Below are 71,196 nucleotides of genomic sequence, written 5' to 3'. Positions count from 1 at the left end.
GGCATAATGATTTTTCACCCCCTTTGTTGTAACAAATCTTGACCCCATAGATTAACAGGAATTAAAGTAATCATTGGCTGAACAGTACTTTCTTGATTATCTAGCCCTAAGCAATGTAAAATAATAGTACTTTCATACACTTCTGAAGCTGTGCCTATGCCGACAAGTCCTGTAACAGCCTTTTGTTTAGGCCAATTTTTTGGCCACTGATTTAAAGCAATGACAGAGACATCTGCTCCAGTGTCTACCAACCCTTCAAACTGTTTTCCTTGAATAATGGCCTTACACACAGGTCTGCTCTTAGAGACCTGACTTGCCCAATATGCAACCTTTCCTGCCAGATCAGTGGTTCCAAACCCTCCTGTTCTTTTTATCTCACTGTTTCCAACTTTAAAGGCTGGAGTAATAGTTGAGCAATCCTGTCTCCTGGACTGGCACTCCAAAGAATTGAGGAAGTAATAACCAATTGAATTTCGCCTTTATAGTCTGAATCAGCCACACCAGTATGAATTTGAACTCCTTTTAGATTTAAACTTGATCTTCCTGAGATTAGTCCTACAGTCCCCTCAGGCAATGGGCCGTATACCCCTGTGGGGATTTTTTGTGGGAGCTCCCCTGGAAGCAGAGAGACTGCTTGTATGGTGCATAAATCTACTGCTGCACTGCCACTTGTGAGAGGGGACAATTGCTGTATTGTGGTAAATGGCTTATTCCCTGAGGCACTTGTGACAGTAGGGGTTGTTGTCCCTGAAAACCCAGAGGAAAAAAGGGCTGAACTGGGAATGCCCCAGTTTGTTGCGGGGCCTGAGGCTGGCCCCTCCTCTGGTTTCCCGACAGTGGTTGCCCATTTTTATCAAATTTAGAACGACATTGATTAGCCCAATGTTTTCCTTTTTTACATCTTGGACATAGGCCAGGTGGCTGTTTATCTGTTGTTGTTGTAGCTTGAGTAGTTCTATTTTGTTTATTTGAGACTGGGCAATTCTTTTTTAGATGACCAATTTGACCACATTCATAACATTTTCCCCAGAATATTCTAACTTGTCCTCCTAAAGCAACTCCTGTGATTGCTTGAGCCATAAGCATAGCTTTATGCATAGCTCCTCCAATTCCATCACAGGCTTTTATGTACTCTGAGATTATATCTGATCCTGCCAGGACTCTTCCTTTTAATGGCTTAATGGCTGATTGACACTCAGGATTGGCGTTTTCATATGCCATCAACTCCACTATGACCTTACGGGCATTCTCATCCGCAATTGACTTTTGAGCAGCATCTTGAAGCCTTGCCACAAAATCATGGTAGGGCTCTTTAGAGCCTTGTCTTATTGTATTGAATGAGGGGCAGGCGGTTCCTGGGTCTTGGATTTTCTCCCAGGCCCTAAGGCAGACAGCCCTAATTTGCTCAATGGTCTCATTTTGCAATATTACTTGTTGACTAGCAGTGCTCCAATTTTGACCTGTTCCTAATAGTTGATCTACGTCTATGTTAACTGGAGGACTGGCAGTCCTATTTCTTCGGACCTGTTCTTGTGCCCCATCAATCCACCAAGTCTTAAATTGCAAAAATTGAGAGGGTGAGAGTGAGGATTTTGCCAGAATCTCCCAATCATAAGGAATGAGTCTATGTCCATGAGCAATGGAATCTAATAATGTTCTCACGTAAGGAGAGTTGGGTCCGTACTGTTTTACTCCCTCTTTGATATCTTTTAGCATTTTTATAGAAAAGGACTCATATCTGGCCTCAGCTGTGGGAGGCTCTCCCTCTTGGGCCCCTTCTCCAGGTGGTCTTGATTCTAATATTACTGGGACTGGCCAAGCCTGAATATCTCCTTGTTTTCTTGCCTTATCAATAATTTTATATAATGCACCACCCTGTCTAATAGGTGGTGCTGTAGGATTAAGTCTCATAGTGGGCGGCTGAGGATACAGCGCCCTGCCCTGTGGCGCTGGAAACATTTCTGGCTGTCCATACTGACTTTCTGGGGGCAGCGGATACTGAAGTCCGGCTGGCGGCCAGTATTGATAGGCTACTGGTGGCTGGGTCTTATTTTCTACCAGCTGATATCGTGTCTTGGACGCTGATGGCTCTGCTAATTCTGGACCTTTTTCTTCTAATTTTAATGTTTCTGGATATATCACCTCCTGTAATTGATTATTGTTAACATTTTGTGTCGACCGAGCCATTACTGGCTCTGCTACATATTTACAATGTGAACTTTCCATTCCTTTCCGGGATTCTATCCCTGCCTCTTTTTCACAATCTATTACACAGCTTTCAGGGACATCAGAAACTGAAACGCTATCTTCTTCTGTTTGAAACGGTTCTAAAGCTACTTTAATAATAACCCAATCGTTCCATACTGTAAGTGGGATGATTTTACCTTCCCTACTTGCTTGTTTTAATTCTTTGCCAATTTTTTCCCAGTCTTTTAGATCTAAGGTTCCCTGTTCTGGAAACCATGGGCAAAATTGTTCTATTGTTTGAAACAGCGTAGTTAGATTTTTTGTAGAGACTCTAACTCCCCCTCTTTTTAAAATAATTTTAATAAAGCTGCGATAAGAGGCATATTTACTTTTAGTTTGCCCCATTGTTACCCTGGGTTCTTCCGAGCGCACAAGCTTACCGCAAGGCTGACTGTAGACGTACTCGGGAGTCTCTCGTCGACTTGTCCTCAATGACCACGCTGGAGTGTTACCTTCACCCTAGAGAAAAGCACCCACGTTTGGCACCAGATGAAGGGGTGGACTGCCCCTCCACACCTGCAGGCGTTTCTTGTCAGGTGGAACAATAGACTTGAGAAAAGAAATGAGACACAGAGACAACGTATAGAGGAAGAAAAAGTGGGCCCAGCGGACACGCGCTCAGCATACAGAGGGCTGGCACCGGCACCGGTCTCTGAATTCCTTCAGTGTCTATTGATCATTATCTTTTCTATCTGGAAAAGGGGAAGTGGCAGGACAATAAAGTCATAGTAGGGAGAAGGTCAGCAGAAAGACATATGAATAAAGATCTCTGTGACATGAATACGTTTAAGGAAAAGTGCTGTGCTTTGACATGCATATATGCAAACATCTCCATAAACATTTTCAGTGCATAAAGAGCAGGATTGCCGCTAGCACGTCCCACCTTCAGCCCTAAGGCTGTTCTCTCCTAGCTCAGTAAATAGAACATACAATTGGGTTTTACACTGAGACATTCCATTGCCCAGGGACGAGCAGGAGACAGAGGCCTTCCTCTTTTACTAATCCTCCTCAGCACAGACCCTTTACCGGTGTCCGGCTGGGGAACCATCAGGTCTTTTCCCTTCCCACAAGGCCATATTTCAGACTATCACATGGGGAGAAACTTTGGACAATACCTAGCATTCCTAGGCAGAGGTCCCTGCTGGCTTTCCGCAGTGTTTGTGTCCCTGGGTACTTGAGATTAAGAGAATGGTGATGACTTTTAACAAGCATACTGCCTTCAGGCACTTGTGTAACAAAGCACTTCCTGCATAGCCCCAAATCCATTAAACCTTGAGTAAACACAGCACAGTCCTTGTCTCTGCAAGGACAGGGTTGGGGGTAGGGTTACAGATTAGCAGCATCTTAAGGCAGAAGAATTTTTCTTAGTACAGAACAAAATGGAGTCTCTTATGTCTACTTCTTTCTGCACAGACACAGTAACAGTCTGATCTCTTTCTTTTTCCCACACTTGAAGTAGTATTTTAAAATTTTTTAGCAAAGGAAATGAATTCTGACAGGTTTTGCACTGAAGACATTCACGTGTGAGGAAAACAGGAAAAACACTATGCTGTGAAAAGCAAATGCTGTTGAGATTGTCTCACAAACACAAACTGCGTTTCAGCATGTAGGTTTGGGCCTCAGGTTGGGCACATTTTACTTTAAGCGCAGTTGGTGAAACTTAAGGTGAATCTAGGACTTATATATACATACATACATATAATACACACACACACACACACACACACACACACACACACGGTCTTCCTATCTTGTCCAGGGTGGTCTCTAACTCTGGGTCTCTAGCGATCCTCTGCCTCCCCTTCCCAAAGTGCTGGGATTACAAGCGTGAACCACCTCGCCCAGGCCATTTTAGTTTAATATTTTTAATTTAAATACACAATCCAAAAATTACATAACAAGTACAGGAAGCCCACTTTATGCCAGTTTTACAAAAACAGTAAAGATATATCAATGACAAAGCGTCAAAGTGGCAAAATCCTAAAGTACTGAGAGAAAAAAAGTTATTCTAGAATTCTATGCCAAATTGAAATATCTTTCAAAATTGTGACTGAAATCAGAACATTTAAAGACATACAAAAAATGACAGAATTCACCGAACCACACTACAAGAAATGTTTTTTTTTTTTTTTTTTTTTTTTGAGACGGAGTCTCACTCTGCCGCCCAGGCTGGAGTGCAATGGCCGGATCTCAGCTCACTGCAAGCTCCGCCTCCCAGGTTCACGCCATTCTCCTGCCTCAGCCTCCCGAGTAGCTGGGACTACAGGCACCCGCCACCACGCCCGGCTAGTTTTTTGTATTTTTTAGTAGAGACGGGGTTTCACCGTGTTAGCCAGGATGGTCTCGATCTCCTGACCTCGTGATCCGCCCGTCTCAGCCTCCCAAAGTGCTGGGATTACAGGCTTGAGCCACCGCGCCCGGCTAAGAAATGTTAAAGGAGTCCCTCCAGGCGTAAGGATAAGGATACTAGACAGAAATCTGAACCTACACAAAGAAATGGAGACGACTGAAAATTGCTATGTACGTACTTGGATGTTGGGATTTATAACATGTCCAAAATCAAATTACATGACAACACTAGCATGAAGGCCAGAAGGGGAAGTATAATGTCACTTGATGGCAGACGGATAAAGATGTATTCTAGAAACCCTAAACCCATCACTGACATAACAAAAGAAAGAGTTACACCTAAGAAGCCAAATAAGGAAAGAAAATAGAATGATATAAAAAAAACCATGCAATCGCTGGGTGCGGTGGCTGACGCCTGTAATCCCAGCACTTTGAGAGGCCAAGGCAGGCAGATCACTTGAGGTCAGGAGTTTGAGACCAGCTTGGCCAAAACGGTGAAACCACCATCTCTACTAAAAATACAAAAATTAGCCCAGTTTGGTGGCTCGCACAGGCCTGTAATCCCAGTTACTTGGTAGGCTGAAGCAGGAGATTCGCTTGAACCCGGGAGGCGGAGGTTGCAGTGAGGTGAGATCGTGCCACAGCACTACAGCCTGGGTGACAGAGCGAGACTGTCTCAAAAATAAATAAATAAATAAATAAATAAACAAAAACTGTAATCACTATGCTGGAACAAGTGCTCTCCAGGCCTCTATCCTATAGAAATACACAAATGGCCAATGAGAAGTGTACAAGAATGATCACTGCACCATTATTTGTAACCATAAAATAATAGAGCCAAAGTAATTTCAAAGACACATGAAAATAGTCTTATTTATTCAACAAACACCAACAATTGAACAAACAATGGAAGCAAGTCCTTTGCCAAAAGGAACATAGAGGGTCATGATCTTCCAAGGATTTTAGGGTTCCCAGGAGCCTAGTTTTTGGTCTAGTTCTGCGACATCTTATGCTTGGGGAGCTACAGGTTCTCGTGTTTGGAGAATCTTTCAGGTTCTATCTCCATTTCCCCTCAATTCCTACCCATTCTGCTACAATAAAAAAACAATTCTCACCTCCGGAAAATCCCGCCTGTGCCTCCGCACGAGCCTTTCAGGGAGTCTGGATGTCTGGTCCACTGAAGGGGTGGCCTACCCCTCCACACCTGTGGGCGTTTCTCGTTAGGTGGAACGAGACACTTGAGAAAAGAAATGAGACAAAGTATAGAGAAAGAAAAAGTGGGCCCAGGGGACCGGCGCTCAGCATACAGAGGACCCACGCCGGCACCGGTCTCTGAGTTCCCTTAGTATTTGTTGATAATTTTCTTTACCATCTTAAAGATAAGGGAGTGGCAGGACAATAGGATCATTGTAGGGAGAAAATCAGCAGTAAGACATATGGATAAAGATCTCTGTGACATGAATAAGTTCAAAGGAAAATGCTGTGCCTTGATATGCATATGCAGATATCTCCATAAACCTTTTAGCAGCATTGCTCCAGCAAGTCCCACCTTTTGTCCCACCTAAGGCGGTTTTCTCCTATCTCAGTAAACAGAGCCTACAATCGGGTCTCACACCGAGATGTTCCATTGCCCAGGGATGCGCAGGAGACAGATGCTTTTCTCTATCTTAACTGCCAACATCCGCCAAAAGGCCTTCTTTCCTGTTGTACTAGTCCTCCTCAGCACAGACCCTTCACCGGGGCGGGCTGGGGGAGGATCAGGTCCTTCTCTTCCCACCAGGCCCTATTTCAGACTATCACATGGGGAGAAACCTTTGACAATACCTAGCTTTCCTAGGCAGAGGTCCCTGCGACCTTTGACTGTGTACGTGTCCCTGGGTACTTGAGATTAAGAGAATGGTGATGACCTTTAACCAGCAAGCTGCCTTCAGGCACTTGTTTAACAAAGCACATCCTGCACAGCCCAAAATCCATTAAGCCTTGAGTCACCACAGCACATGTCTCTTGCAAGGACAAGGTTGGGGGTAGGGTCACAGATTAACAGCATCTCAAAATACAGAACAAAATGGAGTCTCTTGTGTCTACTTCTTTCTATATAGACATAGTAACAGCCTGATCTTTCTTTCTTTCCCCCACAGTCCACCGCTCCCCGGCTTCTTTTTTTGCTTTTGCTTTTCCCTTCCCCCGCTCCCGCCCTCAGGCCTCAAGACCAGACCACCGCCCAGCTGAGTCCCCGCGGCTGCACTGCGCAGAAAGTGCACTGGAGGCCCTGCCCTGTTGCAGCCACGAGGGGTGCCGAGAAGTCAACTAAATAAATGCTTTGTAAAAAGAACTTCTCCATGGAAAAATCTCTCATGATTTCCATTCTGAAGGCTCTTCAAAGGACTAAAAACTAAAGGTGACGATGGATTCATTCGACAAGTCCTAGTCGGGCGGCCTGGTGAGTGGCAGACCCTGCTCCCAGGGAGGGGACCCACGAGCGACCCTCGCCACCATCCCAGCCCTGGTGGAGCCCCCATGCGGGACACAGGATCCGAAGATGGCAGCGGCAGCTCCGCAGCGGCCCCGAAAGCGACTGGGCAGGGTGGGCACAGGCTCCCTAACTGGGTGAAGGTGGCGCAAAGAACGGGAAGAGCCATCCCGGGAGCCACCGGGCGTTCAGCTGCCCTTGGGCCCCCAGGCGGCTCGGGCAGGGGTCGCAACAGGGGCGTTTCTGGAGGGTTTCTGAAGCAGGCGAGGGGCAGGGGCAGGGCGGGAGAAGGCCATTCGGCTGCCCTTCTGGCTCCAGAATCTCCCAACGCGCAGGTGTCCAACGTGACCAGCGCGACTCACCGCTCCAATCTTTCCGATTTTCCAAGGGCCTTGCTCAGTGGTCCTGCCTGGCGGGCCCTGAGGATGGAAGGGACGGAGGAAGTTTAGTGAGTGCGCCCTTCCTGTAGCGCCAGTAGAGCTCACAGTACCTGTCTCTGTGGCGCAATCGGTTAGCGCGTTCGGCTGTTAACCGAAAGGTTGGTGGTTCGAATCCACCCAGGGACGCTTGGTGAATGCTTTTAAAGCATTCATGCATTGTCAATCCCTACATGAATGGGCAAGATTTTTATCTTCCCGGAGTCGTAGGCCACTAATTTGTGACTTATCCATGTCAAGGGCCAGGGCACCCCTCCGACCGGATTCTTAACTGGGTATCTCCTGAAATCCTGGGTTTATACCTGTCTAACTCAGGAATCCTGAAACAGAGACCTAGGAACCCACTTTTAGTGTGATAAAATTCTAATTCAGTCCGTCATACGCTTAAACGAGTAATTTACATGCCTCCATTTTTTCATATTTCAGTAATAGGAGTCCAGTAGTATCCCCAGGATGTGCCTGGACTTACTGATTGTTCTATCAATAATGTGACCAGTGGAATCAGTCATCATCATAGTGATCCTCTCTATCATTTTTGAAAACAGTATTTTTCCCCAGTTTGTGCATGATTTATTTAACCCTTTTCAAAATGTTTTTGTTAGCCAGGCGTGGTGGCATGTGCCTGTAATCCCAGCTACTTGGGATGCTGAGGCAGGAGAATCGTTTGAGCCTGGGAGGTGGAGGCTGCAGTGAGCCGAGATCGCACCACTACACTCCAGCCTGGGCAACAGAATGAGACTCCATCTCAAAAAAAAAAAAAAAAAAAAAAGTTTTTGGGATGAGGTTGGTTTCATGGTTTTAGGATTACAAAGAATGCTGCAGCCACCATTCTTGTACACATATCTTTGGTCATTGTGGAAATGTCTACACCGCAGATATTTCTATAGTGTAGAGAACTGGATGCGCCATTGCTACATTATAGTGTTTATATAACGCTTCTAATTTGAGTACATTCTGCAAATGTATCTTTCACGGGAGCAATGCCTAATAATATTCCAATATGAATATTTGTAAGAGGAAAAATGGGAAGATGTGCAATTGAGCTTCGTGCCTCTCCATGGGGCCCATGTTCATAAAATGGTGGCATTAGCTATCTGAGAGTGGAGTCTGTGGCCCTCTGACATCAAAAGGTGAAGCAGAGGACATGAAAACCCTCATTGCACATCCTCTGTAGTCTGGCCAGAATCATTCCTAGGTCGGTGGTCTCTTATCAGGAGGGAATGCTGCTTGCTTGCTTTGTCAAAACCACGGAAGGGAGGGAAAGTCTCAGGGTGTTGGTTGATAACAGTGGTGAAGCAAGTCTTTCCAAAGGGCTGGTTTGTTAACCCTTAGGGGAAAAAAGCCTAATTATTATTATATTTTTTGAGATGGAGTCTCGCTCTGTCGCCCAGGCTGGAGTGCAGGGGCGCGATCTTGGCTCACTGCAAACTTCGCCTCCCAGGTTCACGCCATTCTCCTGCCTCAGCCTACCGAGTAGCTGGGACTACAGGCGCCTGCTACAATGCTCGGCTAATTTTTTTTGTGTTTTTAGTAGAGACGGGGTTTCACCTTGTTAGCCAGAATGGTCTGGATCTCCTGACCTTGTGATCCACCCACCTCGGCCTCCCAAAGAGCTGGGATTACAGGCGTGAGCCACCGCGCCGGGCCAAAGATGTCAAATCTTTAGCCAGTGTTTGCCTTTTGATTGATAGGTGGGTTGCTTGGTTACTTTGGCCCTTGTGTGCTTGAATGTTGCCTCCATCCCATAATTTTAAGTACATGCTTGATATGCAGTCCATATGTATCAGCCTTAATGAGCTAATTATCATATGAAGTCATTTTAAGGATACTTTTTCTCTCTAATCCACATGCCTATCTCTGAGGAGCTGACCCTTTACTGGTTTGGATCTTGCTGGCCTTGGGGTCCTTGCGTGCCTTTTTTTTTTAAAAAGACAGGTTCTTGCTGTGTTGCCCAGTCTGGAGTGCAGTGGCACGATCTTGGCTCACTGCAACCTCTGCCTTCCGGGTTCAAGCAACTCTCCCATCTCAGCCTCCTGAGTAGCTGGGAGTACAGGAGTGCACCACCATGCCCAGCTAATTTTTTGTATTTTTAGTAGAGAAGAGTGTTTCATGTGTGTCCGTGTGAAGAGATCACCAAACAGGCTTTGGGTGAGCAACATGGCTGTTTATTTTACCTGGGTAAATAAAATCAGGAGGGCTGAGTCCGAAAAAGGAGTCAGCAAAGGGTGATGGGATTATCATTGGTTCTTATAGGTTTTGGGATAGGCGGTGAGGTTAAGAGCAATGTTTTGGGGGCATGGGATGAAGCTCACCAAATACATTCTTGAGGGTGGGGAGAATTACAAAGAAACTTCTTAAGGGTTTGGGGGATTATAAAGAACCTACGTAAGGGTGGGGGAGATTACAAAGTACATTGATCTGTTAGGGTGGGGCAGAAACAAATCACAATGGTGGAATGTCATCAGTTAAGTTATTTTCACTTTTGTGGATCTTCAGTTGCTTCAGGCCATCTGGATGTACACGTGCAGGTCGCTGGGGATATGATGGCTTAGCTTGGGCTCAGAGGCCTGACAAAGGGGTTTCACCATGTCGGTCAGGCTGGTCCTCAAACTCCTGACCTCAGGTGATCTGCCTCCCTTGGCCTCCCAAACTGCTGGGATTACAGGTGTGAGAGGCTGCGCCCGGCCTTGCTTGCTTTTTTAAATCTTACTTTTTGTTTTGGCTGCTCAACTTCTGCCTTTTATCTTGCTTCTTGCTCTCCCACCCCATCACCTTGCTTCTGTTTCTGCTTTTACTCATTCTGCCTTTCATCCAACTTCCAATTCCCTCTGCTGTTCTGCCTCACAATGGCAGTTAGTGAGGGAGGGGTTTTAAGGGGGCATGTCCGACATCCTATCCTGTCACAGCCAGAAACAGCTTTCAAGGCTTCTCTGAGGTCCTGTCAGCCAAGAGGGAGTCCGTTCAGTTGGTTGTAGGGCCTAGGGCTTATTTTTATTTCTCAGTCCTGACAAGGAAAGGCTGGATTAATGCAGATTTTCTGCAGGTGTAAATTTCATCTACAAAAGACAGTTTTGCAGAGTTACTTCTGTTTGCTGGCTCTCTGACAGCCATCTTAAAATATGCCAAAGACACATATTCTGGGGTAAAATATTTTGATTTTCTTTATCTATCTACAACTTCACCGTGCTGACAGCCTCCAATCCAAGCATACCTGAAGCCTTTTTTTTTTTTTTTGAAACGGAGGCTCACTCTGTCACCCAGGCTGGAGCACAGTGGTGAGATCTCTGCTCACTACAAGCTCCGCCTCCTGGGTTCATGCCATTCCCCTGCCTCAGCTCCTGAGTAGCTGGGACTACAGACGCCTGCCACCACTCCTGGCTAATTTTTTTGTCTTTTTAGTAGAGACGGGGTTTCACCTTGTCAGCCAGGATGGTCTCGGTCATCTGACCTTGTGATCCTCCCGTCTCGGCCTCCCAAAGTGCTGGGATTACAGGCATGAGCCACCGCACCCGGCCTGAAGTCTTTCTTTTTAAAAAGCTTTCCCACCCTTCTGACCGCCTTCAAGTCTCTGCCAAAACACAAGTAACAGTGGCTGACTCCCTGCTATAGCAAGCTCAGAATAAATAGCCTTTGCTTTTTTTTGTTTGGTTGGTCTTTGTTTACTTGCAGAAGCTTCAATGTAGCGTTGACAAGGACTCCATCTTTGACCAAACCTTAGTTGCCGCTGAACCCTTTTCTCTATTAGTTCTTGGCCTGCCAAGTCCAGTTTTAGAAAAGAGTACTGTTGAGTCTAGTTTAGCAAGAGTCCTCCCAACCACTTTTGATAGCTAATCAAGTTCCTCTTAGTAATTTTCCATCCACTAACTTTCTTATCTTGCCGATTGGCTATACACCTTCAACTCTTCCTGCTGTATTTGGAGTTGAGCTCAGTTCTCTGCTGGTCTCTCTTGCCTACTGTAGTACATACAATAAAATCCATCTCAGGTTTTTAACAAGTGTCCAGGGTAGTCCCTCTGAAACTACTTTTGCAAAATTCTGACAATAAGAGAAAGCAGACACGGCTGACTCCATCTTGGTTCTAGCCTCACAGGCTGGCTGTCTTTGCTCATTCCTGTGCAATTTCTCCCAAGCGATCTTTGGGAAAAATTGAGTTTATAGTTTAAATCAGGGATCCCCAACCCCCAGGGTCACAAGACAGGTACTGGTCCATGGCCTGTTAGGAACCCAGCCGAGCAGCAGGAGGTGAGCTGCAGGCTTTCAAGCATTACCATCTTGTCAGGTCAGCATCGGCATTAGATTCTCATGGGAGCGCGGACCCTATTGGGAACTGAGCATGTGAGGCATCCAGACTGCGCACTCCTTATGAGACTCTAACTAATGCCTGATGACCTGAGGTGGAACAGTTTCATCCAGAAACCATCTACCACCCCCTTCCATGGAAAAATTGTCTTCCGTGAAACCAGTCCCTGGTGCCAAAAACATTGGGGACAGCCAAAAAGGTTGGTTTAAATGATAACCTTCCCCAAAACTAAATGTAAAACTAATGAAAGGCCACCAAGTTAGGAGGATGAAAGGGGCATGAATTCTGCTAAGATATATGCCTCATTAAATAATTACCAGTCATTATTCCAGAGGTCACAAGATTTGCAGCTTCCCCAATTACTGCTGTGAAGAACATCACTATTGTAGAACCTAAGATTGGCCTCTTGAGATTTCTTTTCAGGCTTTTGCATGTCTGACTACTGGATGGCACCATTTGGCCCGAAAATCAACCAGTCCCTTAGCCCTGAAGTTTGCTCAGGGCAGGAGGGCCAGTTTCCACATGCCACAACAATCAGCACTGCCCCTCCCCACCAAACTGTCTTTGAAAAACCCCTTACCTCCAAGCCTTCAGTGAGATCGATTTGAGTAGTAACTCTGTCTCCCACAGGTTGTGGCTGGCCTGTGTCAATGAAACTCTTTACTGCAATGCCATGGTCTCCACGAATTGATTTTGTATGTACAGTGGGCAGGAAGAACCCATCAGGCGGTTACATCTGCAGGATGGTGCCAGTTCTTTCCACAAAGGCTGGTCAGATACCCAGAAAGTATTTCTCCACTACTACCTGGACAATGTGTCTCCCTGTCAGTATCCAGGGAATGGGGCCTGGATCAAGTATTTAGTATTCAGCAGTTGCTACACTGTCACCTAATCCCTCATTTTCAGGATTTTGCCATGCCTTCCAGTGGCCTAACTGGCCGCCATGCCACAGAATCTTTACTTTATGGTCTCCAAGGAGAACTCTCCACTCGATGTTTTATGATTTGAGCAATGGGATAGAATCTGATACTGGTGGGCTGAGGGAGGTCCCCGGATGCTGGTGGGATCTCGACCCCAGCCATGGTGTCCAGGCTCTTGACACCATCTCCAGAACGAAGTCAAGGATGAGTCAGCAAACAGTGAAAGAAGAGATTTATTGCAAAGCAAAAAGTACACACTCAAGAAAGGGGAGTTCGGGCATATCTGAGAGAGAACAATGGGTTCTGGGGTTTCATCTTGATGGGTTTCTTTAACCAAGGAGTGGAATATTCATAACAATTCCTGGGTAAAGGTGGAGATTTCTCAGAACTGTGGTGCCATCCATTTTTACATCAAATACTGGTCTCAGAACTGTCATGGCACTGGTGGGTGTGTGATTTAGTATGTTAATGAGCATATAATGAGGGCCTAGGTAAAACCTACATCAAATCAAGCACCACATTGGGTCCAGTCAGTCTTAGACAGCTTGGTCCACACTGGTTTTTCAGCGTCTTATCAGCCCATAGCCTCAAGTCAGGTAAATCTGCTGCCTAGAATTTGTTATCCTGTGACCACCCTGTATTATTCCTGTCTCAAATCTACTTGTAAATATTCAAATGGTCTTTGACTTGGGCATTCCAACTTTGCTTACTTCACAATGTTTCATGCATTGTAATCCAATATAAGAAAAGATGATCCAGACATTTGTTAAACATCTCAAATAAGATGGATCCCAGGTATTTGTGTCAAATTTGGATTATTTTGGTTTTGTGTTTGCAGAATATAAAAAACTAAGCACTAAGGTCTGGAGATGGCTGTGGAAGAGATGACAAAATCCAACACCACGCTTGAGAGTGTCCAATCATCTCTTCTGGGGCAGCATATTTTTCTATAATACTGAATTTGGGAAAAAAAAAGAAAAACCAACTACAAGATTCATGAAACTGGACAACTGTCTTTATAACATTACCAGTGATAAAACCAGTAAGGAAGGCTGGTTTGCAGTCATCTGAGCAGTCTCTTTACTTTCATAAATATGGTTTCTCTCTGATATTAAACGGCTTCCAATTTCAAGCTGAATGCTACATCCCAACGATAAGGATGTGAAGAGAAGCGGTTTCTTTTGTAATCCTAAACGTTCTAGTCTGCGAATTAAAAGTCATTATTTGAAGAAGGATGTCCAGGCTTCATTGGGCCGCCGAAAGGTCGTTACACAACACAGGTTAAGCACCAGCTGCTTTGGGAGAGAACAGATGCGGGGGCGGAGGAAAAAAGGGAGAGGCAAACGTCACTTCCCCTTGTGGGCTCCGGCAGCGGGTTGGTCCGCTGAGTGGAAGAAAGGCAGAAGGGGACTGGGAAAGGCACTGTCGGTGACATCACGGAGAGGGCGACTTCTATGTAGATGAGGCAGCGCAGGGGCTGCTGCTTCGACATCTGCTGCTTCGCCACGAAGGAGTTCCCCTGCCGTGGGAGCGGGTTCAGGACCGCTAGTCGGACCTGAGAGTCCCAGCTGTGTGTCAGGGCTAGGAGGGCTCGAGAGTGCGCGGGCAAGTGACCGTACGTGTAAAGGGTGAGACGTATGAGGCTGTGGCAGGGCGGAGGTGCTGGAGCTCATACTTACCTGGCAGGGGAGATACCATGATCACGAAGGTGGTTTTCCCAGGGCGAGGCTTATCCATTGCACTCCGGATGTGCTGACCCCTGCGATTTCCCCAAATGTGGGAAACTCGACTGCATAATTTGTGGTAGTGGGGGACTGCGTTCGCGCTTTCCCCTGACTTCTTGTAGTTTAAAGAGTAGACTTTATTATAAGGGTTGCATTAATTTTTCTATTGGTTCATACTTTGGTGGTAAGTGTTATTCTTAGTTTCGGACGCTGGGGAATAGGAAGTAATGTCATCTCACTGCAGAGGTTGGTACGTGGTCTCCAGGGTCCTTGAATTCTCACGCTCTGTGAAAATCTTGGTGTTTTTCCCTAGCCCCCAATCACTTTTTACACAGCCTCCGCTTCTAACCGCAGTCCCCTCAGGAGTTTGCGGTATTTCTGTGCTAGCGGGGAATGTGTTCTCACCTCGTAGAGCCAGGTGCAAACTACGCAGACGGGCGCTGTTATCGGGAAGAAAACACGGTCTTTGGGACTCTTAGTGTCCCCGTTTGGTTGTAGACATAACTCGCTTACTTTGCGTCGGGGAACGGCTCTCCTGGCGCCCAGGTGCCCTAAACCATATTCATCGAGGTCCGCAGGCCTCACCTCACCTGTCTTGGCCAAAATGTGCCAAAATCCTCCCTGAAATATAAGGCGGAAAGTTTTATGAGGAGTGTGTCCAGTTTCCCTGCTGTCTCCTGCCGTTTACATACCTAGTCTTTTTTCAGTCTTTATTTAAGTGACAGCTTCTTGTTTGATGTCTCGCTTCCACATCCTACATCCATTGCCAGGCAACTTTCTAGGTAGCACCCCCACTCATCCTTCCTACCCCCAAGCAGCCCTTTCCTATTTCTGGCGCCAGCGTCCTCCCCCGTCCCTCTTTCTTCAGGCCCTCGCTTATCACCTTCATGGGCAGAAAATACTTAGCTCTCTCTCAACCTGCGATTTACACCTGACACGCGTCAGTACCCTGGCAAATTCCTTAATACCCCTTCTCAAATGGCACTGTAAGTTCATCTCTTTTTAACTCCCAGAAGTATCTAATTGGTTTTGTCCCTGCACTACGTGAATACTAGTATCCACTACAGAAGAAAACCCTAGGCCTAGCGATGGCGGTTCTGGGCATTGTGCCAGCCTCTCCCAGGGTATGTTTTCTGACCTCACCTACTTCTGATCAACTGAGGTCAGGAGTTCGAGACCAGACTGACCAACATGGCGAAACTCCGTCTCTACTAAAAAAAAAAAAAAAAAAAAAAAAAAAAAAAAAAACCGGGCGTGGTGGTGTGTGTCCCTAATCCCAGCTACTCGGGACGCTGCCAGGAGAATCGCTTGAACCCAGGAAGCGGAGGTTGCAGTGAGCCGAGATCGTGCCATTGCACCCCAGCCTGGGCAACAGAGCGAGACTCTGCTTCAAAAACAAAAAAACAAAAGCCAAAACAAAACAAACAAAATAGAACAAAAAGCTAGTCCATCTGAGACATATTACTGGAGACGGTAGAATCCTGCATCCAACAGGCACTTAGTGCAGATCTGGACCCACTGAGCGATTGGCTCATGTTCCCTCTGTTCTATTAAGTATCAAGAGCAGAAATTGAGCTCTTTGGCTTTTACCCACTAAGTATGGCTATAGGACAGGTCTCTCTCTCTCTCTCTCATTATTGCATCATTATTTTTTGCCATTAATGTGGGTTTTTGGTTTTGATGTTATGGAGTGAATTTCTGGGGACAAATCTCTGTTGGGTGTTGTTGACAAGGATCCAGTCCCTGTTTGGTAATACATGACAGCTAATCTGCTCTGTGAGTCTCTTTTATTGTCTATGTATTGTCCTGAGAATAATGGTATTTCCTGATATTTGAGAGTGCAGCAATGATAAGTTGTTCGTATCTTGTCTTTCAAATGTCTGGGAAAAATTTTATGAGCCCAGTAGTTGTCAATATCTGCAAGAGTGGCATCTCTATTACAAGAGTGATCTTACTACTCAATGTCCCGCCTCCCAACAAATTTCGTTCCATAGGAGCTCTTGGCTTTAACAAATTTGCTATATCTAAAAGACATCTTAGTCCAGGAAGAAAACTAAATCTGTAGCATGTAAGGAGCAGTTTTCCTTGATTGGTATATTCAGGTTTCTAACGAGCTGAAAAATTCAAATACATGTCCTTTAAGGATTAAGTTTGAATCACATTACAGAAAGGAGAGAAAAGATTTATATGATCACATATAAGCAATGGAATCAGCAATATGAGCACTTTTCACAGCTATACAAATCAAATGTAATAATCTCCAGAACATTAAGGAAGTTCATCCCTTAATGAAAATGAATGAAAAGAAATTATTTACCCACTGTTCTATGCCCTGGAAAGAGAATGTCCTGCCGGACTCAAAAGGGTATCACAAAATCACTCACATTTTCAGCAATGAAGGCCCTCCAAGGATCTAATGATGTTAATATTTTCAGTTTATTTCCTTCACTGATAAACATTGTTAATAGATACCATTGCCTCTGTTTTCACCTTACTTAGCACAATTCATTTCTTTAGAATGCCCCCTAGTTTGGTGGAAGGAATTTTCCTTCTTTATAAATATAGGGTATTTTCTCATGAAACAAACTGTCATACTCTTTCAGTGAAGTGAATAGACAAATTAGGTCTCTAAAATTTTAAAGGAGTCACTACCCCAATTATCTTAGGAACAATAATAATCACTTATATAAAATTAAAATAAGAAAATTAAGCCAGGTATGGTGACTCATATATGCAATCCCAGCACTTTAGGAGGCTGAGGAGGGAGGATCAGTTGAGGTTAGGAGTTGGAGACCAGCCTGGGCAACATAGTGAAACCCCTGTCTCTACAATTTTTTTTTTTTTTTTTTTTTTTGAGATAGAGTCTCGCTGTGTTTCCCAGGCTGGAGTGCAGTGGCACGATTTTGACTCATTGCAACCTCTGCCTCCCAGGTTCAAGCGATTCTCCTGCCTCAGCCTCCCAAGTAGCTGGGACTACAGGCATGTGCCACCACATCCAGCTAATTTTTTGTATTTTTAGTAGAGGCAGGATTTCACCGTGTTAGCCAGGATGGTCTCGATCTCCTGACCTCATGATCTGCCCACCTCGGCCTCCCAAAGTTCTGGGATTATAGGGTGAGCCACTGTGCCTGGCTTCTACAAATTTTTAAGTATCAGCTAATATTTTAAAGTTGGCCAGGCATGATACTGCATGACTGTAATCTCAGCTACTAGAGAGACTGAGGCACGCTGCAGTGAACTATGATTGCACCACTGCCCTCCAGCCTGGGTGACAGAGTGAGACTCCCAACTAAAAAAAAAAAAAAAATGAATTTGTTGAAAATTGTTTTACTACAATGCTAGGCTGCATGTCTTGTGCCTGTACTCCCAGCAACTCATTGGGCTGAGGCGGAAGCATTGCTTTAGGCCAGCAGTTGGAGACAAGCCTGGGCAACAGGGCAAGACCCCATCTGTAAAAATAAACAAGGCAAGCTGAGCCAGGAGGATCTCCTGAGCCCAGAAGTTCCAAGTTGGTCAGCTATGATTGCCCTGCTGCACTCTAGCCTGGATAACAGAGCAAGACACTGTGCCTTATTTTTTATTTTATTTTATTTTATTTTATTTTTTACTACTTATGCTTATTTATTTATTCATTTTTGAGACACAGTCTTGCTCTGTAGCCCAGGCTGGAGTGCAGTGGTGGGATCTCAGCTCACTGCAAGCTACACCTCCCAGGTTGAAGCTATTTCCCTGCCTCAGCCTCCAGAGTAGCTGGGATTACAGGCGAATGCCAACACGCCCAGCTAATTTTTATAGTTTTAGTAGAGACAGGGTTTCACCAAGTTTGCCAGGCTGGTCTCAAACTCCTGACCTCAAGTCATGCACCTGTCTCAGCCTCCCAAAGTGCTGGGATTACAGGTGTGAGCCACCTTGCCCAGTCTACTTATGCTTGAAATGTAAGGTTTCATTAGGGAAAAATTTTTTTGTTGAATTTCTAACATGAAAAAATAATAGATTTAGCTGTAGATTAAATTAATGGTCTTGATAGTTTGGTACAACAAAATAAATGAAATGAAGCTGATAGCAGAGAGGAATCTTTGATGCTTTTGAACAGTTTAAATAATGTAAATATTTAATATATAAACGATGAAAGCGTTCATTATGTTATTTTATTTATTTATTTATTTATTTTGAGACGGAGTCTCACTCTGTCGCTTAGGCTAGAGTGCAGTGGTGGAATCTCAGCTCACTGCAACCTCTGCCTCCCGGGTTCAAGCAATTCTGCTGCCTCAGTCTCCCGAGTAGCTGGGATTACAGGCGCATACCACCACGCCCGGCTAATTTTTGTATTTTTAGTAGACACAGGGTTTCACCAATTTGGTCAGGCTGGTCTCGAACTCCTGACCTTGTGATCCTCCTGGTATGGCTTCCCAAAGTGCTGGGATTACAGGCATGAGCCACCGCACCCAGCCCATTACATTATTTTTCAAAAATCAGTGTGACTCTTTTGACAAATTAGAATGGTTTAATAATCTTGGTTGGGCTGGGTGCGGTGGCTCATGCCTGTAATTCTAGCACTTTGGGAGCCCGAGGTCAGGAGTTCGAGAACAGCCTGGCCAACGTGGTGATAGTGTTTTATCCTGTAGCACTCGATTGTCTCTCCCGGGCTTTCTATGGATTCCAGGGATGCAACTGAGAAGTTTGTTTTTAATGCACTTTTACTTGAAGTAAGAGTATTTTAGGCCGCTCGCGGTGGCTCATGCTTGTAATCCCAACACTTTGGGAGGCCGAGGTGGGCAGATTACTTAAGATCAGGACTTTGAGACCAGCCTGGCCAATATGGTGAAACTCCGTCTCTACTAAAAATACAAAAATTAGCCAGGTGTGTTGTCGCAGGCCTGTAGTCCCAGCTACTTGTGAGGCTGAGGCAGAAGAATTCTGTGAACATGGGAAGTGGAAGTTGCAGTGAACTGATCTCAAAAAAAAAAAAAAAAAAAAAGTATTTTAGAATTTTTTGGCAAAGGAAATGAATTCTGACAAGTTTTGCACTTAAGACATTCAAGTGTGATGAAAACTTGAAAACCACGATGCTAGGTAAAACAAATGCTGTTGAGAATGTCTCACAAACACAAATTACATGTCAGCAGATAGGTTTGACCCTCAGGTTGGGCACATTTTACTTTAAGTGCACTGTTGGTGGAACTTAAGATGAATCTAGGACATTCACGATATATGTATGTGTGTGTGTGTATATGTATATATACGTTATATACACACACATATATATATGAGAGACAGAGAGACAGGGTCTTGCTATCTTGCCCACACTGGTCTCCAACTGTGGGCCTCAAGCAATCTCCTGTCTCCCCAAAGTGCTGGGACTACAGGCGTGCACCACCTCGTCCAGCCCATTTTAATGTTTTTAATTTAAATACACATTCCAAAAATTATATAACAAGTACAGGAAGCCCACTTTATGCCAGTTTTACAAAAACAAAGTGCCAACATCCTAAAGTACTGAAAGAAATAAAAGTTTTCCTAGAATTCTATGCCAAAATGAAAAATCTTTCAGGAATGTGACAGAAATAAGGACATTTAAAGACATATAAAAAAATGAAAGAATTCAGCAACTCACGCTACAAGAAATGCAAAAGGAGTTCTCCCGGCCTAAGGATAAGGATACCAGACAGAAAAATGGATCTACACAAAGAAATGGAGACTACTGGAAATCGGTATGCACATAGTTAAATATATATGTTCTTATTATCTAAATATTTTAAAATAATTTGACCAATTAAACAAAAGCAATAATAATGGATTCTGGGGTTTATAACATGTGTAAAATCAAATTACATGACAACACTAGCATAATGGCCAGAAGGGGAGGTAGAATGTCACTTGATGGCACCGATGAAGATGTATTCTGGAAACCCTAAAGCCATCACTGAAAAGCAAAAGCAGGGAAAGAAGTCGGAGAGTGGTGGACCAGAAGAAAGAGAGTTATAGCTAATAAGCCAACAAAGGAAAGAAAATAGAACGATATAAAAACCATGTAATCACTATGCTGGAGCAACTGCTCTCCAGGCCTCTACCCTATAGAAATACACCAGTGGCCAATGATAAGTGTACAAGAATGACGACTGCAGCATTATTTGTAATCATAAAATAATAGAGCCAATGTCCTTTCAAAGATATATGAAAAGGGTTTTATTTATTTAACAAACACAAACAATTGTACAAACAAAGGAAGCAAGTCCTTTTGCCAAGAGGAACACAGAGGGTCATGATGATGCTACTCCTCCAGGGATTTCAGGGTTCCCAGACTCGTAGTTTTCTGTCTAGTTCTTCTGGAAGATGTTATTCTTGGGGAGTTATAGGTCCTCGCGTTTGGAGCTCTTTCACGTTCTCTCTCAATTTTCCCCTCAGTTCCTCCCCATTCTGCTTCAACAACAGCAACAAAAAACAATTCTCACCTCCAGAAGATCCAGCCTGTGCTGCACGAGCCTTTCAGGAGGTCTGGATGTCTGTTCCACCGCTCTCAGCTTCTTTCCCTGCTTTTGCTTTTCCCTTCCCCCGCTCCTATCCTCCTGCCCTATGACCCTACCACTGCCCAGCTGAGCCCCTGCGGCTCCACCGCCGCAGAAGGTGCATTGGAGGCCCTGCCCGTTGCCCTCTCCGGGGGATGCCGAGGAATCAATGTGAATAAACGCTTTGTAAAAAGAACTTCCCCGTGGAAAAATCTCATGATTTCTATTCTTGGGGTTCTTCAAGGGACTAAAAAGCTAAAGGCGACCATGGCCTCGGGAGGTCGAGGCTGCAGTGAGCCCTGTTTGTACCACTGCACTCCAGCCTGAGCGACCAAGCGAGACCCTGTCTCAAAAAACAAAACAAAACAAAACAAAAAAACAAATCAAAACTTCCCCATGGTAAAATATTTCATGATTTCCATTTTCAGGTCTCTTCAAAGGACTAAAAGCTAAAGGCGACGATAGATTCATTCAACAAGTCCTAGGCGTGCGCCCTGGTGAGGGCCAGACCCTGCTCCCCGCGAGGGGCCCCACGAGCCACGCTCACCACCATCCCTGCCCCGGTGGAGCCCCCGTGCGGGACACAGGATACGAAGATGGCAGCGGAAGTTCCGCAGCGGCCTTAAAGGCGACTGGGCAGGGTGGGCACAGGCTCCCTCACTGGGTGAAGGCGGCACAAAGAACCATCCTGGGAGTCCACGGGGCGTTCAGCGTCTCTTGGGCCCCCAGGCGGCTCAGGTCCGGGTCGCGGGGCTCAGGTCCGGGTCGCGGGCCAGGGCTTTTCCAGGGGCTTCTGAAGCAGGCGAGGGGCAAGGTCGTCCTGGTTCCAGAATCTCCCAACTTGCGGGTCTCCGACGAGACCAACACGATTCACCGCTCTAATCTCTCCAGTTTTCCAATTCCTTGCACAGTTTTACTGTGTGGTGGGCTCTGAGGATGGGAGGGTTGGGGAGTGTTTGGTGAGTGCACCCTTCCTATAGCGCCCAGAAGGAGGTAAACTACGCGTCTTTGTGGCACAATGGGTTAGCGCGTTCGGCTCTTAATCCAAAGGTTGGTGGTTAGAGCCCACTGAGGGACACCTGCTTCAGGTTTTTTTTTTTTTTTTCTTCTCTGAGACAGGCTCGCTCCACCCTGCCCGGCTAATGTTTTGTATTTTAGTAGGGACAGAGGTTTCACTTTGTTGGCCAGGATGGTCTCGATCAGCTGACCTCGTGATCTGCCCGCCTTGGCCTCCCAAAGTGCTGAGATTACAGGCATGAGTCACCGAGCCCGGCCGCCTGCTCCAGCTTTTAAAGCGTTGGCGCATTATCGATCCCTAGATAAACCGGGGAGATTATACTTTCCCCGAGTCCTAAGCCACTAGGGTTGTGTCTCTGCGGCACAATCAGTTGTCACATCCGAAGGGCCTAGCTAATTTTTGTAGAGAAAGGGTTTCGTTATGTTGCCCAGTCTGGTCCCCAACTCCTGGGCTCAGGCACATCCGAGGTCTTCCCAAAGTGCTATGATTACACCGGGCCTTATATAATGCTTCTAATTTCAGCACGTTAGCAAACTTATCTTCTGTGGGAAAGGTACCAAATCATATTCTAATTTCTTTCTCAACTCTAATAATGTCCCTTTCTTCATTTCTTTGCTGATACAACAAATTTTCTCCCCTCTCCTACTTTTTGTTTTGAGACTAGGTGCCACTCTGTCACCCAGGATGGAGTGCAGTGGCGTGATCTCAGCTCACTGCAAACTCACTGCACCTGCCACCCCGGCTCTAGTGAGCCTCCAGAATAGCTGGAACTACAGGTGTGCACCACCAAATCCAACTTTTCTTTTTTTTTTTTAGAGATAGGATCTTGCTATGTTGCCCAGATTGGCTCCAGGAGCTCTAACTTCTGGGCTCAAGAGATTCACCTGCCTTGGCCTCCCAAAGTGCTAGGATTCCAGGTGTGAACCACCGCACCCAGCCTAACTTTCTATACATGTGCCCATGATATTCTTTTCTTTGCCTTTTTTTTTTTTTTTTTTTTTTGCGACACAGTCTTGCTCTGTCACCCAGGCTGGAGTTCAGTGGAGCGATCTCAGCTTACAACACTGCACCACCACGCCTGGCTAATTTTTGTATTTTTAGTAGAGACAAAGTTTCATCATGTTGGCCAGGCTGGTCTCAAACGCCTGACCAGCCTCCCAACATGCTGATATTACAGTCATGAGACACCATGCCCGACCATGTGCCAGTGATAGTCTAATAAGGGGACAAATGCCTTCCTGGCTTAAGTAAGGGGGAGGTACAACAGGAGGACATGGTGGACATTACACACAGATATTCAGTTTCATAGGATGGACAGCTAAACTTTTAAGACATTTTATTTTATTTTTTGAGATAGGGTCTTGCTCTGTTGCCCAGGTTGCAGTGCAGTAGCACGATCATAGTTCACTGTGTTCTCAGTCTCCTGGGCTCAAGTGATCCTCCTGTCTCAGTCTCCCAAAGTGCTGGGATTACCAGCCTGAACCACTGCACCTGGCTATTTTAAAGTCCTTCAACATCTGTAATTGTTTCTTTTACATTTTATTATATATAATAAAATATATACATATTTTATTATAATTATATAATAAATACATACAGTTATATATTATGTATAATAAAATATAGTATATATTTTATTATATATATTTATTAAAATATATGTATGTATTTTTTAGAGATGAGGTCTCACTATGTTGCCCAGGCTGGTCTCGAACTCCTGAGCTCAAGTGATACTCCCATCTTGGCCTCCCAGAGTGCTGGGATTACATGTGTGAGTCACCCTGCCTGGCCCTGTTTCTTTTTTATTTAATTAATTAATTAATTAATTTTTATTATTATACTTTAAGTTCTATGGTACATGTGCACAACGTGCAGGTTTGTTACATATGTATACATGTGCCATGTTGGTGTGCTGCACCCATTAACTCATCGTTTACATTAGGTATATCTCCTAATGCTATCCCTCCCTGCCCCCGCTCTCCACAATAGGACCTGGTGTGTGATGATCCCCTTCCTGTGTCCAGGTGATCTCATTGTTCAGTTCCCACCTATGAGTGAGAACATGCGGTAGTTTTCTGTTCTTGCGATAGTTTGCTGAGAATGATGGTTTCCAGCTGCATCCATGTCTCTACAAAGGACACAAACTCATCCTTTTTTATGGCTGCATAGTATTCCATGGTGTATATATGCCACATTTTTTTTTTTTTTTTATTGAGACGGAGTCTTGCTGTGTCGCCCAGGCTGGAGTGCAGTGGCCGGATCTCAGCTCATTGCAAGCTCCGCCTCCCGGGTTTTTACGCCATTCTCCTGCCTCAGCCTCCCGAGTAGCTGGGACTACAGGCGCCCACCACCTCGCCCGGCTAGTTTTTTGTATTTTTTAGTAGAGATGGGGTTTCACCGTGTTAGCCAGGATGGTCTCGAACTCCTGACGTCGTGATCCGCCCGTCTCGGCCTCCCAAAGTGCTGGGATTACAGGCTTGAGCCACCGCGCCCGGCCATATGCCACATTTTTTTAATCCAGTCTGTCACTGATGGATATTTGGGTTGATTCCAATCTTTGCTATTGTGAATAGTGGCCTGGCCTTGTTTCTTTTTCAAATTTAATTCATTTATTTAGAGACATGGTCTTACTCTGTCACTCAGGCTGGAGTGCAAGGGTCTAATCATGGTTCACTGCAGCCTCAACCTTCCTGGGATCAGGTGATCCTCCCACCTCAGCCTCCTGAGTAGCTGGGACTACTAGCATAGACCTCCATGCCTGGCTAAATTTTGTATTTTTTGTACCGACAGAGTTTCATCATGTTGCCCAGGCTGCTCTCCAACTCGTGAGCTCAAGTGATCCGCCCGCCTCCGCCTCCCAAAGTGTTGATATTACAGGCATGAGCCACTGTGCCCAGCCTGTAATTGTTTCCTGTGGTGACCAAGTCACATTCGTCCAGAGAAGACAGGTCACAGTGACCTCTTTGATAGCTTTCTGCCAAGTTGCTTATCCAAAGGGAGCAAAATCACAATGGTCCCAGTCATTTTTTTCTCCTCCCCTTTCCTCTTTTCTTTATAAATCTTGATGTTACTTTTATTTGATTAAAACAATCTAATGCCAGTTTCCCTTCTATAGTAATGGAGAATGAGCATGCAGATAAGTGTCTCTATATTATTCCTCGACTGATTTCTTTCAGAGGCTATGTCCATAAAAATTAGTCCATCTGAGACCCATCATTGGAGCCAACAGAATCCTGCACCTAACAGGCCCCTGGTGCAGACCTGGATCCTTAGAGATACTGGCTCTTGTTCCCTCGGTTCTTGCTTTCATGAGCAGAAGTTGAGTTCTTTTGCTTTTATGTACTAAGTATGGTCATTGGGCGAGTCCTTCCTCTCTCTATCTCCCTCTCTCTCTTTCTCGCATCATTGTTTTCTGGCATCAGTGGCATCAGTGTGCGTTTCTGGTTTTGATGTTATGAAGTGAATTTCTGAGGACAATCTCTGTTGGGTGTTGTTTGACAAAGATCCATTCCCTGTTTGGTGATACATGACAGCAGATCTAGTCTGTGAGTCTCTTTTGATGGTCTATTCATTGTCCTGAGGATAATGGTATTTCTTGATATTTGAGACTGCAGCAATGAGAAGTTGCTCATATCTTGTCTTTCCAATGTTTGGTAACAATGTTTTGGGCCCAATAGCTGTCAATACCTGCAAGAGTGGCATCTCTATTGTAAAGATGATCTTACTACTCAATGCCCCCCTCCCACCTAACTTCATTCCATAGGAGCTCTTGGCTTTAACAAATTACTATACCTAAAAGAAATCTTAGTACAGAAAGAAAGCTAAGTCTGTGGCATGTAAGGAGCACTTTTCTTTGATTCGTATACTCAGGTTTCTACTAGCTAAACAACTCTAACCAGCTGAAATACATGTCCTTTAAGGATTAAGTTTAACTCACACTACAGACAGGAGAAAAGAGATTTATATGATCACAAATAAGCAATGGAGTCAGCAATATAAGCACTTCTGACAACCACACAAATCAAAATTTTTTTTTGCTTAAGACAGAGTCGCACTCTGTCACCAAGTCTGGAGTGCAGTGGCATGATCTTGGCTCACTGCAGACTTGGCCTCCCGGGTTCACGCGATTCTTGTGTATCAGCCCCCTGAGTGGCTGGGATTACAGGCACGTGACACCATGCCTGGCTAATTTTTGTATTTTTAGTAGAGATGGGGTCTTGCCATGTCGGCCAGGCTGGCCTTGAACTCCTGAACTCAACTGATCTGCCCACCTTGGCCTCCCAAAGTGCTAGGATTGTAGGCGTAAGCCGCTGCGCCTGGCCACAAATCAAATTTAAAAATCTCCAGAACATCAAGGAAGCTGAGTTCTTAATGAAAATGGATGAAAAGAAATGATTTACTCTTATAGGCTCCGGAAAGAGAATGTCCTGCAAGACTCAAAAGGGTATCACAGAATCACTTAGATTTTCAATAGTGAGGGTTTTCCAAGGATCTAACGATGTCCATTTCTTTAGTTTGTTTCCCTCACTGATAAGCATCGTTAATAGATACCATTGCATCTGTTTTCACCCTAAATGATGTTACTTAATGCAATTACTTGCTTTCGAATGCCCCCTAGATTGGTGGAAAGAAATTTTCTGATTTATAAATATATTTTCTTATGAAACCAATTGGCATACTCTTCCAGTGGAGTGAATAGAAAAATTAAGTCTCTAAAACTTTAGAGATTATTGCCCCAATTATCTTAAGGACAGTAATAATTACGTATATAAAATTAAAATATGAAACTTAAGCAGGGTGTGGTGGCTCACACCTGTAATCTTAGCACTTTAGGCAGCTGAGGAGAGAAGGATTGAAGCCAGGAGTTCGATACCAGCCTGGGCAACATGGTGAGACCCCTGTCTCTACAAATTTTAAAAAATGAGCTAATTTAAAAAAACTAGCCAGCACAGTGGCTCATGTCTGTAGTCCCAGCTGCTAGGGAGGCTGAGGCAGGAGGATTGCTTGAGCCCAGCAGATCCAGGCTGCAGTGAACTATCGTTGTACCACCGCACTCCAGCCTGGGTGACAGAGTAAGACCTCAACTCAAAATAAATAAATAAAAAAAATAAAATAAAATAAAGAATAATTTCTATTTATTTATTTATTTTGAGACGGAGTCTCGCTCTGTCGCCCAGGCTGGAGTGCAGTGGCGCGATCTCAGCTCACTGCAAGCTCCGCCTCCCAGGTTTACGCCATTCTCCTGCCTCAGCCTCCCAAGTAGCTGGGACTACAGGCGCCCGCCACCTCGCCCGGCTAGTTTTTTGTATTTTTTAGTAGAGACAGGGTTTCACCATGTTAGCCAGGATGGTCTCCATCTCCTGACCCCGTGATCCACCCGTCTCGGCGACTTTTGGACATTCTTAAAAATTCCTCAGTGAGGTAGCTCCTTTCTTCCCCTGTCCCCTCTCTGGGACAGGCCTATCCAGGAATGAGCCTTTCTGGCAAAGAGGGACACCTTGACTGAGCTTTTAATAATCAATGCTTTCAAGAAGAAAGATTTAAAACATTTTTTATCTGAGGAATGTGAGCGCTTTCAAATGATCAGGCCCAGAGAGACGTTAAATCTAGACAGCAACCCCTTTCCGCTCCTTCCTTTTGAGCTGCACTGAGCTATGTATTCATCTGTTGAAACTGCTTGCTATCGCCTCAAGTAGCTGTAAATTAACCTAATAATGCCACACCAATCACTATACCCCCATGCCCTATAACTTAACAACATATAGCCAATCACCAATCAATGTTATTTCTGTAAACCAATGAGAATTCCTGACAGGCACCTTTCTATCAGCCCACTGTCTGTCCCTGCTTTTGACCTTCAAAAGCCTGCTTGTGGGCCGGGCGTGGTGGCTCACGCCTGTAATCCCAGCACTTTGGGAGGCCGAGGCGGGCGGATTATGAGGTCAGGAGATCGAGACCATCCTGGCTAACACGGGGAAACCCCGCTTCTACTAAAAATACAAAAAAAATTAGCCGGGCGTGATGGCGGGCGCCTGTAGTCCCAGCTACTCGGGAGGCTGAGGCGGGAGAATGGCGAGAACCCGCGAGGCGGAGCTTGCAGTGAGCAGAGTTCGCGCCACTGCACTCCAGCCTGGGGGACAGAGCGAGACTCCGTCTCAAAAAAAAAAAAAAAAAAAAAAAAAAAAAAAATTAAATAAATAAAAAATAAAAACCTGCTTGTGACAGAGGCCAAAGGGAGCTCAGATCCAAGGTTCCTTGGCTGTGAGTCTTCCAGGCAGCTGTCTTCATGTTGGCTCAAGTAAACTCTTTTTTTTTTTTTTTTTTTTTTTTTTTTTTTTTTTGAGACGGAGTCTCACGCTGTTGCCCAGGCTGGAGTGCAGTGGCGCGATCTCGGCTCACTGCAAGCTCCGCCTCCTGGGTTCACGCCATTCTCCTGCCTCAGCCTCCTGAGTAGCTGGGACTACAGGCGCCCGCCACCGCGCCTGGCTAATTAAGTAAACTCTAAATTATATTTTGTGCTTCAGCCTCCTTCTTTTAGGTCAACATGTTCAACAACAGTAGAATAAATAAATAAGTTAATGTATATTCATACAAAGGAATACACATATACACATAGAAACAAATAACCACATGAATAACATGAAAAATTCATAGACATAAGACTGAGTGAAAGAAGTCAAACCTATGCCCCTGCTTCTGAAACCGCCTTTGCAAAAATTACAACTGGAACAATTATCACAGCGAAAGAGATCTGACCTAACTGATTCCATGTTGTTTCCAAAGTCCAAGCTGTCCTTGTTCATTCCTGGCCACAGGCCGAAATAACTTTGGGAGGAAATTAGTTTATGGTTTAGCTGTGAAACAAAGATGATAATATCCCTTTCCCAAAGCAAACCCCCTTCCTGCCTGGGGACTAGACTGCCTTTGCAGGACTAACAAATTAGCCAAGAGATTAGAAATTACGGTTTAGGAGTCATGTGGCCTCTGGCTGCAAGATTCTAAACCTCCCCAAATTGTTCCTGGAGATCACATTATTATTGGAAAACCTAAGATGAGTGCTTGAGATATTTTGCCGACCCTGCACTCAGTGGATCAGGTGGCATCAGCTAGGCTGATAACCTGGCTCATCTGATCTTGTGGCCCCCACACAGGAACTGACCCAGCACAAGAGGACAGCTTCAGTTCCCTGTGATTTCATCCCTCTGTCACCCAGGCTGGAGTGCAGTGGCCGGATCTCAGCTCACTGCAAGCTCCGCCTCCCGGGTTCATGCCATTCTCCAGCCTCAGCCTCCCGACTAGCTGGGACTACAGGCGCCCGCCACCTCGCCCGGCTAGTTTTTTGTATTTCTTAATAGAGACGGGGTTTCACCGTGTTAGCCAGGATGGTCTCGATCTTCTGACTTCGTGATCCGCCCGTCTCGGCCTCCCAAAGTGCTGGGATTACAGGCTTGAGCCACCGCGCCCGGCCTAGAGTGCAGCTCTTTATTGCAATTCCCCTGTGTCGAAAAGTTGGTTCTATGTAAGCAGCAGGCAAGGTGTACCAGTTGGGCAGTAACACTCCCCCCAAAACCCACTACACACTGTATGACTCAGTTTATAGGAAAGTAAAGGGCAGGAAAAACTTGCCTGATAGATTTGCAGAGACGGGGTGGAGATCATTAAGTCTGAGGTATTGTCAGAGTTTGGTGTTGTAGTCTACATATTAATCAGTTAAACACCTGAAATAAAATTTCCCCCAAATATTTTTGCCAAATTTGGACGACTTTGTTCCTGGCTTTGCAGAATGTTAAGTGTTAACATGAGGTAAGCGCTAAGGTCTAGAGAAGGCAGTGGAAGAGATGATAAAACAACTCCAGCACGATGTCTGAGTCCAGTGTGCTCTGCTGGGGCAGCACATTTTTGTACATTGCTGTATTTGAAAAAAACCTACAAGATTCATGAAACTGGACAACCGTCTTTATAACACTCCTAGTGATAAAACAAGTTGAGGATGGCTGGTTTGCAGTCATCTGAGCAGCCTCTCTAGTTTCATAGATACAGTTTCTCTCTGATATTGAACGACTTCTAATTTCAAGCAGAAAGCTACATCACAAGGATAACCGTATGTGAAAAGAACCGGTTTTCTCTGTAATCCTAAACTTTCTAGTTGGCGCATTAAAAGCCATTATTTGAAGAAGAGAGCACAGGCTCCAGCTGGCGGCCAAAGGTGTCCTTGGCATCACAGGCTAAGAACCTACTTCTTTGGGAGAGACCAGGGGCGGGGAAGGGAGGGAAAGGAGATAGAGGTAAGTGTCACTTCCTCCGCTGGCTCCCGCAGCGGGTTGGTCGGCTGAGTGGCGGAGCGGAAGCGCAGACGGGGACCGGGAAAGGCGCTGTCGGTGACATCACGGATAGGGCGATTCCTATGTAGATGAGGCAGCGCAGGGGCTGCTGCTTCGGCCACAGAGGATTTCTTGTGCTGTGGGAGCAAGTCCAGGACCGCCGGTTGTACGTGATCGTCCTGGCTGTGTGTCAGGGACAGGAGGGCTCGGGGTAGCATGGTGGGAGCAGTGCGGGGGGGGGGGGGGCATGCGGGTGGTAAGTGACCGTGCGTGTAAAGGGTGAAGCGTCTGGGGCTGTGGCATGATGGAGAAACGTAATCTCATACTTACCTGGCAGGGGAGATACCATGATCACGAAGGTGGTTTTCCCAGGGCGAGGCTTATCCATTGCACTCCGGATGTGCTGACCCCTGCGATTTCCCCAAATGTGGGAAACTCGACTGCATAATTTGTGGTAGTGGGGGACTGCGTTCGCGCTTTCCCCTGAATGTTATGGTGCAAAAAGCAGATTTATGTGAAAATATTGTTTCACACTATTTTGATGAATAATGTAATTGGTTTGGTAATCCTGCAGTTGGATGCTTGAGAATCAGAATGTAAGAAACGTCAGCCATTATGAACGGGTTTACCGCAAGCTAAGTGCTATATAGCTCGTTTCCTTTGCAAGTAAGCCTGATTTTTTTGCACAAAGTTGGTCTGTGGTCTCCAGTCTCTTGGAGTCTCATGCTCTGTGAAAATAGTGGTGTTTTTCTCTAGTCTCTAGTCTACAGAGTCATCTCTCAGCGTCTGCTTCTAACCGCAGTCCCCACAGGAGTTTGTAGGGTTTCTGTGCCAGCAGGGAATGTGTTCTCACCTCATAGAGCCAGGTAGAAACTACGCAGACAGGCACTGTTCTTTGGGATGAAAGCAGGGCCTTTGGGGCTCTTAGTGTCCCGGTTCGCTTGTAGACATAACACTCTGTGTAGGGGAAGGGTTCTCCCGGCGCCCACGTGCCCTAACGCACATTCATCGAGGTCCGCAGGTCAGAACCGCAGTCTCAACTGTCTTGGCGGAAACGCGCTGCTTTCCTCCCTGCACTGCATGAGCACGAGAATTCCACTACAGAAGAAAACCCCAGGCCTAGTGATGGCGGTTCTGGGCATTTTGCCAGCCTCTCCCAGGGTGTTTCTGACCCCACCTGAGCACTTTTGATCTGTAATACCTGGCCCAAACGGAAAAGGCAAGGAGGACCACGGCAGGAAGGCCTATGGCGTCCCCTGGTGGCTATCCCGGGGACAGCACGCATAGATCCGCATGTCCGGAGAAGCCTCTGCCATCCCGTCCCGGGTGAGGTGCAGAAACCCGCGGCTCCAAAGAAAACCGGCTAGAACGCACAGGACGCCCAGCGAGTGTTCAGGACACTGCAAGTGGAAGCCGTACGTCCTATGGACTTCATAGTTTGATGAAGACGAGCCATTTACTTCTAACCCCACCAGCGGACATTGCCTTGCTCAAATATAGAATATATGAACCAAGACCGAAAGCAACTTTCATTGCGTTACTGATGAGCAAACGGGTTTTTAGAATGTTTAAGAAATGTCCCTTGTTTCGGGACCGGCATCACTAACGTATCCTTGGGATTCCTGATCGGTATTTCTGATGGGCCTGGAAGCCAATATCCAAGCAGTTCTCAGCCACTGGATTGGTGGGCTGCTTTTGCTCAGAAACTCCTCGATCAGCAATACCGAGGTTCTGACAAAGACCTGAGCTTCTGTCAGCCGTTGGGAAGGCTTTCTTCCAGTCCTGGCGCTGCCGCTTGCCTTCTGTTTGACCTTGGGCCAGGTCCTTCAATTTGCTAGGCTTCAAGTTGGAAAGGGTTACAGAAAAATAATAATATGAAGTACTTCTTAGAGTTATTGCACAGATTACAGAAGACAGTCTAATAGTACACCTAGCATCGTGTGTGGCTTACATCAAGGATTTGCTGACAGGAAACAATATCCCAGATAAAGTTTTTTCCCCTTAATTATGAAATATAACAAAGGAAATTGTGTAGACTTCTGCTTCAGGCCTCTGTAACATTTGAATGAATTTTGCACTTGTGAAGGTGACATCCTTTTACAAAATAAGTTAATACTAAAGAAGGACAAATAGAATTTACAAAACATATATTCACAAAAAGAGCCTGTTCTTAGCAGCTTTGTTTACAATAGTCTCCAAACGGGAAACGGTTTATATGTATCAAGGGGTAAATGGACCTATTGTGATATATTCATCCAATGGAGTGCTACCCTCAATAAGATGGGACAAATCATGGAAACATGAGATCGCATGGATGAATCTCAAAAACCTCATGCTGAGTGATGAAAAGAGGGCATCCTGTGTGGCACCATCAAGTTGAATTTCTAGAACAGGTGAAACTAACCTGTATAGTGACAGAAACTATTAAATGCTGGGGTCAGGGAGTCGAGGGGACTGACTGCAAAGGGCACGAGAGGACCTTCTGGAGTAGTAGACATGTCATCAAACTTGGATGCATTGTACCATATTCAACCAATGTCTTAATCAATTTGATTGTAAAAAGTAGTAAGAAAACCACTGCAGGCCGGACGCGGTGGCTCATGCCTGTAAATCCTAGCACTTTGGGAGGCTGAGGCAGGTGGATGGGAGGTGGAGGTTGCAGTGAGCGGAGATCGAGCCACTGCACTCCAGCCTGGGCAACAGAGCAAAAACAAACAAACAAACAAACAACAAAAAACACTGCAAATCATAATGCATTCTACTGAATTTAATGTATGTTTAGCTTTAGAGGATTCCTTTAGAAAAGTGTCTCTCTAAATGTGATTGAGAGTTCAGGAATTCCTTCATTTCTGTTTCTGCCTCTTTGTCTTCAGTTAAATTCATGCACAATTAAATGGAGTATTTGTAAAATAAAACAATTCTAAGCTCAATTTTACAAAAGCATGTATATACGTATATATATACACACAATATATGTAGCTCCCATATATATTATGTGTGTGTATGTATCTATATATATATATTTTTTTATTGTTCTGTTTTCTTCTTTTGCGGGGATGTGGGGGGGGCAGTCTAGCTAAAATATACATTCTTCTCTCTGTAGATATATCAGAAGAACATGACTCGATCAGTGTTGCCCTAATGTTGACAAAAGTTATTTTGAACTTAAGGTGATCAGAAATTTTACATATCTGTACTTTTTCTGTATTGGTGGTATGGTCTATGCTAAGCATGTATACTTTCAAAAAAATGAGAGTAACTTTAAAATGATTTGGAAGAAAAATTTGTACATGTGAACAGTACTTAATTCCAGGTGGTGGGAATATGGATGACTGGTTATCTTCTTTCTGTATCTTTTTTTTTTTTTTTTTTTTTTTGAGACGGAGTCTGGCTCTGCCGCCCAGGCTGGAGTGCGGTGACCGGATCTCAGCTTACTGCAAGCTCCGCCTCCCGGGTTCACGCCATTCTCCTGCCTCAGCCTCCCGAGTAGCTGGGACTACAGGTGCCCGCCACCTCGCCCGGCTAATTTTTTGTATTTTTTAGTAGAGACGGGGTTTCACCGTGTCAGCCAGGATGGTCTCGATCTCCTGACCTCATGATCCGCCCGTCTCGGCCTCCCAAAGTGCTGGGATTACAGGCTTGAGCCACCGCGCCCAGCCCTTTCTGTATCTTTTATATTTTTAAATGGAAAAACTCAATGACTTGGAAGTGAAAGAACAGATTTGGAAGGGGTGTGGGGCAGGTGAGAGGAAAATGCAAGGGAAGGACTGTAGGGAGACCCCCTGAAACTATTGCTACGGAATAAAAGATGAAATGCTCCTGATTGTTGTAAATACAAAATTGCATGCAGGATTGTGTAAAGACAGTACCAGGTTGGGCTGCCAGAATGAGCCAACAGAGCATGATGTGCTTCCCCCTGCCAGAGAGCCTGTGAACGAACGTGCTGTCAGGGAGGTTTCACATCACCAAGATTCCTATCCCAGAAAAGCAGATGTTCATAGCTCTGAGAATGGAATGCGACCCTCGTGGAGAGCCTATAAATGGACGCATGGGGGGCGCCTGTCCATATGGAAAAGATAGGGCTATAAACGCCCTCATCTTGCCACGGCTGTTCTAGGCCTCTTTAGGGTTAAGGAATACTCCCTTCTGAGAATTTCTGGTCTAACCGGTTGTCTAGCTTCACAGCCTGTTTCTATGGATTGTTTGTAACCAGCTTTTGCTGCAACTGTTACTGCTGATTAATATCTTGCTAATCATAGGTTATGGAAAGACTGTGTTTCTGTTTTAAGGCTCTGTTAGAAATTACTGATGCACACACTATATTGTCAATTCTTACCTCTGTATACTGTACTTCTGCATACAGATGTCATGTTAAAGAATTACTTCATCTCCATGTGACCATCTCACCTCATAATCAAATGACCCTAAATCCCTCACTAACCTACCCCCACCCTCACTAAACTTAATAATAAATGCTGGTATATCCAGTGCATTGTTGGCACCACAGGACCAGAAGGTGCTGACACCCCTGGACCCAGTTTTCACTATCTTGTGTGTGTCTATTATTTCTTGACCTGCCGATCCACCTGGAAACAAAGAGAGAGCCCCATTGCATTGCGGGCTGCTGGCCAGATCCCACAATAAAGGACAAACCCAGTTCTGGCAGGACCCTGTTTAAGTTGAAGGTTTCTGGGGAGCAGTTTTTGGGATAAGAAGGATACGGGGGAGGCAGGAGAATCATGAAAATATTTAGGACAGTGTATTGCCTGTCATATCATTCCTCCTCCTTTCGTGTTTCTTCAAAAGAAATATATAGACTTACATTTATTTTCAAGCATATGTGCTATTTGTGTTTCTCTTTTATTAATGTAACTGGTGAGTTTATCTTGCTGGTTGCCCAGAAAAGCCAGTGGAGCTGAGAACAGCAGACTTTCTGCAACAGAGAAAGAATCTAATAAATGCAGAGACAGCTAAGTGACTGGGACAGAGGTTTATTATTACTCAAATCTCTCTCTCTTTCTTTCCTTTCCTTTTTTTTTTTTTTTTTTTGACTGAGTCTTGCTCAGTCAGACAAACATAGTCAGACTCCGTGTTGCTGTGTCTTCAGACACAACAATGCACATTTCCTCTGGGTACAGAGTGGGCACCTCTCACATGAGAGCCTTATGATTGGCTTCTGGGAAGAAGGGCAGGGGGAGGGTGACAGTGACTTTTCTGCTTCTGTTGTTTTCTCAGATTCCTTTAGCATAAAATACTCAGTACCCTAAGGTGTTATATTTTGGAGTAGAGTGTCCTGAACCCCACCCTGTACATGCTACAAAACCCAGAATCTTTGAAGAGTGATACTTATGACTATAAAATGTTTAAATTCAAAATACAAATGATGGCTGGGCATGGAGGCCAGCACAAAATCCCAGCACTTTGGGAGGCCCAGGCAGGCAGATCACTTGAGTCCAGAAGTTCGAGACCAGCCTGGTCAACATGGCAAAACCCCTGTCTCTACAAAATATACAAAATTAGCTGGACACTGTGTTGTACACCTGTGGTCCCAGCTACTTGAGGAGGGCGGGCTGAGGATCAACTTAAACAATATCATATGTAAAAACAAAAATTTTTTTCCTTCAAGTTTAGTCAAGTGAAGCAGTGGGAGTGGAAAAGGAACAAAGAAATCTGTAGCTAGTTGTGATAACTGGTTGTAAACAGGAATGATTTTTTATGCACTATACACTGTTATCAAAGTTACATATGCCTGGTCTCCCCTACACTTCTCTCTAGGGATAACAATTTTTCCTCCCTCCCTCCCTCCCTCCCTCCCTCCCTCTCTCTCTTTCTTTCCTTTTCTTTTTTTTTTTTTTTTTTGACTGAGTCTTGCTCTGTGGCCAGGCTGGAGTGCAGTGGCGCTATCTCAGCTTACTGCAACCTCGGCCTCCCAGGTTCAAGCGATTCCCTTCTCTCAGCCTCCCGAGTAGCTGGGGTTACAGGCAGGTGCCAAGACGCCCAGCTAATTTTTGTATTTTAGTAGAGGCGGAGTTTCACCGTGTTAGCCAAGATGATCTCCATCTCGTGACCTCATGATCGGCCTGCTTCCGCCTCCCAAATGCTGGGGTTACAGGCCTGAGGGATAACAATTTTCCATGCATGCAGCCAACCTCTACATATCGTTACTCTTTGTCCAATTTTCCATCCCAGGCCCTGCAGTCCAGCCTGCAAGGGAAAATGGATCTTCTGTGTTTTCCTTCCTGCCAGTCCACTCTAAGCAGCCAAGGCACCTCTCTCCGGTCCCCCACCCCTACGCCTCCGCACGCCCGCCAAACCGAGCCCCTCAAAGACTGCGGTGTTTTCCAGTCCGTCGTAACCGCTGAAAATTTTCGTATTTCCAAAATATGAAAATCAGAGTGATGGTCCTGAGCGCCTGGAGGGACATCTTAGCTTGCTCTCAAGACCCACCATGAGCCGCCCCCACCTTCCCGCCCTCAACCCTGGGAGCTGCTCAGGCTCCTCTTACCCGTGGCCTTGAGGGAGCTCCTTCCGGACGACCGAGGATCAGAACCCGCGTTCCCAGCCCGCGCGCTTGAAGAGGTCGCCGCGCAGATTTCTCTTTCTGGCTGAAATCTTGGGACGAAAGAATGAGATTTTCCGGAGTCAGGTTCCAAAGCTCAGTGAAGCAGCGACTTTCAGGACCCGCAATAGAGACTTGGGAGCTAGAAATTCTGCGTGGAAATCTGAATATGAAGAACAGAGTAAATTAACATTCGGAATAGGATGGGCCATCTGAATAAAGCAGTGTTACTCCTAAGTTAGGTCTCGAACCATCTACCCTAAACTGACACAATCTCCAATGACTGAGCTAACTCCATCAGAATTTCTCATGCCACCGTTTACTTACCAAAAAGACAACGGGTGTCAATACGAGATTTCCCGGGTGAGAGGAATCTCGGGGTCTAGGATTGAGGGGCGGCAGCCTTTTTAGTGGAGGAGACCTCTCACCCCGAGGCTCAGGGTCGCCCTGAGAGGTGGTGGGGACTTGTTCGGTTGCTGGGGCGCTGGCTGCGAGGTCTGGGCCTCTGATTGCAGGGGGCCAGGAGGCTCGCCCAGGGCTGGGACCAGGATTGGTGACTCCGATTGGACGTTTGGGCAATTTCCCTGTGGACCAGGCCACTGCGAGAAGCCGGTTTCTGGGACCCGGACCCCTGAGGAAGGCACGGGAGAGGAGGAGGGACATCTCAGGGGACGCATTGCGAGGCGGGAGAAGGAGGGACGAGGGGACCTGCAGCAGCGGAGCTTCCTTCCCCGGGACCCAAACCTTTCTCTTCTCTAACCCAGGACTTGGTACAAGGGCAAACGTAAACCCCATCCCTTTCACTTTGTCTTTGAGACGGGAGTTTGCTTCCCAGAGTGGCTTCTGGCAACAGAGTAAAAGACCCAAACAACAAGGTCCCACCGAGGTCTGAACTCGGATGGCTAGATTCTGAGGCCGAGTGCTCACCATTACCCCACGGAACCAGCTGTTGAGAATGCTCTCAGTTACTGGCATTTGGCAAGTGAATTCTCAGCCTCCATATTCACCAGAATTTGCAGGTATTTTTTTCTCCTTGTCACACAGGACTTGAGTACCTTTAATCTACAATAGGAGGAGACGCCCCAGACTTACCTCTCTCTGCCCTTCTCTTTAGGTTTCTGTCTCAGAGAATGAGATTAAGCGCCTTTCCGGATTAGGGACAGGGAAGAGCTATATTTAGGTCTCCACTAAAGTCACCAGTCCTGCCTGGGTTGCCAATTTTCTGCCCTGAAATAAACATTCTGCCGAGACCCCCTACCTGCTGGGGTTTCTTTCTTTTTCTTTGCAACTCTTCTTTTCCCTTTATCCATGGAGCGCTGATGACCATTTCCGGAACAAGAATTGGGATATGCTGGAATTTCCACTCTTCTTCTTCTGCCTTCTTCTCCTCCTGTTTCTCCTCCTCCTCTCATTCTGTTTCCAGTCCCCTCTCTCTCCTGCTCCCTGTCTTCCTCACACTACCCCACACCCATTTTCCCCAGCTCCCTCCAGCTCTCCATACTTCCTGCCTCCCCCTCCTTCTCTATTCCTTCTTGGCTACCATTCCTCTTCCTTCTGTAGGCTCCCACCCTACCCACCACCAGCCTCCCACACGCAGCCTACACTAACAGAAGAATGGACTACCATGGTCTGAGAGGAAGTTGAGGAATATGTTCCTAGTCAGCACACTTTGGGGGATCTTTGCTGGGGAGTGTGAGTGCGGTGACACCAACCAAAACGATGGAAGTCAGCCAGTCCTTGAGGCCTGGGGAGAACCCGCAGATCCAAGGCCACGCCATACCTGGGGTGACCCAAAAGAGTCATCTTCCCATTCCAAAAGGCTAAATCTGATTGCCAAAGTCCAAGGAAATTGAAAACAGCAGGAGCCATTGTTTTTGCAAGTCCAGTTCCAAGTGGAAAGATCATGGTGCTTCCTTCCAGCCGCCGCAAGGTCAGCACACAGGAATTTGCATTGCCCAGGACTCAGCCGGTACCCTGGATGCCTGACTGGGGCCTGTCCAGAGAAAAGCTAGGCGTGGGACCCATTTCCACCTAGGCAGAGGTTCCTGGGGAAGTAGGCACTTACCAAGAGATTACCCCTTACTGTCCTCCTGAGGGTGTGTGGAACCTCAGCGCTGCTACCTCTTGGACTCCACCCTCCAGATGCCACCAGCTCCCGCTGTCCAGGGCTTGCAGTGAAGTCTCCAAGGCTCTGATATTTGAATTGTCCTGATTTGGTGTGCCAAGAGCTGCCTCCCACAAAGTGAGCAGAGGTGGATAGCTGCCAGATCCAAAAGATAAAATCACAAGGGATTGCCAGCTAGATAGGGACAGAGTCCCCTCTCAGTTATGATTCGGATTCAAAGGGTAGATGTCATGGCCCCTAAACATCACAGCATGACCAGGACATGCCACCCATGACCTGCAGTGCCCTTGCACCTTGTTAGGTGTAAGTTATTTTACTTTAGCAGACAAGTGTTCTGGACTTTTTCCTTTCTTTGTGGCTAGATCTCTCTCTCTCTCTCTCTCTCTCTCTCTCTCTCTCTCTCTCTCTCTCTCTGTTTCCCCATGAGTCCCCCCATTCTCTACCCCACCTTTATTTTCTCTCTCTGTTTCCACCCTGCTGCCCCACTTCAACCTGCTTTCTCCTGTTCAGCTTTAATGGTTCACCCCTTCCCTGCCCATTGGCATCCCCCAAACTAATGCTGCTGCACTGTCCTGGGTGGGGAGATGGGTATGGCTGTAGACGGTGCCCTCCAGAGTGTCCAGGATGGGGAAACACGGTGCAGCGGCCAGTATAATGGTTTAAAAGAATGGTCACTTTCAGAAGCCTTTCACATCTCCTGACCTGGGATCTTTTGGGACTAAAACATTATGGACCACAGTGGAATTCTTCATCCTCCAGGACCTTGTGGTGGATGCCTTCTGTCACTGAGCTTTCATGGTGTGGCTATTAAGTGCCAGGCCCTGCTCTTGGACAGTGTCATCATTGTGAGGAAGTCTCAAGTCACCACTCATAGAGTGGGTCTGGAGCTCACCTCTGCAGGCATCAAGAGGTGTCAGAGAGAAAGGGGGATGACCAGTTTGTATCTTTCCCACGTAGCCACTCATTGGGTCCTTGGGGAGTGAGTCAGTGCAAGGAAGAAGCCCAGTGAGAAAGCAAATGCACAACATCAGACCTGGGGCTGAGGCCCCCACCTGCGGGGCAGCCTCTGAAGCAGGCAAGGGGCAGCAGGGAAGGTCGTGGCCTGGTGTAATCTGGTGTCGGGTGCTCCAGCTCGTTCATGTGGATGCCCAAACTTACCCAAAGGTGAGATTCAATATCTCACTTCAGAGGATCTGTTCAGAGGATTCAATATCTGTTCTTCAGAGGAGAATGTGTCTTCAGAGGAGAATGGAGAAGTTGGGGAGCACCTTCTCACCCCATGCTGACTGTATTTGATGTTACAGTATGCTATCTCTGTGCTATAATTCGTTAGCATGTGGTCATTAATGGAAATGATTGATGGTTTAAGCCCATTCCCAGATATTCTAGTCTTCATCTAAGTTCCCGCCCTTCCTTCCTCCCTTCCTCCCTCTTTCCCTCCTTTCCTTCCTTCCTTCTCTTTCTTTCTTTTTTTTTTTTTTAAGACAGAGGCTCGCTCTGTACCCCTGGCTGGAGTGCAGTGGCACGATCTCGACCTCGGCTCACTGCAAGCTCCGCCTCCTGGGTTCACGCCATCCTCCTGCCTCAGCCTCCTGAGTAGCTGGGACTACAGGCACCTGCCACCGCGCTCGGCTAATTTTTTGTATTTTTAGTAGAGACAGGGTTTCACCGTGGTCTCGATCTCCTGACCTTGTGATCCGCCCGCCTCGGCCTCCCCAAGTGCTGGGATTACAGGCGTGAGCCACCGAGCCCGGCCTTTCTCTTTCTTTTAAAATAGACCACTTTGCACTGAAATCTAAGTTCTTTTTCTGATTTAATTATCTCACAAAATTTGCCAAAATCTCTGAAGCTGCCTTTATCTTTCAGTCAGGGAGCTCATTCTGTAGCCTGAAGTTCCTCCCTGTCTCCTCCTTTGATCTGTGGTTCTAAGTATTTAGCAAGTTCTGCCCTCCAAGGTTCCTGTCCTTACAGGAACCTACACTGTCTGGAATGCCGATGTCACTATGACCTAACTCATCTGCCATCTGGAATCCAGGGGCACCCCCATGCACAGAGGGTGAAGGCACAGACAGGGAAGCCTTCAACTCCTCTGACTCCAGGTTGGTGAATCTCAATGCCAAGTATTAACTACACGATATCAGGATGCCACCAAAAATTGAATTTAGAGCTTTCACACTCTAACTTAGAAAAATTCGTAGATATTACTTTATAGAACAGTTCTAGGCTTACAGATAAATTGAGCAGCTACTATAGAGAGTTCCCATGTGCCTCCCTGTCCTTCAATACACAATTTCCCCCATTAGTATCTTGCAGTAGTGTGGTACATTTGTTACATTGGATGAACCAATATTAATAATCATCATCAACTAAAGTCCACAGTTTACATTAAGTGTTCCATCCTTTATCTTATTTTTTTAAACAATTCTATGGGTTTTGAAAATTCCAGTGTCATGACTCCTGAATACAGTATCATATGTAATAGTTTCACTGCTGAAAACTCCCTGTGCCTCATTAATTCATCCCTCCTTTCCCTCCTTCAGCCTTGGCAACCACTGATCATTTTACTATCTCTGTCTTTTTTACTTTCTCAGAATGTCCTACAGTTGGAATTATATAGTATGTAGGTTTTCAGACTGGCTTCCTTCAAGCGTTATGAATTGAATGTTCCTTTATGTCTTTTCATGTCTTGATAGCTCGTTTCTTTTCATCACTGACTAATATTCCATTGTGTGGATACACCACAATTTGTTTATCCATTCACTTGTTGAGAAGAACATCTTGGTTACTTTTAGTTTTTGACAATAATAAATAAAACTGCTGTAAATACTTGTGTGCAGGTTTTCGGGTGAACATAAGCTTTCCTCTCATTTGGCTAAATAAGTCATTGCAAGATTATATGGTAAGACTATGTTTAGCTTTGTGAAAAAATAAAATAAAAAATAAAAAAACCCCTCCAAACTATTTTCCAAAGTGATTGTACCATTTTGCATTTCCATCAACAGTGAATGAGAGTTCCTGAGTCTGTTTGTTTGACAGCTTTTGGGATTGTCACTTTTTATAGATTTTAGCCACTCTAGTAGGTGGGTTCTGTTACCTCATTGTTTCATATGCAATTTTCTTTTTTTTTTTTTTTTTTTTTTTTTTTTTTTTTTTTTGAGACGGAGTCTCGCTCTGCCACCCAGGCTGGAGTGCAGTGGCCGGATCTCAGCTCACTGCAAGCTCCGCCTCCCGGGTTCACGCCATTCTCCTGCCTCAGCCTCCCGAGTACCTGGGACTACAGGCGTCCGCCACTGCGCCCGGCTAGTTTTTTGTATTTTTTTAGTAGAGACGGGGTTTCACCGTGTTAGCCAGGATGGTCTCGATCTCCTGACCTCGTGATCCGCCCGTCTCGGCCTCCCAAAGTGCTGGGATTACAGGCTTGAGCCACCGCGCCCGGCCTTCATATGCAATTTTCTAATGACAAATGACTTTGAGTATCTCTTTCATACACTTATTTGCTCTCTGTACATCTTTTTTTTTTTTTTTTTTTGAGACGGAGTCTGGCTCTGTCCCCCAGGCTGGAGTGCAGTGGCCGGATCTCAGCTCACTGCAAGCCCCGCCTCCCAGGTTCACGCCATTCTCCTGCCTCAGCCTCCCGAGTAGCTGGGACTACAGGCGCCCGCCACCTCGCCCGGCTAATTTTTTTTTGTATTTTAGTAGAGACAGGGTTTCACTGTGTTAGCCAGGATGGTCTCGATCTCCTGAACTCGTGATCCGCCCGTCTCGGCCTCCCAAAGTGCTGGGATTACAGGCTTGAGCCACCGCGCCCGGCCCTTGTACATCTTTTCAGTGAGGTGTTCAGATCTTTTGCCTACTTTTAAATTGGGTTGTTCACTTTCTTATTATTGAGTTTGAAGAGCTCTTCATTTATTTTGGACACCAGCCCTTCATCAGATCTGTATTTTGCAAATATTTTCTCTCAGTCTATGACTTGTTTTTTCATTCTGTTAAAACAGTGTCTTTCACAGAGCAGAAGGTTTTAATTGTAATGAAGCTCAACTTTTCAATTTTGTTTCTTTCATGGATTGTGCTTTTAATGCTGTTTCTAAGAAATCATTACGAAACCCAAAGTCACCTAGCTTTTCTCCCGTGTTATCTCCTAGGAGTCCTGTGGTTTTGAACCTTACGTGTAGCTATAAGATCTATTTGTGAAAGTTATAAGATCTGTGTGTACATTTATGTATTTTTTCATGTGGGTGTCCAGGTGTTCTAGCAGCATTTGTTGGAAAGGCCATCCTTGCTCTGTTAAGTTGCCTTTGCACCTTTATCAAAGATCATTTTATTATATTTATGTAGGTCTATTTCTGGGCTCTGTTTTCTTTTCCATTGATCTACGAGCCTGTTTTACCTTTTTTCACCAATTCCACACTGTTTTGGTTACTGTAGCTTTACAATATGTCCTGAAGTTGGCAGAGCCAATCCTCAGGGATTTTTTCTCATCTTCACTATGAGAACCTTGTTGGGTTCCTAGTGGTCAGACTTAGGAAAGTGTGATATCCCCACATGGCTGGTTCTCAGAGAGTTTTTAATGCTCAAACCAGGCCACCCTCAGCTTCTAGTAATCTGTCAATACCTTTTATGTGCTCCTCCCAGGTGCTGGCTCTAGCAGCTTCTGTTCCTGGCAAGCTGTGACTCCCCGTGTTTGCCTGTCTTTCTAGTTTTCAGGGTGGCAGTGACCTCAATTCTCTGGCCATCTAAGAAAGTTGTTGGTTTTCAGTTTGTTCAGCTTTTTTCTTGTTGTGAGGACAAATGGTGACTTCCCACCTCTTTATATGTCAGAGTTGAAACCAGACATTTTGTTTAAAAAGTTACTTGTGACCAGGCGTGGTGGCTCACGCCTGTAATCCCAGCACTTTGGGAGGCTGAGGTGGGTGGATCATGGGGTCAGAAATTTGAGACCAGCCTGACCAACATGGTGAAACCCCGTCTCTACTAAAAATACAAAAATTAGCCAGGCGTGGCGACGTGTGCCTGTAATCCCAGCTACTCAGGAGGCTGAGGCAGGAGAATCGCTTGAACCCAGGAGGCGGAGGTTGCACTGAGCCAAGATCATGCCATTGCACTCCCGCCTGGGCAACAGAGTGAAACTCTGTCTCAAAAAAAAAATAAAATTACTTGTAATAAAACTCACCAATTTAAATCTACGATGTAATCATTTAAGGAGGTTCGTAGAATTATTCAGCCATCAGCAGAGTCACATTTTAGAATATTTTTGTCATTTCCCCAAATTCCCTCAAGCCTCTGCACAGTCATTTCCTAATCTCTGATGCCCATGACTGGGCCCCAGCAAAATAAAAATTTGGAAAACCGACATCATTCAATTTCAACCTTTCTTAGATTGGGATTTTTTTATAGTGACTAATTGTTTTACTTTTGTGACATTTAGAGGAAATATTGCATTTTAGGGACTTTTTTGAGGAACTTAATAATAGTCCTTTTCATTGCTCTTCGTGAATTGTTTCATTTTTACTGATAACTGGTAGTTGCTACCAAACCTGGTCTGGCAAGCCTAAATGAAGGAGCTAAAAAAAAAAATCTGCTATAAGAAATAGAGATAGATGGTGAATTTGCACATAAGATTATGTGGAGTTAGTATTGTACCATCTTTATTCTTTCAGAAATTTGGTCCGTAACGTTAGAGATACTCCTTACGTGCTTGGAATGCCTCTCATTATCTTCTTCAGGTTACAAGGGCTCCAGAATAGTGACATAAGGGTGAGTGCAAGATTTTTGCTATAGTTCTTTGCTTTTTTTTTTTTTTTCCTCTTAGAGTGGTTAGCATCCATGTATCTGAAATAATAAATCAAGAGTAGAGATGGGCATCTGTATTAGTTTTCTATTGCTGCCTATTAGCACATGCAACAAACTAATGGATCGAAACCACACAAGTCTGGAACAGAGGTAAGGGTTTTAGGAAGCTGGATCCAGGTGTGTCTGGCTATGTAATTACGTGGAGCTCAGGCTGCTTCTCCAAGTTCACTTCAGGTGTAGGAGGAATTCATTTTGGGGGCGTTGAAAGACTGGGTTTTCTTTTTCTGTGCTGGCTGTCGGACAGGAGACACTAACTCCAGAGGCCACCTCCATTCCTTCTCACCTGGCCTTTTCCATTTTCCAACCAATTACAGCTCATGGAGTCCTTCTGAAGCTCCCATTCTTCCTGACGTCACCTTCTCCTGACAGCTAGAGAAACCACTGGCATGTATGCAATGATGTGATAAGATCCAGTTTACACAGGTAACCTCATCATCTTAAAGTCATATAGCTGGCATGTAACAACATAATCACAGGAATGATGTCTCCTCACCTTAACAGGCTTCAGACATAAGGGTATGGCATGTTTGGGGACCATTTCAGAAATTCCATCTACTACAGTCAAACACTCACATTCCCCCATCTGCAAAATACATTCATCCTCTCCCCTAAGGTTTCCAAATTTCATGTCATTAAAGCATTAGTTCAAAGTGAAAAATATTATGTAGACCACACCAGATCAAAAGTTTAAAATCTCATCTTAATCCTCTACACCAAGTGTGAATGAGGCTTCTGAGGGTGTCCATTAAGTCCAGATCCTTGATATAATTCCCTTCCCTCGATCAACCTGTGAAACTGAACTGAACAAACAGCTTATCTGCCCTCAGTGTGCAATGGTGGGACGGACATAGAAAAACGATTCTAATGATTCTTGTTCACAAACGGGGAAAGTGGAAGTAACAAAGAAGTCACTGATCCAAAACTTTTTTGAAATGCGGCTGAGCAAAGCCCAGCAGGAATTTCTTGATTAGGATCCACAACCTGGAACTAACCCTCTGTGACACAGGCTTTGCCTCTGGGCTCTGCATTTCTTTCTATCTTTACAGAAATCATTTTATTTTCCTTCTTCTCCTACTCCTTTGGTTCTTCCCCTTTCTCCTTATGGCAGCATCCTCCCCTTAATCCTTGACACATCATCCCCAGCAGAATTAGTCAAATGTTGCCCATGTCATGATCCTGACCATCTCCATGAGGGCTGTCCTTGGAACCCCTGCTCCCCTGGGACCCTCTTCACTGACCTGACCTCTCTGTCACGATTGCTTTCAGCTGACCTGGCTGGTTTAGGAGAAAACCTAGAATTGTGGAGATGCAGAACCAATCTCTGCCCTCTCTTATCTCCAAGAGAGGAAGAAAATAACAGGTATCGTCATAGAGAAATGACCCACATGAGGGCTGAGACTCTCCAGCAGTTACAGCAGAGGAAACTCCCTGAAGAATGGTGGAGCTGAGATCCCAGGCCAGGAAAGCAGGCTTGTGTTAAGCATTATTTAATCTTTATGTCCTCCCTGCCCCAATCGACCAGTCAGCGAATGACAACTGACCAAGTATAAATACTAGGACTACTGAACCGTGATAAAGGGTTTGTCCAAGGAAATGCCCTTTTACTATTTTTGTTTTCACAGTGGAAATTGCTATTTTTGATTCAAAGTTTTCTGAAACGCAGCAGTGAGTTCCTGGAGGGTGAGTTAGGTGCTTTGGACCTGGAGGCTGAGGCCAAGGCTTGTGTGGTCAATCTGCTGCCACCATGTGGTGACGGAGCCTGGGAGAGTCTTAGTCTTTCTTGGCTTCACTTTCCTTGTCAGTAAGGTAGGGGCTTATTGCTCCTCTCTGAGGTCCCTTCCTGCTGTGTTTTCTCTGAGTCTCTGAGGAACTGAGATGGTTTTTAATGCCGCACAGCACTGGCAGCTGAGACCTGACTCTGTGTCTCCTGCAGGGGCCTGAGCTGAGTCCACACCCTGGAAGCCCAGAACTGAGGGAACAGATGAAAGAAAGAAAGTCAGCAGGTTTAGGGGATGAGAACAACCCACAAAGGACAAGCCATTGTTACATGGAAACCAAAGAAGGGGGGAATAAGGACAAATTGGGACAGAAGCCTCAGGGCAAATGGCCAATGCCTGTCATCATCCAAACCCTCAAGGAGCAGCGGAGCTGAGCAGTGGGACTGAGAGAAACTTACTCCACAGGAGTCTCCTGCCCCTGGCCAGGGAGAGCCACAGGGTGGATCAGGGCTGGTTTATAGGGAGGGGCAGCAGCAACTCCAAGAGGGGGAGGATGCGACCATGAGCCCCCGCCCCAGACCCAGGAGCCTCGACCTTGGGGCTGCCGTAGCAGTGGATGCTCTTCAGGTCAGTGTGGGTTAGAGGGAGTAACCATGCTGGGAGAAGGGTTGGAGACATCCATTCTTACATTAAAAAGCTCTGCCCTAGGTCAGGTGCCAGAGTAAGTGTCCCTTGCTAGTATACAAAGCAGTGATACTTACAATATTCTTCTGTACTTACAGTTGAAGGAGGTTTCCAAATGGTATCTCATAAATATTTATTGGATGTTTAATTTTCTTTACACTGTGTTAAACACTTGGGATTCAGATATTAACGTCTCCCCAAAGGGACTCAAGCCCATGAGAGAGAGAACACAAGCAACATTTTAAGAATACATGGAAGTTCCCCCACATTGGGGAGTTGTGGCAACCCAGAGAATGGGAGTTTAGGTGCAGACATTGCTCCTAATGACAGGGGGAGCCACAGGAGGAATTCCTCAGAACAGACTCATTTTCCTCCAATGTCCCACAGAGAGGGATCCTGGGGCATGAATGGTGTAAGGCAAGGGCCAGTCTAAGGAAAGGGATTTGCTGCATCCTGGGAGAAATCTCAGCACCCCTGACAGGACATTTGGGACAGGAATGCAGGTGAGAGGAGGTTTGCAATCGGTTTTATTCAATAATTGTTGAACACTCTCCTGAGAACTCCCTCAGTGCCAGACCCTGAGCTGGGCACCACGAACACAGAGATCAGTAAGACACGATCTCAGCTGTCACAGAACTCTCAGTCTGGTGACCAGCGATTCCTGAGAAGTGTAGTGATGGTGGGTTCATTGGAACCAGTGGCCCATGCTGCATGGAGATGACCGCAGTGGATGACCTGGTCTCTCTTCTGTTTTTTTCAAACAGCTGAATGACCTGTGACCCTGGACTTCAGCCAGATGTCAGCATCTCAAGGCACAACCAACAACTTGGCTCCATGTTGGCTCAAAACAGTTAACACAGCCAAGGTATTCAAGGTATCAGTAGCTACTGACTATGTCCTGGCCAGCTGTGAAAAGAAAGTGGTGAGTTTAACAAGTACTCTAAAATTGTCCTTCACATAGTAATCACAGATGATCTATCTCCTGTCTGGTAATATATATATTTATTTTTTTCCTTTTTTTTTTGTGATGGAGTTTCGTTTTTTTTTGCCCAGGCTGGAGTGCAATGGCGTGATCTCGGCTCACTGCAACCTCTGACTCCGGGTCAAGTGATTCTCTTGCCTCAGCCTCCTGAGTAGCTGGGATTACAAGCCTGTGCCACCACGCCTGGCTAATTTTCTATATTTTTAGTAGAGACGGGGTTTCACCATGTTGGCCAGCCTGGTTTCGAACTCCTGACCTCAGGTGATCCACCCACCTCGGCCTCCCAAAGTGCTGGGATTACAGGCGTGAGCCACCGCGCCCGGCCTCTGTCTGGTAATTTAAATGCTTTGCAGACTCCAAGATTCATCCATGTTCAAATAAATTCTGTATCAATCATAGTACTAGCATTTATAAATTGTGTGTTTTATCCTCTAATTATAGATTAAACACCTAAGGTGGAAAGGAGTAAAGCAGTTTCCATGAATGTAGTGAGAAACTAGGGGGGTTCAGGGACTAGAGTGCTGCCTTAGGATTCCCCAGTAGTTGCCAGTCACAATTTTTGTACTCTTAGAAACAACAACAACAACAACAAAATGACAACCTGTTTTGTTCCTCTGCTCACCCTATCCAGTTCTCTACACTATAACATCTCTGCTTATCGAGACAACTTGGATTCTCAATTTGTTGAGCTCAACAAATGCATCTGCTGAGCCCCTGTGGGTAAAGCGTTATGCTAGTTATGGTGGGTGATACAGAGGAAGCCCAGAAGATTCCTTAGTGACAAGAGCTTGAGATTTCTGCTCCCAACTCAGCGTGAGGTGCCTGGAGGTGTGAAAATCAGTAGCTGACACCCACAGGTGCATTCTGGTGAAAGGGTTGGTAATAATGAATAGTGGTTCTGACAGGCTGGGCTCTTAACCTCCCAGAGATGCTGGTCAAACAGGATCTGGAGGATCCCTGCACATAGTGTCTGACTGCCAACTGTCATAATTGAATGTTACCAAGTCTTGGCCTGGATGCCCTCCCTTTGTTTCATTTCACAGATTACTTGTTGACAGCAGGAAAATCAACAGAAAGGCCATGAGGCCAGACACCAAAAGACTTAGGAATGCTGCTGGGTGGGCCATGAATTTTTAAAAACATGTGAAGGACCTTCTCAGAAGTGAAGTTTTAGGAAATATAAAATGCATAGCTGGGATACATTACAGTGTAATGATAGAAAAAATATTGTATATAGTAGCATCTAATAAGTTCTGGAGGAAAAAATATTTTTCACATTACTCCAATTATGGCCTTATATGTCAAAAAAAAAAAAAAAAACCCCAAAAAAACAAAACCCTAAGAGAACCACTGACATCCATTGGTTTTGCAGAAACAGGATACCCTTAGTGCACTTAAAGTTGGAAACATGGCTCTGCCTTTAGGGCCATGCAATGAAACAGACTGTGTGGTAATTGACATAGGAGGAGCAGAGTGGAGTTTATAACAATGGCCACAAGACGATGAAGAAAATGCTTTGGGATTTTTAAGCAGCAGATGAGGTGACTCAGAATAATGTTAGACAATAGCACAAAAGCAACTTTAGCAAAGTTTTTCATTCAGTGGGCACCACATAGTTAGTCCACGCTCTGCATCCATTCTTTCACAGTCTGTCCTTTCATCGACTTGGGCCCACAATGACTTTTCTGAGAGATAAGAGGAATCAACACAACAGCACGCACGCACCCAAAATAAAGAATGAATTTCTGATTTTCAGATTTAATCTCTGACCTAACCAAAGAAGTGACTACCATAGATGTTAACTATTAATAACATAAATGATGCTCACAAATATGCAGATCTTATAATGACAAGGTAAAACAGCTTAAAAAGTAGATGGTAGAACTGTAGTCCAGGGACGCTAATAGAAGTGACCCATAATATTACATCATCTCCACTTCCAACAAAAATCAGGTAAAAGAAGGAAGGAGACTGGCAACCCAATGCACAGAACTATATATAACAGGCATACTCTTTATTGGTTGGTTATAAACCAGTGGAAATAAATCTTTTTACATACTGACTGTTGGTTTATGTCACAGAGGCACAGCATGGAACAATAGACAACCAGACTGTAAGATAAATTCATCTGAGTAACTGGACTTTTGTAAACCATTAGACAGACATTTGAGAAACCAATTTTTTATTTTTTATTTTTTATTTGAGACGGAGTCTCGCTCTGTCGCCTGGGCTGGAGTGCAGTGGCCGGATCTCAGCTGACTGCAAGCTCCGCCTCCCGGGTTTACGCCATTCTCCTGCCTCAGCCTCCTGAGTAGCTGGGACTACAGGCGCCTGCCACCTCGCCTGGCTAGTTTTTTTTTGTATTTTTTAGTAGAGATGGGGTTTCACCGTGTTAGCCAGGATGGTCTCGATCTCCTGACCTCGTGATCCGCCAGTTTCGGCCTCCCAAAGTGCTGGGATTACAGGTTTGAGCCACTGCGCCCGGCCTAGAAACCAAATTTAAAGCTGTTTGTGAGGCATGTTGCCTATCAAGGTTGAAATTCCGGAGAGATACATAATGACAAATAAATGCTTTTGTGTGTGTGTGTGTGTGTGACACAGTGATCTGATGCACTGGGAATGTGATCTTGTGAATCTCTCAGGTGAGCAAGCCTGACATGATTGGGCATAAAGGTCAGTAACTGAAGAGGTACCAAATGTGCTCCATGTGTCAGTTGTGACCTAAGGAACTGAAGGCTTTCACCCTCCCTTGAAGTAATGAAGCTGACACAGCAGGAGGCTGCAAATTCCACTGCAGATCAGGGTCTTGATGCTGACATACTGAAGAGGGGACTCCCACTTGAGTTACAGAGTAGGAACTACTGTTTCCTAAGGCTACTGAATATCCCACAAACTAACCTCCTCAGCTTGCCATTATTAATTATTTTAAAGCTCTTAGAGGTCTCATTTTCTAATGATCACATCAGAAATAAGACTAATAACGATCAGGTACAAACTCATATTTGCTGGACATATCATTGCATATCATCCCAAAGTTTCTGGCACTACATAATGCTGGAGTAGATTCTTGAATATTAAATTTAAAACTAAGGGAGAACATTGGTTTCTAAATTTTACAACTATAGTATCGCAGCTAAACACAATTGCAAATGGGCAGCCTTATCAACTGCATGAGTAACCTTAAGGAAAACTTATGGTGAACATACAGAACATTTCACACGCATTTGTCTACAAAGTACAAACTCTTCCCAACCTCAGAACTTGATATGGGTTAGGACTTTCCTCTCCCTTGGGCTGGTGATAAAGTTCCAATTGAAATGAGAAAGATTCTTTGTACCTGGTAAACATGCAAGTTTCCAAAGATATTGCCACTGGCAGAGCAAACCTGAATCCAAAAAGCATTTGTTTCTAGCAGGATATAAGATCAATATGCAAAAATAAATGGTATTTATGCAATTGCATGGCAGAATTTAAATGTAAAAGGAATACCATTTACAGTAATGTCAAGTGTATAAAATCCATAAATATGAATATGACTGAAAATTAGAGCATATTTCACAGAGAACATAGTGCAGGCCTAATAACTGGAAAGATATTGTTTGTTCATGTGTAAGAATATTGTTGATATGTTCATTTCCCCTAATTTGATCTATGAATTCAATGCAATCCGACTCAAAATTTCAGCATGCATCGTTGGTAGAAAATGGTCAGCTGATTCTAAAATTAGCATGAACTGGCATAACCAAAATGCCTGTATAACGAAGAGTAAAATTGGAGGGCTAGCTCCACCTGATTTAAAGAACAATCATAGAGTTGTAATGGCCACAACAGAATGCTTTGGCATGTGATCAATTAAATGGATCAAAAGAAAATAGAGTCCAAATATAAACCAATGCATATATTGAGAACAGATTTTTGACAATCTTGAAAGAGCAATGTATTTAAAAATGCATAATATTTCAACAAATGATTGAGGATTTTCTTTTTAAGCAATGGGTGTGACATATTTGTAACCATATAAAAAATAAACAAGTAAAAAAATTGATTTCATGTGTCATATAATATATAAAAATTAGGGGTTACAAGAGGCTGAGAAGGAGACGGGGAGAAAGAAGAAAAGATATTAGTTAATGCATATAAAATATAGCTAAATACAAGGAATAAGTTATAGTATTTGATAGTATATTAGGGAGACTATAATTCAGAATAACTTATTGTATATTTTAAAACAACTAGAAGAATTGGGATATTCCTAACATAAAGATAAAATTTTGAGGTGACCGATATCCTACTTACACTGATTTGATCATTACAAATTGTATACGTTTATCAAAATATCACATGTGTCCCCAAAATGTGTACAACTATTATACATCAATTAAAATAATGAAAAATACATCTTAGACAAATTAACAATGATTCTAATTCCATCAAGTATCTTTTCTGACCTCAATGGTATGAAACTAAAAATTAACTACATAAGGAAAACTGGAAAATTCAAAAATACATAGAAATTAAACAACATGCCTCTGAACAACTGATTGATCAAAGAACAAATCAAAAGGGAAATTTGAAAATATATTGAGGCAAACAAAAGTGAAAACAAACAGCAAAAACAGCTGTAAGAGTCAAGTTTATAACCATAAATGCATACATTAAAAAAGAAGAAAGACTTCAAATATACATTACACCTCAAGAAACCAGGAAAAAAAAACAACAAAATAAATCCAAAGTTCACTGAAGAAAAGAAACAAAAATCAATGCAGAAGTCAATCAACTGAAGAATAGAAACACTACAGAAAAATAAAACTGAGTTGTTGTTGTTGTTGTTGTTTTCCTTTTCGTTTTCTTTTTGCTTTCTCTTTCTCTTTCTTATTTTAGGAGAGACGACGTCTTACTATTCTTCCCAGGCTGATTGGGAACTACTGGCCTCCAGTGATCCAACGTAGGCCTCTCACACACAAGTTGTTTTTCAGGAAAAAGTAAAATTAACAAACACTTGACTAAAATAACTAAGAAAAAAATACAGAAGACTCAAATAAATAACATCCGAAATGAAAGTGGAGGCATTAAAACAGAGGCCTCACAAGTAAAAAGGATCATAAGAAACTATTATTAACAGCTGTATGCCAACAAACTGGATAACCTAGAGTAAATGGATAAATTCTTAGAAACATACAACCTACCAGGATCGAATCAAGAAGAAACCGAAAGCCTGAACGACCAATAACAAATAAAAGGACTGAAGAACCTCCCAACAAAGAGAAGCCCAGGACCAAATGGCCTCACAGCTGAACTCTTCCAAACATTTAAAAAAGAACCAGGCGTGGTGACTCACGCTTGTAATCCCAGCACTTCGAAGGCCAAGGCGGACGGATTACCTGAGGTCAGGAGTTCGAGACCACCCTGGCCAACATGGTGAAACCCTGTCTCTACTAAAAAAAATGCAAAAATTAACCAGGGGTGGTGGTGCGTCTGTGTAATCCCAGGTACTTGGGAGGCTGAGGCAGGAGAATTGCGTTGCAGTGAGCCGAGATGGCGCCACTGCACTCCAGCCTGGGTGACAGAGCAAGACTACGTCTGGGGGTGGGGGGTGGAAAAAAAAAGGAAAGAAAACGAAAACCACTGCAAATCATAATGCATTTAGTCCACTTTCTGAGAGTGTGATTTCCTCTTCCTGTGGAAATAGCGATAATTTTTATGAGGGGTGCTGCCCAGACCCCACTGGAGGAGCGGGTAAGATGAGGACTGTGCTTGGTGTTATCTCCCTACAGAACCACACACGCTGATCGGTAATACCTGTGGCCCCTAAGTGTCCGTGAGGGGACTGGTCCCTCTACAGCATTACTTATGGCTGTGGACGCCCACTATACGGAAACAAGATGTATATGAGTGGGTAGGTGGCAAAACCATTATAGGCAACTGAAATTCAAAGTGTTTCAGAACTCTAAAAAGTTCGCCTCATGTAGTGTTTGGTCTATTGCAGGGGGCCCCAAGCTCCCGGGGCTGTGGTCAGCTACCTGTCCTGAGCCTGTTAGGCACCAGGCCGCACAGCAGGATATAAGCGGCAAGCAAGTGAGCATTCCAGCCTGAGCCCCGCCTCCTGTCAGATCAGCGGTGGCATTAGATTCTCATAGAAGCACAAACCCTATTGTGAACTGTGCATGAAAGGGATCTAGGTTGTGCGCTCCTTATGAGAATCTAATTAATGTCTGATGATCTGAGGTGGAACAGTTTCATTCCGAAATGATCCTTCCCTCTTTTCAGGTCCCCCACCCTTGATCCAAGAAAACATTGTCTTCCACGAAACCAGTCCCTGGGGCAAAAAAGTTTGGAGACTGCTGGTCTACAGTGTCCCAAAATCCCTTTCTATGGTTCCTTTCCAAAGCCTGGAGGCTCTGAGTCCTCCTTGTTCTTATACTTCTGTGTGTTGAGAAAAAAAGAGCATTTTCTATGCTCTGAAGGCTCTCCAGAACATTCTTTCTAGGCTGCAGGATGGAGATTAATAATAACAGAATAATCGGCATGGCCTTGTTAGCCAATCCAAAGCCCTCTGGGCTGAAGTGGGGGATTTTCACTTCAGTGACATCCAGCCTGGGTACCTTCCATCTCAGCATCCCCAGGCACAGACAGGAAGTGACATCACCCATTTACATGATGTCTGTCTTTGTGGCCTGGGCCACTGGGTAGCTTTTACCTCAGAGGCAGAGATACCAGAGATGGCTGTTCTGGGCATGATTAACAAAGGGAAAACTGAGAGCGTTCCTACTGAAGCCCCTTCTCCTTTCAGCTCCCACCCAGGCGGCCTGTCCTTACGGGCCTTGGAGTGGAGACTTGAGCCACCACCTGTCAGAAGTGCAGGCTTCACAGGCACAGCTGGAGCCGAGAACCCTGGTGCCCAATTGTCTGCGACCGCAACTGGATCAAGGGTTTGACTGTGGCTATGGCTTAGCCAGGCCGAGCGTTTCCTCCACCACCTGCAGCTTCACAGCCAACGCTGATCCTGGGAAGCAATGGCCCTTCCAAGGTAGGGAAGGAAAGGGGACCAGGAAGCTCTAATCTGGGTGCTGGTGGTCATGGTGCTGTGAGGGGAGGAGGCAATGGGGTCTCTTCGTGCTCCCTCAGAGTCAGGTAGAAATCCACAATGTTCCAACCTAGTGAGTGAGCAAGAGCCTGGGGTTTAGGATCAAATCTGCTCTCAGGTCCTGGGTTTAACCCTTACTCATTATTCACCTCGGCCAAGTCATTTGTGGTGTTGGCATTTACATCTCAGTTCTGTCATCTGAGAGGCCTGAAAAATAATATCTATGTTCAATCATTGTTGATAACATTAATTATGATAATTTCCAAAAGGCTAATTCAGTTAAAATTGCTCAATAAATCTATGAATAGATGTTATCTAATTCTGTTTTCTGGTAATTAGCACCTAGGAAATGACTTGACATTCGTTGTTTCAACTGAGGAGGAGTAACTGTTAGGATCTCTGCTTTCTAGGGACCCCCTTCCTGTGTTTTCTTAGAGAGTCTGTTTTGCCAGTTTTCTTCCTCTCCGTCAGCGTCCCTTTTAAGTCAATTTTCCCCTATCGAGCACTTTCAGTAACAACCTATTAGGCACATTAGTAAAAGTGCAAATCCTGGGCCCACAAGTCAGTCTCCTGACATACCCAGTTTCTTGCTCTGTTTTTTCCCCTCGTTTTGAAATAAAAGAATAAAAGGGCAACCTTCTCATGTAAAGGGTATAAATCTGTCTCTTTTACGAAACTCCATTTAGTTCATCATCTCCACTCATGTCCATGGCCATGTCTTCAGTTTTCTTCTCATACGGATCCACTTCTGCTCAGATTTCCTTAAAACCCTGGGTCGTGTTCATCCTACTCTCTGTCCTACTCAATATCTACTCCTGGAAACCCTGGGGCTGCCTGATGCTCATCTGTCAAGTGATGCCCCCAGCTGAGGAATAAGGAGACCCATGTCTTCAGGAGGGAGGGTCACGTGATGTAACGAGCTCCATCTGGATCCCTGGAGAGGACACACGGAAGACGCTCAGTGAGTGTCGGGGGATGCGTAGTCCCTGATACGTGCCCTGATAACTTTGAGTATTTAAACTGATTTCTTCCCACTGATGTCTCTTTTGCTTCTTCATGGATTCCCACACTCCCAGTCAGGACTCACCCCGCTGGCTCCAACACTCACCTGCTGGCTTCCCCAGGAGTCCAGAGCACTAACCGGCTCAGGCAAGAGGACAGAGTGAATGCCTTTTGTTTCATTCTCCTTTACCTGGTGACTTCTCCCTGCTGTCTAATAGGGCATTTGTTTCTCACCACGTCTTCCCTCTCTCATTCGTCTTATTTTTCTAAACTTTTTTTCCAATTTCAATGGACCAGATTACAATGTTAGTGATTATAATGCTAATTCAACATCTTCCACATCCCTGTGTAATAATTTCTTCCAATAGATTTTTACATATAAATATATGCATTTATGTCATTTGTCATATACATTATGCATATTTGGCATATGTTTTTAATAAAATGTAGATACATGCTATATACATATCTGTATGATCATTTCATCAATATCCCATGTTTAGTGTATCCAATTCTTTTCTCTCATGTTCATTTAATGTTGATTTTTAGAATCTCCTCCCTCCCAAAACACAGCCTATATCCAGTGTGACTTTCTTGCCTTTGCCTTGTCTACCTGGAAGCTATTTGTGTTTATTAATCCTAAGTTTTTTGAATATGTTTGTCAGTTGGGATCACCTTTTCCTCCTGGCAATCTTGTCATTACTGGGTGATGCATGAAAAATCAACAATGCAGAAAATACCAAAATGTCTTTCCTGGCTTCCCTTTACCCCTTGGACTTTCTTGTTCAAGGCCACTTTCCTTCTCTGATGATCCTCTTGGGTGGAAGAGAAAGTCACAGTAAGATCATGGATGACAGTGAACGCTGTTGGGTGTGGTTTCATTTTCAGAGCTGGGTTTAGAGCCTTCCTTTGGAATGAAGAACCCTCCCCAGCTGGAAGGTGATGCTTTGAAAGCTCAGCTGACAACATACGTGAGCATCAAGTCATTGGCCACAGATATGCCTCAAGTGTCCTAAAACTGCCATTCAGCAAGTGGAGACTCGCATGCAGATTCCCTGGCCTGCAAGCTTAGGGTACGAAGGTAATCACATCTATGGCTCTTAGCTGCACTCACTCCTTATTTCTCTCTATGATGACAGCTCCTTCTTCCATTGCTTTTCTCTTCCCTATTTGTTCTCTCCAGCAGCTGCTGTCACCTCTGTCTGGTCTTACCTCTGTGTCCCATGGGCTGCCACCCTGCCAGGTCCTTCTGGTCCCCATCGCCTGTTTGCTCTGTGAACTCTGCTCTGTTCCCACTGCTGCTGTCCTGAGAGTCCCTCTCACGGCTGCAGGAGAGCCCAGCCTCTTTGTCCCCCTCCAAGAGCATGGTGTGAGCTCTTAACCACAGGATTCTTTGCCTGGAATCACACAGCTTGAGTAATTTGCCTTTCCTTTCTGCATCCCAAACTCCATTGCCTCTTTTCACTGGGAACATTGCTTTAATAGGTTATTTACACACAGGTTTTTCTCTTGGGACAGCTTTTGAGCAACCCAACTAAGTCAAACTTTAACCCTCCCCTTGTACATGGGAATGAGACGTGTTAAAACTGAGCACTAAGAACTCCAAATCAAAAGCTAAATTAGAACCTGGATCACAGATGAGAGTTCCCTGCCAGCCTGGAGTCAGCTGTGTCTTCAGCTCTAGATCGGCAACCTTATGTCAATGTGGATGAAGTTTCCATAGACTCAGTGTCTGTTCCTCATGGACTCACTTAGCTGACATTAACTGGAGAACATTTGTGACATTCCAAAGGGACCTCAGCCAACGGTAGATGCAGATGGCAGGGCAGGACTTCGAACCTGCATAGACCATGAGGTACATTCTCACCTCTGTCCTTTTTATTCACATATCTACTTCTACAAGCTCAGTTAGAGTCTAAAACACAACTCAAGTGACTCTTGAGGACAGAGAAATAAGAAAGCATTTAATGAATTAACTTTGAGAAAAGTGAGTCCAGGGGCCAGCTTTATGTCTACACGAGATGACAGACAATAATCTATCTGCAGGACAGACTTTGCCTCAGACCAGCCCAAGTGAGAGATTTAACTGAAATTGTCAGAAGAAAGACTAAAATCCATAGAGCCACAGAGAATGAAGGCAATCATGAGAGAAATGAGGATACGAAAGAGCATGAAGGGAAATCAGGTTGGTTCATTCATTGTCGCTAAATCTGCTACCATGTAATAAGCACCTGGTGAGATTTCAATAAAGATGAATGCCTTGAACTGACATCTTGAGATTCTCACTTAAATGGTCTGGGGTGTGATTTGAGCATCAGTACCTTTAAAAAACTTCCATGATATTCTAACACACAACTGAAGATGACAGGGACCACCGGTTTACTCTGACCTCAGGTTTTCAACATGGAGATGACCACATGTGTGGCTACTCCACATAAAAGGCTGAATATCCATCAGACATTGATGGGATCTGTATTCACCTCTCAACAGTAGTATTTGTAGAACATAGAAAACATTAAAAAGAAAAACAAGAAAATAGATGGATTAGACCTATAGTCTCTACTTAAAGCACACTTGCTTAATTTTGAATACAAGTAAAATAAGAAATAGTCATTATATTGAAACCCAGTATACAGAAAACAATACCGCATATATTACACATATTCAAATTTAGTATTTTCTTTTCAATTTCATTTTATTGTGTTTTATTTTTAAGACAGAGTCTCACTCTGTCATCCAGGCTGCAGTGCAGTGGCGCAGTCTCGGCTCACTGCAACCTCCATCTCGTGGCTTCAACAATTCTCATGCCTCAGCCTCCTGAGTAGCTGGGATTACAGGTGCATGCCATCACACTTGGCTAATTTTTGTATTTTTTAGTAGAGGCACGGTTTCACCATGTTGGCAAGGCTGGTCTTGAACTTCTGGCCTCAAGTGATCCATTCACCTCAGCCTCCCAAAGAGCTGGGATTTAGGCATGAGCCATCATGCCTAGCCTTCTTTTCAATTTTAAAATAAATTCTGCAGCTTACGTTTCCATACACTGATTCCACAGCCCATTCATGGGTTCAGCACTGCAATGTAAAAATTCTGCTTTGCTCAATTCTTGACATTCAGTCAAATCCTCAAAGATAACTCGTAGGTCTCACTCCACTAGAGAGAATATAATAATAATTAAAAACTGAAACTCAGCTGGGTATGGTGGCTCATGCCTCTAATTCCAATACTTTGGGAGGCTGAGGCGGGTGGATCACCTGAGGTCAGGAGTTTGAGACCAGCCTGGCCAACATGGCGAAACCCTGTCTCTACTAAAAATACAAAAATTAGCTGGACGTGATGGCACGTGCCTGTAATCCCAGCTACTCAGGAGGCTGAGGCAGGAGAATCACTTGAACCCAAAGGCAGAGGTTGCAGTGAGCTGAGATCACACCACTACACTCCAGCCTGGGTGACAGAGCGAGATTCCATCTCAGAAAAAAAAAAAAAAAAAGAAATAATAATAAAACTGAAACTCAGGAAGAGATGATACATGAATACTTTTTTCATGCTACCCTTGACGCTGGCATAAAATTCTAAAAAGAAATCTTTCCCAACAAACCACTTTGGGAAAAATAGAACAGGGAGAGGAGAATGTAATAAAACACAAACTAATCCTTTTCACTTTCTACTTCAGAGTTTTGTTGATCAGATATTGAGAATATTTCTAGAAATGCCTTAAGGTATAACCAGGTGTGGAATCAGCTTCAGGGAATTAGGGATAATAAGTTGGGCCATGGTTACAATCTTCACCCTTCCTTTGTAATTCCATTTGACTCTTTCCTTTTCCTTTTTTTCTGATCCTTTTTGGAAGGACACATAATATTTCTTTTGTCTTTTTCTCATTTTTTATTTTAACCAACAAAACAAGCAGCAGTGACATCATCTTTCTTTGTCAAGGCTCATTCCTATCCTAGCCAAGGTGACCCAGCAACTCTAGTGACTGTTGAGAACTCCAGATTGGAGAATTTACTCTCCTGTCTCTCCAACTTACTGAAGGGGCCTTCGTGCATGGGTTCCAGTTTCAGGGTTGTCAATAGCAAGTCATGTGGCTTTAGTTAAGTCAGCCCTGTGGCATCACTGCTCCTCTGTTGTAAAAGGCAGAACTGGACGTGGATGTGGTCTGAGGTCCTTCCTGTATCTCATATCCAGGGTTCTTCCCATGGCCCTGCCCACCCTTCCCTAAGAGACTGGGACGTGGAGTTGTAAGGGGGTGGGTTTCTCTGCAAAAGGTCCTTTCCTTCTGCAGCCCTCTGTTTCTGAGCTTTCATGGTTGATGCTGAGAACATCCTCACTGAGAGCTCTCAGTGATAGCTTGTCACAGAGTGAAATGCTATCACTCTGCTCTAGACATTGGGGATCAGGAGGAAAGGGGCTGCTGGTTGGGCAGAGCTAGGGTCCCTATATCCTTCACCTCAAGCTGACTGGAAGTTCAGGGGCATTTACTTTTCACTTGTGGATGGCACTTGCCATTCACCCAGCCTGAGGCTCACCCTTCAGCTCATCCTCCTAGCAGGAGCTCAGTTTGCCCCTGGGCTATCAACACTTAACAGTCCCTCTAGACTCAGCCATCAACAGGACCTGACAAAGATGCCCATTTGATCTTTCCTTCTCTTTCTCCTACAGATACTAAATGCTGCTGGAACAATGAAAAGGAAGAACGGAGGTCACAAAAAGCATTTTCATTTGATGAAAAAAACTAAAATAGTAAAGCAATCAAAAGCTCAACACAACACGGGAGGGATCCGTGGCTGAGGATTGTATTTCAGAACTGCTGACTGCTCTTGACAATTGTTAACCCACTAGGCTCCTTTGGTTAGAGAAGCCACAGTCCTTCAGCCTCCACTTGATATCAGTACTTAGGAAGACCAAAGCCAGATTGACAAACAGCATTGAGAGGCTTTAGCCCTACCCCTCTCAGCTTCCATCCTGTAGAGAACAGGAGTCAGGAGCTGCTGGCAGGACACAGCATGTCACACGGGACTTTGCCGGTGCAGAATATGAACAATGCCATGTTCTTGCTAAAAATGCTTAGCTTGAGTTTCATAGGAGGTAATCATCAGACAGACAACTGCAGAATGTAGAACACTGAGCAGGACAACTGTCCTTCACACAGTCCATGTCACCACGAATCACACAATAAAAAGGAGAAAGACATTTTGGGTTCAAAAAAAGTAAAAAGATAATGTAGCTACATTTCTTTAGTTATTTTGAACCCAAGGTATCTCCTTATCTTGTTGTTGTTGTCATCGATGATGGTGACATGGACTTGTTCGTAGAGGACAGGTCAGCTGTCTGGCTCAATGTTCTACATTTTGAAGTTGTCCAGAATGTCCTTATGATTAAATTCAGCCTAAACGTTTTGCCAGGAACACTGCAGAGTCACTACTGAGAGTTTCCTACCTCAGCCCATCTGCAGGCAGAGAAGGTCCAGTTTGCCCATCACCATTATCGTGATACTAGGACTGGTCACTTGGTTAAGGAGGAATCTAGGAGACCTGTCCCTTTTAGAGACACCTTATTTTAATGAAGTAGTTGGGAAAGTGGTTTTTAAAAGTATAAATGTCCTGTATTCTAATGATCATCTTCTAAATATTTTATCATTCACTAATCATCCCTGCCTGTGTCAATTATTATATTCATATCTCTACACTGGAAATTTTCTATTTCAGTTTTTACTATATCCTTATTTTTGCTAGTTTCTGTTGTTGGAAAAAAACATTTCCTGCCTGGGTTTTAATTTTTGTCCAAAGTTAACTTTGGACTGGCGAATTGTTTTTTACATTCAGTGTTATGATCTTTTATTATGTTGATTGGTTTTGGTAGGTAATGATGTGAATTAATAAAAACATTTTTATTTCCGTGTTTATTTTCTTTTTTTTTTTTTTTTTGAGACGGAGTCTCGCTCTGTCACCCAGGCTGGAGTGCAGTGGCCGGATCTCAGCTCACTGCAAGCTCCGCCTCCCGGGTTTACGCCATTCTCCTGCCTCAGCCTCCCGAGTAGCTGGGACTACAGGCGCCGCCACCACGCCCGGCTAAGTTTTTGTATTTTTAGTAGAGACGGGGTTTCACTGTGTTACCCAGGATGGTCTCGATCTCCTGACCTCGTGATCCGCCCGTCTCGGCCTCCCAAAGTGCTGGGATTACAGGCTTGAGCCACCGCGCCCGGCCTCCGTGTTTATTTTCTAAACGCTTTCACATTGTAGGCTACGTTTATCATATGTAGCAGATTGTATTTACTATATTTCTTTGTTCTAGTTATTTGTATTCTTTGATAGTGTGTGTGTGTGTGTGTGTCTGTGTGTGTCTTTGGCATTTAGGAAGGGTTGTATAGGTCATGTTTAATATTGCACTAAAATGTTTTTGATAGTTTTTCCCCTTTGAAGTAGACACACTTCTAATATTTGGTTTATACTTTTTTTTTTTTTTTTTGAGATGGAGTCTCGCTCTGTCGCCCAGGCTGGAGTGCAGTGGCGCGATCTCGGCTCACTGCAAGCTCCGCCTCCTGGGTTTACGCCATTCTCCTGCCTCAGCCTCCTGAGTAGCTGGGACTACAGGCGCCCGCCACCGCGCCCGGCTAATTTTTTGTATTTTTAGTAGAGACGGGGTTTCACCGTGGTCTCGATCTCCTGACCTTGTGATCCGCCCGCCTCGGCCTCCCAAAGTGCTGGGATTACAGGCGTGAGCCACCGCGCCCGGCCAATATACGTTTTAAATTATAATTTTCAACATCAAATATTTCCATATGACAGTCAATTACATGATTTGTTTTGTTTTCCCTATCTTCTTTACCTGCCACTTCTCATAATAGTAGATAGAGATGAAGATGGAGAGGAGAGAGAGAGAGAGGAGACAGGGAGAGAGAGAAGAGAGAGAGACAGAGAGAGAGAGAGAGAGAGAGATTGAGATTGATTTTAAGGAATTGGCTCATATAATTGTGGATGCTTGGTGAGACCAAATCTGATGAGGTAAGTGAGCAGGCTGGAGACTCAGGGGAGACAGTTGAAGTTCAAGTCTAAAGGGAATCTGCTGGCAGAATTCCTCCTTGTTAGGGGGAGGTCAGGTTTTATACTATTAAGGCCTTCACCTGACTAGATGAGGCCAACTCACACTATGGAGTGTCATCTGCTTTTACTCAAAGTCCGCTGATTTCGATGTCTCATTTCATCAAAAAACACCTTCACAGAAACATCAGAATAATATTTGACCAAATATCTGGGCACCATGGCCCAGCCAAATTTACACATACAATTAAGCATCACAACATTTAATATTGAAAGTGTAGAAAATCAAAGACCAAAGAACATCTTGAGAGAAGCTAGAGAAAGAAAACACCTTACCTTAGAAGAACAAGGATGAGCATTACATTAGACTACTCTTCATAAACCATGCAAGCAAGAAGAGCATGCAGCTGATATATTTACTGTTGGAGGAAAAAGAGCCCTGTTAACCTAGAATTCTGTAGAATTACCCTTCAAACGTGAAGGAGAAATAAAGACCTCTTTGACAAACAAAAATTGAGGGAATTTGTCACTGGTAATTTTATCTTCCATGAAAGGTTAAAAGAAGTTCTTCAGAAAGAAGAAAAACACCACAAAGGTTAGAGACATGGCTACATGAAGGAAGGAGGTTAGAGAAGGAATAAATGAAGATAAAATATTTTATTATGTTTATTCTTAATTCATATAACCGTCTGTCAAAATAAGAAAAACAGCAATAATAGATTGGATGATTATACATTATTAATACATCAAATGAATGACAGCAATGTTTTAAAGGGTGGTAAGTGCTGGGCGCAGTGGCTCAAGCCTGTAATCCCAGCACTTTGGGAGGCCGAGACGGGCGGATCACGAGGTCAGGACATCGAGACCATTCTGGCTAACACGGTGAAACCCCATCTCTACTAAAAAATACAAAAAACTAGCCAGGCAAGGTGGCGGGCGCCTGTAGTCCCAGCTACTCGGGAGGCTGAACCAGGAGAATGGCGTAAACCCGGGAGGCGGAGTTTGCAGTGAGCCGAGATTTGGCCACTGCACTCCAGCCCGGGCGACAGAGCGAGACTCCGTCTCAAAAAAAAAAAAAAAAAAAAAAGGTGGTAAGAAGGAATTAGGAATTTTGTTTTTAAGGTACCTGCATGACCCATGAAGCATCATAGCATTACTTTAAGTTGATTTAGATTACTTGTAAGTATATATGGCAAGCAATAGGGTGAAAACAAAAACACCATTTTTCTTTTAAGAAATGGAATTCGTATTGTAAGAGAGAAGGAAAAAGTGGGATCATATAACATGTTCAATTATAGCCAGAGAAGGTAGAAAAAGAGTAAAAGACACAAAAGGAAACAATGAAGAAAGTAAAAAAATAGAAACAGTTACACATATAGTACATATTAATCCAATGATATCAATAGTCACTTTAAATGTGAATGGTCCAAGTACATCAATTAAAAGACAGAGACTGGCAGAATGGAAAATGAGGTCCAACTATATGTTGTCTACAACGAATCTACTTTAAATAAGAAAGCACAGAGATATTAGAAGTGAAGAGATGGAGAAAGATATATCATACTCATCGTAACCAAAAGAAAATTGGAGTAGCAGCTGGGTGCCGATGCTCACACTTGTAATCCCAGCACTTTGGGAGGCCGAGGCAGGTGGATCACTTGAGGTCAGAAGTTCAAGACCAGCCTGACCAACATGGTGAAATCCCATGTCTACTAAAAATACAAAATTGGCCGGCCGTGGTGGTGCGTGCCTTTAGTCACAGCTACTTGGGAGTCTGAGGCAGGAGAATCACTTGAACCTGGGAGACGGATGTTGCAGTGAGCTGAGATTGCACCACTGTACTCCAGTCTGGGCAACAAGAGTGAAACTCAGTCAAAAAAAAAAAAAAAAAAAAAAAAAAAACTAGAGTAGCTACATTAATTTGAGATGGAGCTGACTTCAGAGGGAGGAAAATCATGGGGATAAAGACAGTCATTATATAACGATAAAGAGGTCATTTCTCTAAGAAGATATGACAATCATTAAATGATATGCACCTAACAACAAAGCATCTAAATATCAGGGGGAAAGGCCGGGCGCGGTGGCTCAAGCCTGTAATCCCAGCACTTTGGGAGGCCGAGGCGGGTGGATCACGAGGTCAGGAGATCGAGACTATCCTGGCTAACATGGTGAAACCCCGTCTCTACTAAAAATACAAAAAACTAGCCGGGCGTGGTGGCGGGCGCCTGTAGTCTCAGCTACTTGGGAGGCTGAGGGGGGAGAATGGCGTGAACCCGGGAGGCGGAGCTTGCAGTGAGCCGAGATCACGCCACTGCACTCCAGCCTGGGAGACACAGTGAGACTCCGTCTCAAAAAAAAAAAAAAAAATATCAGGGGGAAAAGCTGTTAGAACTTCAAGGACAAATAGACAGATTCACTATTGCAGTGGGAGACTTCAGCTTCAGTAATTGACAGATCCAACAGGCAGGAAATCAATAAAGATAAAGTGAAACTGGACACCACTACCAGTCACCTGGATTCAACCGACTTTTTAGATTACTTCATCCAACAAGAGCAGAATACATATTCTTTTTAGGGTCACATGGAGTGTTCACCAAGATCCACCACATTCTGGCCCATAAAACACACTTCAACACATTTAATGGGATAGAAATCATACCAAATATGCCCTCAATTCAAATTGTAGAACTGAAGTAGAAATCAATAACAGAGAGCTGGAAAACCCGAAAATTGGAGATCAGACAACACACTTCTAATGACATATGGGTCAAGAAAAAGTCTCAGGGCAAATTACATATTTTGAGCTAAATGAAAATAAACATACAACTTATAAAAAATTTCTGGGTGCAGGAAAATTGGTGCTTAGAAACAAATTCATAGTATTCAATGCATATGGTAGCAAAGAAAAAAGATCTACAATCAATAATCTGAACTTACAGTTTAGGAAACTCAAAAAACAAGAACAAATTAAATCCAAAGTGAGTGGAAAGCAAGAAACAAGAAAAATCAGAGGAGAAATCAAGGAAATTGAAAATCAGAAATCAATAGAGAAAAATCAACAAAACCAAAACGTAGTTCTTTAAAATAATCAATAAAATTGATAAACATCTAGCTGGTGAACCAAGAAACGATGAGAGAAGATACAAATTACAAATAACAAAAAGGAAAGAAGGTCCTCACTACTGATCTCATGGATATTAAAAGGATAACAGATGAAGATTATCAACAATTCTCTGCTCACAAATTTGATAACTTGATGAATTGGACCAAGTTCTTGAAAGACACAGTCTACCAAAACTCACACAAGGAGAAATAGATAACCTAAATAGATCTCTATTAATGAAACTGAAGCAACGACTAACAACCTTCCAGAACAAAGCACCAGATCTAGATGGTTTCACCGCCAAACATCTAATGAATAAATGATACCAATTATCTCTAGAAAATGGAAGCCGAGGGAACACGGCTTATGTCTGGTCTAGGAGGCACTTTATTCTAGTAGCAAAGCAAGACAAACGGTTTTAAACCAGGATATTGAACTAGCCTGCATAGCTGAGCAGCTCCTGAAACTCAGCCCTGGAAGAACTGGAGAAGCAGGAAGGAAACATGGCTCACCGGACCTGTGAAAAATGGTAAACCTCCCTTAGAGACCAAGGCGGTTTTGAACCGGTGTGTGTGGAAGGTTGATGTTCACAGGTAGGTGAGAGAGAATGACATAGAGAAAAGTGTTTTTGGTTCTGCTTTTACTTCTGACTCCATTGCTGTGGGCTAACTGAGGCTCTTACCCCTTCAGGAGAAAGATTTGTCAGCGGCTTTTTTTTTTTTTTTTTTTTTTTTGAGACGGAGTCTTGCTCTGTGGCCAGGCTGGAGTGCAGTGGTGCAAACTCGGCTCACTGCAACCTCCACCTCCCGGGTTCCAGCAGTTCTCCTGCCTCAGCCTCCCGAGTAGCTGGGATTACAGGCGGGTGCTACCACGCCCGGCTAATTTTTTGTATTTTTAGTAGAGACAGGGTTTCAGCATGTTGGCCAGGATGGTCTGGATCTCCTGACCTTGTGATCCCCGCCTCGGCCTCCCAAAGTGCTGGGATTACAGGCATGAGCCACCGCGCCAGGCTCTTAATCCGCCAATGTGGCAGCTGCGATGTGACACCTGGACCCATATAAGCTTCCCTGAGGAAAAGAGTAGATGAAAACAGGGGAGGACAAACGAGATGATCCCGGGACGTTCCTTTTCCAGCTTTCTTCCCCAACCCTCTGGAGGTAATGATTTTCATGGCCTCCCCAGCACGATGCTTAAAGAGACGCATTAAAAAGAATCCCCTAGGCCGGGCGCAGTGGCCCACCCCTGTAATCCTAGCACTTTAGGGGGCCAAGGCGGGCGGATCACAAGTTCAGGAGATCCAGACCATCCTGGCTAACACGGTGAAACCCTGTCTCTACTAAAAATACAAAAAATTAGCCGGGCGTGTTGGCGGGCGCTTGTAGTCCCAGCTACTCCAGAGGCTGAGGCAGGAGACTCTAGCCTGGGCGACAGAGCGAGACTCCTTTAAAATAAAAAAAAGTTTAAAACTTTTAGGAAAAGCCCTAAGAACAGCTTTTATTAAAACTGTCTTCAAGAAAATAAAAGGTGTTGGGAAAAAATTGTTGCCTTAATGTTTTCTAAGCAAAGGCATGATCCATCAAGGAGAAATATACTTAGGTTTTTTTAAAGTTAATTTTTATGTTTTAATAATTCACTACAATCTTAAGAACTAAGAGAGAAATAGAGAGATCCCTTGTACCCCTTACTCAGTTTTCTCCAATGGTAACATCTCGGTAATATTTCCAAAATGGTAATATTTGCATATAATGCAAATGTATTGCAATGCCACAGTACCAGGAGATTGACATTGACATGAGCAAGGTAGAGAACATTTCCATCAACACCGGAATTCATCAAGTTGCCTTTTTATAACCGTGACCACGTCTATTCAGTGCTGCTCCTCCTTCCCTCCTTAACCCCTGGCAACTACTAATCTATTCTCCATTCCTGTAATTTATTCATTTCAACAATGTTACATAAATGAAATCCTACAACTAACCTTTGGGATTACGCTTTGTCCACTCAGCATAATTCTGTGAAGATTCATCCATGTCATTGTGGGTATCAATAGTTTGTTCCTTTTTTTAAAAAAAATCATTGAGGACTATTTGGTGCTATAGATATATACCGCAGTTTGTTTAACCATTCACCTCATGAAAGTCGTCTGTACATTGTTTCCCCAGTTTTGGTTATTAAAATAAAGCTGCTACAAACTTTAGTACATGGGTTTTGTGTGGACATGAGTTTCTATTTCTTTGCAATAAACGCAGGGAATGCAATTCCTAGGGGGTATGGTAGTTGCACATATAGTTTTAAAATTAAAAACTATACAGATATTCTCCAGAGTGGGCTGTAACAGTTTCCATTCCCACCATCAATGTATGAGTGATTCAACTTTCTCTGAATCCTTGACAGCACTTGATGTGGTCACACTTTTGGCCATACTGATAGGTATGTAGCAATTTCTCATTGTTTTAATTAGTAAATCACTAGTGGCTACTAATGTTCTGATTCAACATATGAATTTGGGGGGGCTGGGCACAATGCATCCCGTAATAATGTGTATTCTGGTGTGGTTGGATGTTCTAAAATTGTCAATTTAAGTCCTGCTGGTTGATCATGCTGTTGGGTTCTTCTATATTCTTGTTGATTTTCTGTCTGGTTGTTGTATACATTGTTGAGAAAGGGGGACACTGAAGCATACAGCTATATTTGTGGATTAGTCTAGCTATCTGTTCAGTATTTTTCAGTTGTTGTTGCATAGACATTTATGACTTTTGTAGGGGGAGGGGTTGGTGGATTGGCCTTTTCATCATTTTCTAACATCCCTCTCTCTCTCTGATTAGTTTCTTTGTTCTGAAATATACTATATCTGGCATTAATATAGCCAGTCTTACTTTCCTTTGGCTAATGTTTGCATGATATATCTTTTTCCAGCCTTTTGATTTCTACTTGCCTATATCATGTTTGAAGGTAATCTCTTCGTAGCCAGGATGTAGTTGGGTCATGTCCATTAACCTACTCTGCCAATCTCTGTCTTGTAATTGGTGTACTTAGGCCATCGATATTTAATGCGATGATTGATATGGTAGGGCTTAAGTCTGCCACCTTGTTTTTTCTTTTCTGTTTGTTCTCTCTGGTTTCATTTTCTGGATATGCTTTCTTTTTCTTACTTGCTGTGGTGACTTGAACATCTTTGAGAATGGTGTTTTGCCTTATCCATTGTGTTTTTTAGTATATGTGTTTGTATAGCCCTCTTGGTTTTTCCAGGTATATATATTCATATGTCTGTGCATCTATATCTGACCACACAGTATACTGGTGTCATTGTTTCACCAGTCGAGTGAACGATAGACAAGTAACCTTCTATGTAGGTCTCTTTACCCTTCCAGTTTATAATTGTTTCCAACATTTTCTTTTCTTTTTTTTTTTTTTTTTTTTTTTTTTTGAGACGGAGTCTCGCTGTGTCACCCAGGCTGGAGTGCAGTGGCGCGATCTCGGCTCACTGCAAGCTCTGCCTCCCGGGTTTACGCCATTCTCCTGCCTCAGCCTCCGAGTAGCTGGGACTACAGGCGCCCGCCACCACGCCCGGCTAGTTTTTTTTTTGTATTTTTTTAGTAGAGACGGGGTTTCACCATGTTAGCCAGGATGGTCTCGATCTCCTGACCTCGTGATCCGCCCGCCTCGGCCTCCCAAAGTGCTGGGATTACAGGGTTGAGCCACCGAGCCCGGCCTGTTTCCAACATTTTCTTTATGGAGAGTTAGAACCACATCAAATGGTGCTATGATTTTTTTTTTTTTTTCCTGAAACTGTCAAGCATAGTTTAGAAAACACAAGAGGAGAAAGAAGGCCTATTTTGCTTACCGTTTTTTAAAATTTTCTTTCTGATGTCCCAAGGTTCCTTCTTTAATCATTTCCTTTCTGTCTAGAGAACTCCCTTTAGCCTTTCTTTTAAGGTAGAACTGCTGGTCAGAGATTCCCTTAGCTTTTCTTAATCTGAAACTGTTTTGATTTTCCCCTTAATCCCTGAAAGATGTTTCTGTTGGAGAGAGGAGTCTGGGCTGACAATTATTTTCTTTCACGGCTTGAAAAGCACTGGGCAACTTCTTTCTGCCTCCATGGTTTCTGATGAGAAATCCATCATCACCGGATTCCTTTCTATGTAAGGTGTCACCTTTCTCTGTTGCTTTCCAGATATTTTCCTTGTCTTTTGTTTCCAACATTTTATTTTTTCATGTGTCTTGCCATAGATCTCTTTGGGTTTTATCCTATTTGGGGTTCTCACAGCTTCTTGAACCTGTAGGTTTATGTCTCTTGACAAATTTGGGAAGCTTTCAGCCGTTTACTTCCTTTGAGTATGTTTTCAGCCTTGTCCTCTTTCTCTTCCCCTTCCAGACATAGATAACAACATGAAAGTGAGACCTTTTGAGGTAGTTTCACAGGTCCCTGAGGTTCTGTTCACTTTCTCCCACCGTCTATTTTTTTTCCCTGTTAAGATTGTGTAATTTCTATTTTTTTCATCTGCAGTATATGGATTTCTTTGCTCTGCACCATCCATTCTGCTGCTGAGCCTATCTGCCAGAATGTTTTATTTTAGCTGTTGTATTTTTACTTCTAATACTTCTATTTGGTTCTCCTTTATGTCTTGCATTTATTTGTAAGTCTTTCTACTCATCCATTTGTTTCGAGTGTGCTCATAATTACTCATTAAATCATTTTCATCAGGCTTGCTTGCTTTAAAGTGTTTATCAGACAATCCTAATACCTCTGTCATTTCATT

The 71,196-nt window shown here is 44.3% G+C and overlaps 1 protein-coding gene, 2 long non-coding RNA genes and 3 other non-coding genes across 7 annotated transcripts; 5 read left to right on the top strand and 1 right to left on the bottom strand.

The window, feature by feature from the left end:
- Window positions 1–7,558: 7,558 nt before the first annotated feature.
- On the top strand, window positions 7,559–7,632 carry TRNAN-GUU (transfer RNA asparagine (anticodon GUU)). The gene has a single exon. It is a non-coding gene; the product is annotated as a tRNA-Asn (tRNA).
- A 6,762-nt stretch (window positions 7,633–14,394) lies between these two features.
- On the top strand, window positions 14,395–14,558 carry LOC112426190 (U1 spliceosomal RNA). The gene has a single exon (XR_003017486.1). It is a non-coding gene; the product is annotated as a U1 spliceosomal RNA (small nuclear RNA).
- Window positions 14,559–15,535: 977 nt separating this feature from the next.
- On the top strand, window positions 15,536–21,887 carry LOC112426162 (uncharacterized). The gene is made up of 3 exons (XM_024792002.2): window positions 15,536–15,571; window positions 20,969–21,139; window positions 21,378–21,887. The coding sequence occupies exons 1-3, from the start codon at window positions 15,536–15,538 to the stop codon at window positions 21,885–21,887; spliced, it is 717 nt and encodes a 238-aa protein (XP_024647770.1).
- An 8,727-nt stretch (window positions 21,888–30,614) lies between these two features.
- On the top strand, window positions 30,615–30,778 carry LOC112426189 (U1 spliceosomal RNA). The gene has a single exon (XR_003017485.1). It is a non-coding gene; the product is annotated as a U1 spliceosomal RNA (small nuclear RNA).
- A 4,095-nt stretch (window positions 30,779–34,873) lies between these two features.
- Window positions 34,874–40,908, bottom strand: LOC105479048 (uncharacterized). Of its 2 annotated transcripts, none has more exons than XR_011608140.1 (5): window positions 40,803–40,908; window positions 40,135–40,295; window positions 38,917–39,111; window positions 36,798–37,014; window positions 34,874–35,225 (listed from the first exon to the last, which is right to left on the bottom strand). It is a non-coding gene; the product is annotated as an uncharacterized lncRNA (long non-coding RNA). The 2 variants fall into 2 exon arrangements; XR_011608141.1 differs by lacking the exon at window positions 40,803–40,908 and adding an exon at window positions 40,666–40,787.
- Window positions 40,909–54,863: 13,955 nt separating this feature from the next.
- On the top strand, window positions 54,864–62,157 carry LOC105479050 (uncharacterized). Its single transcript, XR_011608149.1, has 4 exons — window positions 54,864–55,237; window positions 56,051–56,255; window positions 57,185–57,377; window positions 60,956–62,157. It is a non-coding gene; the product is annotated as an uncharacterized lncRNA (long non-coding RNA).
- The last annotated feature ends 9,039 nt before the right edge of the window (window positions 62,158–71,196 follow it).

This window comes from Macaca nemestrina, chromosome 1, assembly GCF_043159975.1.
Source record: "Macaca nemestrina isolate mMacNem1 chromosome 1, mMacNem.hap1, whole genome shotgun sequence".
NCBI classification, from domain to species: domain Eukaryota; kingdom Metazoa; phylum Chordata; class Mammalia; order Primates; family Cercopithecidae; genus Macaca; species Macaca nemestrina.
This window is presented reverse-complemented; position numbering and strand designations above follow the sequence as displayed.

Bases quoted from the DNA above. Each gene is read 5' to 3' on its own strand.
- LOC112426162 (XM_024792002.2), top strand. From the start codon at position 15,536: ATGGCGGTTCTGGGCATTGTGCCAGCCTCTCCCAGG. The intron at 15,572-20,968 runs GTATGTTTTCTG...CACCGCTCTCAG, and splicing joins TTGTGCCAGCCTCTCCCAGG to CTTCTTTCCCTGCTTTTGCT. The intron at 21,140-21,377 runs GTAAAAAGAACT...TGATTTCCATTT, and splicing joins TCAATGTGAATAAACGCTTT to TCAGGTCTCTTCAAAGGACT.